Source organism: Phaethon aethereus (genome assembly GCF_964289735.1).
Source record: "Phaethon aethereus genome assembly, chromosome: 5".
NCBI lineage: Eukaryota > Metazoa > Chordata > Aves > Phaethontiformes > Phaethontidae > Phaethon > Phaethon aethereus.
This window is the reverse complement of record NC_138579.1, coordinates 68,097,808-68,169,896: the sequence shown is the minus strand read 5'-3', so window position 1 is coordinate 68,169,896 and position 72,089 is coordinate 68,097,808. Positions and strand designations below refer to the sequence as shown.

Genomic DNA, 72,089 nt, shown 5'->3' with positions numbered 1-72,089 from the left:
GACTTGGGGGTCCTGCTGGATGAAAAACTGGACATGAGCCAGCAGCACACGCTCGCAGCCCAGAAGGCCAACCGTATCCTGGGCTTCATCCAAAGCAGCGTGGCCAGCAGGTCGAGGGAGGGGATTCTGCCCCTCTACTCCGGTCTGGTGAGACCCCACCTGGAGTCCTGCATCCAGCTCTGGAGCCCTCGGCACAGGAAAGACATGGACCTGTTGGAGGAGCTCCAGAGGAAGGCCACAAAAACAATCAGAGAGATGGAACACCTCTCCTGTGAGGACAGGCTCAGAGTGTTGGGGTTGTTCAGCCTAGAGAAGAGAAGGCTCCGGGGAGACCTTGTTGCAGCCTGACAGTACTTAAAGGGGGCCTATAGGTAAGATGGAGACAGAGTTTTTAGCAGGGCCTCCTGCGATAGGACAAGGGGTAACGGTTTTAAACTAAAAGAGGGGGGATTTCGACTAGATAGAAGGAAGAAATTTTTCACAATGAGGGTGGGGGACTTCAATCTGTTGGAAGTATAACACGGCAGAGAAGAAACAATCTGGGAGGTTTCTGGAGTGTGTGGAGGATAACTTCCTGACACAGCTGGTGAGTGAGCCCACCAGGGGAGGTGCCTTGCTGGACCTGCTGTTTACAAACAGAGAAGGACTGGTGAGAGATGTAGTGGTCGGAGGGCCTTAGTGATTCTGTGGTGAAACACTGGCACAGGTTGCCCAGAGAGGTGGTAGACACCCTGTCCCTGGAGACATTCCAGGTCAGGCTGCATGGGGCTCTGAGCAGCCTGATCTGGTTGAAGATGTCCCTGTTCATTGCAGGGCGGTTGGACTAGATGACCTTTAAGGGTCCCTTCCAACCCAAACTATTCTATGATTCTAAAGCGCATGCGGACAGATGTCTGCTATCGAGCACATGTGTGCATACATACGCATAAATAGATATGTATAAATACCCTATGCTTCCCAACAAAAAGTGGTCCCCAGTCAGAGATCATTCAGAGGCTCTGACTCAGCACTGTCTATCCAGCCTACAGCCACCTTTCTCCCCTCTTTCTCAGTTTTTTCACCACAGCTTTATTCACCGCATCCTTTACCTCCTGCGCAGGTTCAGCAGGTTCACCAATCCACTTAGCTTCCCCCAGAAGATACCTTATCTCAGAAAGCAAAAATACACTGAAAGGAATGTTATTTTACTATATCAGTACTTCTCTGTATGTCCCTTTCCTCATGCTGCCTTTTTAGGTTACAGTTTCTTTAGAACAGGGATTATTTACTGCTCTGTGTACTAATACAACACAGACCCAATCTTAACCAACCTCTAGTCACTACCATAAGAACTTGAGAATAAAAATAAACTGCCTTTGCCCTCGGTAAATTCTCTCCAGAGCGAGATCTATCATATTTACCCGTCTTTGCAAAAGGAACCCCAGAAAGCACATAAAGAAACATGCCAAATATTATAGAACCTACGTAGCTAATTCTTTTGAAAAACATTTATCTCAAACAAATTTTATGCCATGAAATGTAATCACGCTTTTATTCTAGGCATCTTTGAAGTATTAAATCATGGTGGCAAATTTGTTTTTATTCAACTCTTGCTCATTTATCCTTACAGGGTACTTAGGAGTAATTCATATCTGTTCACAATCACTCCTCTCTCTTCATGAACTGCCAGATACAACTAGGAAAACATTAAATTTGTAAAACTTGTCCTGTGAGAGACCATATTCAGATATAGAAGAATTCCAGAAGACTCAAGAGGACACCCTGAAAACCATCTAAAAAACTGTTTCCAAACACGTTCAGCATCCAAATATTTTTACTGATAATTTTATGGCAATTATTTACTTCATTTTCTTAGTAGCAAAACACATGGAAAATATGAAAAGCTAGGATATAGGTATCTTGCCAATCTGCATTTAGGGTCAAAAAACCCCACAGTGACATTCTCTGCTATTTTCAAAATACATCACATGTCTGACCAAAGGCCCCTGAAACCAGTGGATATCTTTCAGACTCTTCAGTGGACTTAAAATCAAGAAATAATTCCCTCTTCTGCAGGAGAGCTCAAAAGCAACTTAATCAGAAATTCTGCAGAGTAGTAGATAAATTTCTACCACTCTTAAAGCAGGAACTCAGAACCCTAACCTTTTATTTGGGAAAAACGTATTGGGTTATTGCAAAGACCAACCCATTCTGAGATGCCAAAAGGATCCGTTTTCTTTCCCATGAAGCCCAAGTTTCCATCTTTGGCTATGTTCTCAGAAAACAAAGTCCTGTTTTTAGCCCAACTCAGTAGGGCATGGAATAAGGAGAGGGGAAGAACTTCCCTGAGCGTGCACTGAGCAGTCAGCAGAGGCTGCTGTAGAAAGAGACATCACAGTTTCAGATCAAGACGGGCCATTACAGCCACCCAATCTAATCATCTCCCTCACGCAGACCAGAAACTATTCAGGCAGATGTAAAAAGCTTAAAACTGCATATTCCAGCAAGGCATCCACTTGGCAGCTCTGAACTAAAACAATAATGCTTCAAAATGCTATACTGCTTGAAAAGGGACATCTGACGTTTTTGCTGTGAACATTACGCAGATATGGAGAGGATGCACCTCCTAGCTTAGTATAGTATAGTACGCGGCATACATCAGGCATTCAGAAAGCATGGACTGTTTTAGATCCATGGTCAAAACTTGGCAGGAACAGTTCTTTCAGGAGGGGAGTTTGAATACTTTATCCATGAATTTAAGCTAAATTAAGTAGGTGATAAATTCTTCAGCCCTCTGCTGGTGAATTGAGGGAGAGCAAACAGACAAAATGATGGAAACATTACTTTATGAATAATAAATAATGATTAAATTCCTTTTATATGAGACCACATGAAATTCCAAAGGTCTGTGGTACACGGGAAAAGAGGCATAAAACCTTCATTTGTAATTGGGCAACCAGTTTACCATTGGATGAGGGTAATGAGTCAGGACTTAAACAAGAACACTCAAAATGCTGGAGAAAAAGCAGCACGGATGCTTCTTTGGACATCCATGATCAGAATTTATCAGTCATGCCCTAGATCATATTACAGAAGACTTCATGCTATTAACGCAGCCACATCGATTATTGACAGCTATTTACCACATGCAGAGATAACTGCACCACTACCAGCCAACATTATAGCTCATACTCAGTGTAGATTCAAGCGAGTTAATCTACAATTTTTACATTTCTGTCTTCCTGGGAAATCACTTCCACCATGAGAACAGTACACATACTAGGCCACCAAGGCACCTCAGACTGCCAGATGCCACTACTGCTCATATGGTCATACGTACATTACTTCCCTGTCTACAGAGTTGTCACTTCATAGTAACTGCGTTTCTGCTCAATGCCCCAAAAATACATGAATGCTTTGATGACCTAGGTTGCCCTTTTTAAAAATGACAGTACCTTCTTTTTTCTGCATTTGCTCAAGAACATGTGTACACTCTTTTCTAATTATAGAGTCTGAAGCTTTCTAGCTAAAATGAACTTTCATTAAATAGGCAAGTCCCTGAGCCTAAACATCACCCTTTTAAACATGTGAGGTTTGGATGCACTTTTGCTGAATCCAAGGCAGATCCAAGGGAACCTTCAGGAATTCCTGCGAGCGTTACTAGCAGATCTGACCTTTGCTTGCAGCCATTGAGGCTGTAGAGACTCTACACACCATTCAGTGCTTACCTTACAGATCCTCATGCTATTTCGTTAACATGATGTTTTTATGTCTCCTAGAGATTTGCCCTACGATAGCACCCTTTGCAACAGCCTGCAGAGGTACACTGAAATTATCAGCCTGCAAACTGCCCTTTTCTATCCACTGGATAGATCAAGTATCTTTGACACAGGGAAGTTTAACTGGGAGGAAGTGGTGGTTATCCTCGTGAAGTAACCCCTAGAGAAGACGAGAATGTCATTGCAAACTTGTGGGAAAAAGAAAGTTTTTCCATTGTCAGCACGTAAAATAGGCAACAGGACAATAGGCACTGTGTTTCTTCCGCAATCAGGTTGACAAATCCCTGAATGGGAAGAAAATGAAAGCCAGAGGCAATTTGTTCCAAAAAAACTATTTATTAACTAAGGGTTACAAAGTTGAGATTTAGAGAGCTGACTCCTCAAAGAGACAGAAGAAGCACACATAGTCTTGAAAGGGACATAAAACATCAGTTCTAGAACAGTTATAATGGATATCTAACAAATAGCCTTAAAAGTTTTTCCAGTATTAGCCTCTTTCCTCAACCAGTGTCTTAGTCCAAAAGGAAATAAGAAAATTCTGCTACATGTACTACAAACAAAAAAATGACAGCACTCCCATTAGTCACCTTCATTTTCTACCACCAATTCTCTTAATCACCACAGGCTGACATAATCCCAAAGTGGCTTCAAATAAACTCTCTACAGATAAAAAGCTCAGTGCTGTTTCTGCCACCACATTCTCACTGATGACTGCATTCCTAGTATGCACGTTAGTGCCAAAGAGAGGTATCGTAAGAGTTTGTACACTTGACCTTCAGTACCATAATTCCTGTCATTTCCACTCTATACCTTAAAGTTCTGCAAAAGTTAATGCAAGGCACAGAAGCAAATAATGAAACACTGCAAGAGAGGACATTTTCCCCCTGTATAGGCAAATACAAATAAGCACAGAGCTGTGTGGATGCAACAGTTAAAAAGGGAATTACTTAAGATAGTAAGAGAAAATGTCAGGGATGAACTGAACGCACTACAGTTAAATTACTCCAGATACAACGAACAAGATCGTCTAATGTAATAACCTCATGACATCTGGTCCAAATACAAGGAACAAAATCTCACTTCCATCATACCACCATTCCCATCTTTCCCCATATTCTGTTTTGTACCTTCCAGTAGGCAGCCTCCCTTAACAGCTACCTCCTAATTGCTCCCTAAGTGATGTACATTTCTCACAGAAAGCACATCACATCATTACCGAGAAACATGTGCTCATTTTGACCTACCAAAGCAGTGCTGATGCCTCCAAGACCGCCCGACAGTTAAGATCACCTGAAACATTCGCGCTTTCTCCGATGCCCTGCCTTCTCAGCTTCCCAAATGCAGAGGTACAAACACACAGAGGTAGAGTTTCATCACAAAGGATCAAGTCCGGGTGCACTTGGTGTAGACTGAAATCGTGGAATATGTTTCCTGCCTTGGGCTTTCCAGAGTTCACCGCCATGTCTTCTGGCTTGGAATGGGCATCTAAAACTAAAGAAAACAATAACCAGGCTTCATATAACCGAACAGATTTCTTTTCACACATTGCTTCTTGCCTAATTTTGCAAGCTTTGCAGGGCAGGGGACATCTGATGCCTTTGTCAACTGATGCATTAACTTCTAACAACTACCTCCAGCATTAATACGTACAACTAAAATAGTAATATAGTTTTATAAACATCTTTCTTCAAAGAGTTCGCAACCTTACTCAAAACAGGTTGTAAAAATAGGCTTTATTAAGCTCTGCGGGAGCCAAAAGCCCTTATTCCTTGAAGGGGCCATATGCCACCAGTGAACAAGTGTTTAAGGCTCCTAGGGAGCTGGGATCCACAAAACGCTGCCTCTTACTGGTAAAAAGATAATAACTTTTGGAGATGAAGGAGCAGGCATTGAATTCTAAGCTCAGTGACCGCTTGGAAACAGGGCAGCTCTTCTTCAGAGACAATACCTTCTTTCTATGGGCTGTGGGCCTTGGCTTCAGCAGGGACTCCCAAATCCAGCTGTGCCCTGAACCAAACAGATATCAGTGTAGTTCAGAAAAACTCAGCATTACCAAGACAAGATCTTGAGTCCAGACCGTAAGGATTTGATAGCTCATATTCAGCTCAGTGCTCGGTAGGCACTGTGAACTGTAAGTCCCTCCCTGTTGCAGGGGCATGCAATTCTCAAGCCAGCCTGCCTGTGGTGCCTATAGGAACTCCATGGGGACAGCCTCCCACACTCCCTTCAAGTGCCCCAATTGTGAGTATCTGGCCCCAAACTGCTTATAAGCTTATCTTCAAAATAAAATATGGCTCTGTAGTATAGCATCACACACATTGTAGTTGTACCTATACTTCTTGGAGGGATTGCTTCCAGCATGAATTGTTAGTGGGTCCTTCCAAACACAGCAGAAATTAAAACCTGATGGCGGAATACTTCTTTACAGTTGCCTCTTCTTTAACTTTCCTATTCCCAGGCAAAGTAGCAAAAGAAAGACAGAATCACAGAAACTTTGTGTTGGAAGGGACGTTTAAAGGTCATCTCGTCCAACTGCCCTGCAACGAGCAGGGACATCTTCAACTAGACCAAGGTGCTCAGAGCGCCGTCCAACCTCACCTGGAATGTCTCCAGGGACAGGGCATCTACCACCTCTCTGGGCAACCTGTGCCAGTGTTTCACCACCCTCACTGTGAAAAATTTTTTCCTTCTATCTAGTCTAAATCTGCCCTTTTAGTTTAAAACCATTACCCCTTGTCCTACTGCAACAAGCTCTGCTAAAAAGCCTATCCCCATATTTCCTTTAAGCCCCCTTTAAGGCCTGGCAGGCTGCAATAAGGTCTCCCTGGAGCCTTCTCTTCTCCAGGCTAAACAACCCCAACTCTCTCAGCCTGTCTTCACAGCAGAGGTGTTCTACTCCTGTGATCATTTTTGTTAAACATGTTAAATTCCTTTCAATCACTGTGTTTCCACATTTGCAACAATACTGCCCATAAATTGTTAGATTGATAGCATTTCCACAGTGGTTGGTGATAGCAGAATGGGCAGTTAGGAGGTAAGATATTTACTTACAATAGCTGCAACTCACAAACAACTCAGCAAAAGCTAGAAAAGCCCTAACTTCATAATGTGTGTGATGAAAAGGAAACACGCCTGTTTGTATGTTCTCATGCTACAGTTTGTGTCCTCCTTAAGGCTGTAAGGCATTCCTTTGTATGAACTACATAATGAGGTGTACAGCATCAGCCCTCTCCATGGCTGATGTTAAAGGAAAACACAAAACAAACAAAAACAAGTTTTCTAGCCCTTCACTGAAATTAACATACCCGAAATACACTTAGCTTCTATCTCCAAAAAAGGACCCTATTTTCAAAGTCCGTCAAGAACCATCCACGTTATCCAAAAAGATTCAATATTTACATTGTAGAATAAATATGGAAAGGTTAATTCCATCCTAAAAGGATAATACATACTAACTGTCCTGATTCTCATACACTAATAAAAATTATCAATTTTGGTGAAAGTGGATATTGCTGCCCACCTGATTCCTTCCAGCAGAAAAGTAATTTAGAACTATTACGTGGCTTTATTCACACCAGCACCAAGCTATATATTTTAGGAACAAGCTTGAACTGTCAGGGATATGGGATCCAATTTGGGAGCTGGTAGTTACAGTAATCACATTGAAGCACCTCACTACTCTATCACAGAGCTAAAACCTGCAGACATCACACAGAGACATAGTTTTTACGCGTACATGTACATATATGTTTATACACAAATATATATTTTTTTTTAATATACAGACACACAGAGATACATACACACAGACAAACACACTTTTGGAGACAAATCTCTTGTCTCAAACACAGAGTGCTCTCTCACCATAGGTAGCATTCTGAGATCTCATTTTCAGTTACCCATATCAAAATTATGCGGAACAACAGTTCTTTCTGCCTTTATTTTGTTGGGAATGCCATGATAAGTGGTAAATGCTCTGCTGCCACCCAATGACTTTTCCTGGTATTGTCCATTTCCCAAGACCATTTCCTCCTACTCTGTAACTAACCAGGTAAAAAAAAAAAAAATCAAGTTAAATTAAAGGCAGCACTTAGAGGTGAAGTACTTTGCATACCTGTGGTGCCTTGGACTCTGTGGAACATGGGACATCGCTGCCTCTCTTCACCTGTATGCAAATGGCTCCGGTTCTTTTTATCATTCTGCCAACAGAAGCAAAACGTTATCTGCATTGCCAGTCACAAAAACATCATTGTGCTCTGGCAGTTAATTTTTACTGGTTTACAATGTACTTTCCTTTACACAAGAGATAATGCCAGCTAACCACAGCAAACCTTTCACACAGCTGTTATGCTCTATAGTTGATCAAAGCATTGATTTCGCAGTATTATGTCAATGCCAGACACGCCGATTCCCCTCACTGTTTTCACTCAGGGACTGTTCAGTTCCTTTCTTTGGTCTCTTCACAAAGCACAACTTGTTTTAGTCCTTACTACTACATCTAAATTAAGTTTGCAATGGTATATAAACACAATGGTAGCCCATCAGGTTTAAGTGAAAAGGGGAAATGCTCTTACTTGTATCTGGAAATTCACTCCACCTATAATTAAGTCTTCAAACATGTCAACATTTGAGCTTTCCTTGCAGTAAAAATACACATTTGTAGAATACCTACTCAAAGAAATTCAAGAAACTAGCAAAGAAATTTTTGTCAGTATGTATTTACACACAAGAACAAGCTGCTCAGTTCTGAAGGATTTGTCCAGATTGCTAGGGCAGCAACATGTGCATCTGCTCAAATTAGTGAAATTTCACATTTGCAAGACCCATTTACACAACAAATTACTTCAAAATGTCGTTTACATTTTCCGTTATCAGCTTGAGATGGTGTAAAAGACCCTGACTGCTCGACATACAAATGCTCAGTTGAGAGCTTATTGTCAAAGAGAAACCACAATTATAGGTTTAAAGGAAGCCCAGCAGTGCATGATTTATTTTTGCATATTTCATTATTATTCTTGTTTTGGCACATAAGATATAGCAGGATGTCCCTGCCGCCACAACATATGGGTCCTAGAATATACGCTAAAAATGCAAAAGAAAGGAAGAGTTAACTTCTTTCCCCAAGAACTGCCTACAAGAAAATTTGATCATTGTGTTAAAATTTAGAGATTATTTTCAAAACCTTCTGTCCACTGCTGCTCTCTGGGGCTCTCAAAGATCAGAGATTGTTTTCAAACTCATTAGCAGTTAATGGTATTTAACTGTATTTCATTCAGATGGGACAATGAAACAGGATTTGCCAGTTTGTAAGAAGTTTCACTTTCTTACTCTTATATTTTCATAATGCAAGCACAATGCCGAAGTGTTCTAGATACAAGCATCAGCTGCGTATCAGTGATAATTCACTGCCTCAAAACATACTTTCTTACGTTTTGCCATTAAAAAAAAAAACAAACAAAAAACAACCCGATTGTATTGCAACCTCTTTATTCCAGCCCCAGCACTTAACTATGCTGAGAATGTTCCATTAAGTGCATCCAGAAGTGCTTATCATACAGCCCAACCTGCGTGGTCAGTGTAAAATGGGGTCTTGAACTCCCTCTGCTGGCTAAAATCACAACTAGAGAATTAAGTATCCTCTCATAACCAAAAGGAAAGAAGTATGTAAACAACTTCAAGAAAAAACAAAAAAATAAAAACAATCTTTCTATCTTCTGTCAGGATTTGAATTTTTTTTTAAGAATTTTTTTTTTTTTTTAACATCCTCTTTCTCCCTCCTTCCCCATTTTCTGTAATAGTTAGAGTTGCAATTCTGCTTACAAATACACACCAAGAACAAACTCACAAAGGTAGGCCTCAGGTCCTCTACACCTGTGCTCTCCAACTTCTATCGCCTCACACCTCCTTTCACACCCTCCCAAAAAGCACTCTCCCACATCCATGTTGTCCTGCCCACAGCTGGCCTCTCCTCTCCACCTCACTGGAGGTGCTGGACACCTTCCAGTGTCCAGGGGAAAGCCTGTCCTGGGCTCCTGCCTCTCCCCTGAGGAGGGGAAAGAGGCAAGGCTGTCCCTCCACATGGACGCACTTGCTCCCAGGCTTTCCAGCATTCAGATACATCCACAGCAATGTCCTGCTACCCAAAGCCTACCAACCTCTGCAAGTTGGTGTCTCAAAGTGAGGTCAAAGCACCTGAAAGGAAAAGTCTTGATCTTCCTGTTTACTGCTCCCATGAAGAACCACTGGTCTGTGACTGGGAAGCTCTGGAGATGAGTCCTGCACAAATTATTTCCTTCTTAAACAGTGTCGACAGATCACAAAGAGCATAGTATCTGTGATGAGACACCCAACCAACATGAGAGGACTTTTACAGGAAAAGATGGGAAAACTGCCGGAAAGAAATACACTGTCATAGCAGCAAATTAAGACATGTTTGCCAAGGACCGAAATTACAACTTTAGGTCAAACTTACTGGGGAGAACAGTCTACTAGAGATAATGAAGTGGCAAACGTAGGATTTGGTTTCAGTTCCCATTCCTGAGAGAAATTCTTGTGCCCGAAGTCATTTTGTCTCAATTCCTTCTTTGGAAAGTGTTCTTTCCTTGTCTTCTTCCCTTCACCTGTTTTGACTGCAAGAGATAAGATTTCTGCTCCAAGAAGCTTACAGAGCAGACCCGGTGTCCCCCCCAGTGACTTCTGTGATAGGTCACATAATTCAGCTTCTTAAAGCTTATTCCAAAAGTATTTTTAGAGCACTGTGTCTGACCCACCATGATCTTCCACAGGAGTATTCATTTCTAAGTCACAATTAACCACCTAAGATGATACAGTACAGTTAGAGAGATTGTGCAGTGCTGTGACCGTAACATTGTAAAATTACTTGAAGTGTATACAGCAGACTGTGTTAGTCAGAGGGTTCCAGTCCCATTAACCCCACTGGTAAGCCTGTCAAGGTAAGGTACTTCCAGGTTCAAATGGCAACACTTTACACATATCTTACTTGAGCCTGAACAACCGCCACAAGGTACAAGACAGACAATCAGATCTAATAATACAAGTCATCAAAGCATGGGAAGGTATTTACCTCAATCATACAGTGTAACAGTGGAGACATCATCAAAGGCCATGGAAAAGCAGTGTCAAGGAAGGTCATGGGGCACCACAACACCCTTTGATAGTCTCACATAAAGGCACAAGCCAGTGTAAATTTGCTGGGGGAGAAAGCAGCTTTAGCAATGAAACCGCAGAGCCAGATCCTCGCAAATATTCCATCAAGAGTTTGTTCTATAAAACGAAATGGTACAATGTTCTGTAAAACATTAGTTCTCTTTTCTGGTGAGTGTTAGCACACTAACACACTGGTGGCCATAGAAAATGCAGCTGTAACATAACAGTTACAAATCTTGCGAAATGCCTTCTTACACCATGAAATTGCCTCCTCTCCGTGGGATTCTTACATACACTGATGAGTCACAACCCCTTTTATCTGAGCCACCATCTTACCAATATGGATTTAATTCAACCCTTCCTTGTTTAGTAAACTATATGTGGTCCTCCCCAAACACCTGTTCATAAGCATGTGGTGAAGTGAAAGGCCAGGTAACAGCTCGCTCTGTGCACATGAGAAACCACATGCATGAAACTTTGTGGCAGAACTGAATATAAGGTGCTCCAGGTCTAAAATTCCCAGTGGCCACCTATACAACGTAGGTGAGTTATAGAAAATCTAAGTCAGAACCCAAACCTTCAGCCCACACTTCACTTTCCGCTATCTGCACAATTAGTAAGTACGGGAGCCTGCTTTACAAACCTCCAGAGGACTACATCAGGGTCACTCGGGAGATGAGAACCAAGGGCTTTGGAAAATGTCAGAGGCAAAAGCTTAATAGTCATTGTGGAGAGTCTCAATCAAGCAGATGTTTCAAACATGAGCCTAATTTTTAAGTGCCAAGTTTGATGGCAGTAGATATTACAATGGGCACCAACCCAAGACAGAGTTAAGGAGGAAAGGCTGGTGCACAAAAACGGAGTAAAAGCACAGCATGAAAAACATATTTTCATGTGCTCTATTAGCCTATGTAATCTACCCTAGAGAGGCCCCAACAAGCAAGTTAACTTCAGACCTCAAGTACAACATGTGGGCAACTTTATTGCCCAACAAAAAGTACATTAGACATTTATGATCTCATTTTATTAAATTCTCCTACTTAAGACAATCACTATGGGGTGTGTATGTGTGCAAGGTTAATACAAAAATCTAGACTATATTTGTATATTAACAAGACTAAAAGCTCACCTGCACAGCAGGTGTTGCTGTGGCAGTTGTTGCTGTCATGGGTTAAACAACTCCTATCAAAAACTGGGGTCTATCAACCAAATCTAACGCAAGATAGGCAGGTGCTTTTCCTGCTGATCTAGCTGAGGGCTCTGATTGAATTTCGTCAGGAAAGAAGAGCTTTGCTTTCTTCATTAAACCTGATTTAAGAAAGAGTGAGGTAACACCTTACACAACATGGTGAAGCTTAAAGGACAATCTGCTTCTCTTATGGCCCCTTCTGCTGGCTACTTTGATCTAAGTTTTATTGTCTGGGTTTAACACCTTCACCTTTGATTTTACAGAGAACTTTAGAGCTGTTTTCTATACCAAGTAATTGTTCAAGGCTTTTCAGAGAAACCACCAATTAGCCAGGATGCTGGAAACTACACACTTGTAGTTTTGGTGAAATACAAGATTATTCTCATTGGTATTAAACAGGTAAGGGAAGACACATTAAAGACTTAAGTATACTTTCAAAGATCATTACTTAATAAAAAAGCACTAGCAGCAGCTCAGCACATTATGTGTGGAACCAATTCATTCCTAAACACAAGGAGACCTAACATAGTAAAATAATACAGGCTAGACTAGCTTTCCAGCTCACCTCGGTAGGATGCTCATTGTACAAGGTCACTGTTATACTACCACTACCTAGTTCAATGCTATAGTGTTACAGTTTCGCATCACACATTACACATTAGCCCTAACTTTAAGACCAGAAGGATTTTGATTTTTATGCTTACCTGACATGACAGGCTGTGTAACACAATCCTTACAATTTCACTCAGTAATTTCTGCATCCAGCCTGGCAACCTGTAGTCATAGAGATTGTATTTCACATTACACAGACACACACCTGCTAGACAATAAAACCTGGTCTTAAAAATGCACTTCATTTTCTATTTTGACATGAATTTCCATTCGTTCAAATTCTGATGATCCTTTGTCAGCGAGATCATGCAGAGCAACTGGCCTCCTCGACAGTTTTCCAAGTTTAATATGCTGTTGCAAGCACTCACCAGCTCTGAAAAAAGTCACATTGTCCACTCACCTCAAAGAACAAAATACAAGCAGTACAAAGGAAGATGAGGCTAAAGAAAAACTCAAGCATTCTTGAAGTGAGTTTCAGGTCTGACAAATTAAAACTGGAGCTGTCAAATAACAGGTGGTCACACTGTATCTTTTCCTGTATTTTTGTACAGCTACAGTAGTACCTTAATTACTGGAATCTAGCTTTTTACTTACATTTACTAAACTTCCAGCACATGTGCCAGCCTCAGATCACCCCTCATAAATATTTATAAATAAGATAGCAAATCAGTAATGACCCTCCCTCTTTTTTAGATAAGGTGGGAAATAAGTAGAGTTAGAAGTTTAGAGGTTCCAGGATTTTTTTCTGCAATTCTAAACCAAAATAAACAAAGAAGTTACATACAAGAACAGGCAGTAGCAAAATTATAAACCAACTGATGTGGAAATGTCAACATCATCTTATGAACAGACAACCGAAGTTCACAGCTGTTGCAAAAAAAGAAGGCAGTATTGTCTGTTAGCAAAGGCAGTGAGCAGGGACTGCAGGTTTTATTCTTAACTCTCCCACGGATTTCAAGCTCAGCTGTGGGCAGATGACCAAATATCTCAGCTGATCATCTACAAAATAAGGATAGTAATATTTTCCTATCCCAGCAGGATGTTTTCAGGAAAGTACTTTGGAGGCACTCAAATAATGCGATGATGGGGGCCATGAAAGTATCTCTACAGAACAAAGACAACACCTGCTCAACTAGCTTAATGGAAAAAAGATGACTGAGACTGTTACAAGAAATTTCTAACATTAAAGAAAAGGACAAGCTGCAATTCTCTTCAACTTCCAGTTTGAAGTTAAAAAAAAAATCAGCATCAGTACACCATTTTTTATAAAATTGCTGTGGAAAAACTCTAAGTATAGAACTACATCTGAAAATCAATGCAAATAAACTACATAAACGGCCAGAATTCTAAGTCAGAGAAGACATATACGTTTTCCCTTATAGTAGGTAAGATTCAGGACAAAACATCATTTTGCTACCTTTGGCAAACAAGTGCATATATGATGGAGATAACTGTATACCACGGTTTTTCCTCCAGATTGCAACAACTTTAGTTAACTAAGACACTTTTTAAAAAAATACACATACTGATTATGCCTTGTGACTCCATTTCATACATGGTTTTGAGGTTCTTCTCATGTTCTTTACGGGAGACGATAGGTGGCTCCTCAAGTAGTGTGCTGTACGCATCACTAGATACTTAGTATTTGAAGAATGCCATCTCAGTCTTGAGGACTTTTCTGAACAGTTTCCCTCACCTTATGCTGGGAAAATAGTAAATCTTCTTCTATATTTGTAGAGCTATGAACAGAATGAAATATGGAGTTTATGATTAAAAAAGTCTGAAGATCTGGTATTTATTCCTGAATTAGCAACAGATTTCCCATGACCTTAAATTCTTTGTTTAGATCCTCTGTGATATATTTTATCTTTTTAAAAAAATGATGGTATCTCTGGAGGATGCAGAAAAGCCCAGTTCACAGTTCTGAAACACATGCAGTCCACATTTTTACAAACTGACTAATGATGCTGAGCATGCTGAAATCTCTAGACCATCTCCTTTTCTCCCCATCGGAATCTAAATGCTCAGTTCTCATAGAAAGGCTTCAGATCCTAAGCAGCCTTGGATCCAGGGAAACATCAGACCAATTTCAATAAACACAATTCCCAACAATACAGCATTACCTTTTGTAATATTTTCTAGCTGCTTCTAGGAATTATATAGCATTGGTCCCCAGGTAATAGCTTTTAAATTCATTCACCAAATCAAGTTTGACAGAAAAACTAAAGTGTCAAGGGTATAAGTGTCATGCATTTTGTGACAACTGGTAGCAAGTAGAGCAGAGTGCCCAAAATGAGTGTTCTCACCAAGGGAACAATCAAGTTAACTGATCTGCTTGGCTTGCCAGTGAGGAAACACAAACTGGGAGAAGGGTAGCACATTCTTCCTCTTGCCCAAAAAGGTAAGGGATGTAGAGATTAGATTAAAGGGAACCCAGCAGAGAGAACTATGGGGAGACAGTGCAGGGACCAAGGGATGCTGGAAAAGTATTAGCAACAGAGCACATACAACTAAACCTCATCTTCCTATTTATAACGGGAAGCTGAAAGAGCATATTTTTTTGCTATTCCTACTTGTAAAATATTTGCATGCTGTAAACATTTGTAAGCCATTAGCTATAACGAACAGCACATGCTGTAACAACAAAAGCTAGGTTTGTTACAGCCATGAGAATACTTTCCAGTGAAACCACAGAGAAGTAGGCGGGACAGGATCTCAGGGACCAGTTGAGGCATTGCCAAGCAGGGGCAGGTTCACAAACATCCAGACAAAGATGCAGCAGGTGACTGTCAAACCCTTCCTAAAAGGACACTCAAGTGAAGGGGAGTCTGTGACCTCCTCAGAGTTAGGAAGCATCCTAACTCATTCTGCCAAAATCCAAACAACAACTTTTCCTACAATCAGCACACAGAGATTACACATCAACAGTTTGCTCCTCTCAACCATTTAAAAAAAAAAAAAAACAATATTCAAGTATGTAAAAAAAACAACCAACCCAAACAGCTACTTGCCTGCCTCTTGTTTGTCTAAACAAATTATTTCCTTCAAGGTTCTTCCCAACTCACACCTTCCAAATGTCTTAAGACCTCTGTTACTGTCCTATAACAGATGCCTCCCCTGACCTGTTTTTTTTATAATGGGAAGTGTGGGGCCTAAAGGGAAGTGCTATTACAAATTACAGCAGTTTTCTTTTGATCTTTTTCAGATGCTGTCAGCTCATTCAATTTGTAGTACACTGTAAGCCCTAAAACTATGTCTTCTAATACAACTTACTCCCTATTATGTACTTGCACATTTTATGCTTCTAAATTGCAACAGTCATCTCTTAAATTTTACTTTGATAATTTTGGCAATTTCCTCTAGTTTATCAAGGTCATTTTGAAATAGTGTCATATATAGTGAAGTGCTTAGAGTTGGTTCAGAAAACAAGTCTTATTCCTCCCCTCCCAAGAATTATTTTCACTCTGAGTTCACATAACAAATGGCTCCGAATGTTTATAAAGACATCAGATTAAATAAAAACTATTTGATTTGTGGAAAATTCCCATCAGCTGAATGGGCTTTTAATTAGACAAAAATCTAGTGAAAGAAAAATCAACACCTACATTAAAAAAAGCAGACAGACACCTATTTTTATTTTGTTTTCAACAAAAGGCCAAGACAGATGGAGTACTAAAATGACTTCATCTGACTAAAGCAATGTTAAACAATAGCAGAAGCCATGGTAACACTATGTACTTCTCATGATGTACTGGCAGGTGAAAAGATAAACCATCTAACAAGATAAGAAATACCTTTACCTCACATTTCAGAGGTAACTGATCTATAGTCTGCACCAGTTTCCTATAGGGCCCATTTTCTCTTATAGCTTTGTACATCCCTGTATTTTTTGTGCACATGAAAAAGTGTTGGAGGGATGAAAAAGCAGTGTTCCCTAAAATGTGTCAAGAGATGTACAATATCACCACAAAGACATGCACTTTATTCACATAAACCCTTGACACCCAAGACTGTATTTCTTCCTTTGTTTGGAATTGCTACACAGTTACTAGGTTATTCTAGCTGCCCTATTTGCAGCTCTGACCAATATAAGCTTTTTAAGTTTCTTCATAGTTAAGTGTGCTTGTGAGGTTTATCACTGTATTTCTGTACTTCTACTGAAAGAATCAAGAACACTTCAATTGCCTCCATCCTCTCCCTGCACTCCTAGATCTTTAAGTAGTACAAATTCATAGCAAATCAGGAAAGGAAAAAAAAAAAAATATTGGAGGAATCTCAAATTCGCCAGTCTGGTGATTAAGGTCCTCCTTCAGGAGGCTAGAAAAATCTGGTCCTGATTTTATAATACAAGATGACCTTCTATTTGCTTTGGTTTTCACATGCTTCACCTAAGTATCTGCAACAGCCACTGTCAGACACATCAGCAAACCTAAGCCTTTAGCTTGACCCAGAATTGATTTTGTTCTGTTCTTAAAAAAAATAATATTTAAAAAAAAAATCTTCAAACCAGAACCTGTTTCAGAAGAACGTCATGGACTCTGCTACATTATGTGCAAAATCTGTCCCAGTTGAAATGCTATGAGAATGCTTATTACACTGATTTTTTCAGGAAAAAGATATGAAGGAATAGCTAGTTTGCAGACGCAAAGACTGAAACACGAATGGAAGTCAAGCTGCTCAACACCCTTAATGTTCAGTTCCAATGAAGCATACTTTATGTCCTGCATTTTGAAACCAGGCAGTTATGTCCCACCTGCTTGTGACCTCTTCCATGGGCCCAGCCTTCACCTAGTAAAGATAATGGGAGCAAAGATGCTGAGCACAACAGAAATCAGTAGCAGGGGGAAGGGCAAAAACAACACACAGGAATCTTTTCAACACCCCAATTATTTTCATATTTTAAAAGGAGAACGGATGTTTTTTAATAATGTAAACCTCAAATTTGACCCAGTTACATACATTCATTTTCATGATTTATACAATTATTGCATAAGACCTGCGGTCGTTTACATCTTCCAGTACAAGTGACATTAGGTACCACAATTTTGTATTAAATTCTAGTTACACTTTCAGTCAGTTACACAAATGTGAAACAACAAGCCTAAGACTATTCCCCTCAGAAAACCTTCTTCACATTCGTCCAAATACAAAGATTGCATAACGGAGACAATTATGATGTTTATGATAATTCCACACCAATTCGTGTTGCTTTGGTAGATTATAGGGGAATGAATGGCAAAAAACCCAACCAACCCTAAAAACCCAACGGAAAAAAATCTCACACAAAAAACCTTAAGAGACAAAAAAAATTTAATTTTCAGGCTGATAACAACTGGCCACTTCCTTTTTGGCAAGGCAAATCTACTTCTCTAAGTATTCAGAAAAGTGGAAAACAATAACAAAAAAATTTTCAGCAGAAAGGTAAAATAGGGTATTTAACCTCTGGTAATAAGCGCCAATAAATTGGTGGCATCATGCTAGAAGGAACAGAAACCATCCTGACATAAAACCATACTGAAAAAAACAAACCCAAATCTAGAAAAACTGTGTGCTGGTACCTTTATCTACTTGCCACAATGTGTGTTCTAAGTGCATGACTGAAAATAAGCATGGTAACGCCACTGAAACCAGTGCAAGTGGGTGGATTATTCTGGAACAGAGACAAGAGTCTGAACACAGACAAGAGCATGGCTTAAGAGGCAAGATTACAAAAGTAAAGAGAGATTGTCGGAGTGGCTCAGAGCTCAGTTCAGATCTGTTCCACACATATGCAAGCTACAATGCTTTTTTCCACAGCACAAGGAAAATATAAGCAAAGACTAAGAAACAGAAAAGAATCACTACGCAACTTCTAAACAGAGACACAACAGTGCAGAAATATGCTTTTGAGCTCAAATGCACCATCACCCGAGCTATTTTCCTCTCCCTAACGCAGGAAATAACGAAAACACAGAGTCCCAAAAAAGAGGAGGAAAAGTATGCAGGATGACTGCTTGGCACTTTTCAAAAATGTTTTGTTATCTAAAAAGGATCAAATAACTTATAAATAGTAGCAGTGATTTATGGGCAATTACCTTGCCCAAGCCTTGGTCAATCCAGAGGTGATCACAACAACATCTGTTTTGGTGACAAGTGTCTCAATAACAAGTCAGCATCCCAAACCCTAGTTTCATTTTTACACATAAAAATAGTAGTTGGGATTGATTCTATTCTTCATAGTGATTGACTAAACAAACCCACTTTTTTTAGAGGAATACTATGGGATAATGAAAAGCACAAGGACACGGTTTACTGTTAATTCTCCACTTCACATTTTTTGACAAAGATGTTTACAGAAAAAGTTATTAACTCAGGTGAAAGCTAGTGGTATACAGTATGTGGTCATTAAGCCATAAAAGAATGTCATCTTGCAGTACTGGTTGAACGCTTTCAATTCCCACAGATGAAAATTTCAACTGCTAAGCACTTTGATTATCCCATTCAACCTTTTTTTCTCTCCTCCCTGCCCTTTAAGTGGGAGACTTGCAGTGATCATGGTGCTACATTCCGGCCAAAGTTCATACTCCTCAGCTTTTTCACGGAATATGATACAGTGTAGAACAGGACTTGGAAGAAAGTAAAAGGAAGAGGTTTACTGAAAAATAACATGAGAATATTTACTCTAATATTTACCACATCGAAAACCACAAGTGCAATTGCTCCAAAGTTATAACTGCTCTCAAAGTTACCAGCATGATGCAACTAGCACGAACCCTAGATCAAAAACAAAGAAAAAGAGAGGATCTGCAAAGTAGGCACTCCCTGTTACTAAGTTGAAATTGATTGTGTTCTGACATGATCAACTCCAGAAAACTGGTAAAGTATGCTGGTGTCACTTTTCAACAACAGTTATGTTTCTACTCTCACTACAGAAAGATTAAGGATTTTGTTTTGGTCCTGCCTAATCCACTCATGAATTGCAGGGCACAGCCCTTGCCACGCACACCTACCAGAAAAGGCAGTTTCATTTTCTTGTGCTGAAAAAAAGTAGCAGGCTTAGTGGTTACAAAATTCATGTTTTAAAGTGCACTGTCATTTTAAATACACTTTCCCTTCTTAAAAAAAGAAAATAAAACATTCTGATACCAAGTTTATAAAAATAACAGCTGCAATATTCTTCTAAAATTGCAACTTAAAATCAAGTCAAATTAGCAAGATCCAAACCTTTTTCAAAAAAAGATATGAACCAAAAATAAAAAACCCTTTCTGCAGAGAATTGCCAAGCAAAACCTCACATACAAGCCTCTCTCCTAACAGCACCTCACAGAAAATCCATTCAGTTTCTTCCAGCTGACAACCTCAAGAAAACAGAGGTCTAAATAAATCAGTCCTTCCCACCAGTCACCTACATAACTGCAGGTGTGGATGCTGGTGCAGTTTTTCCATCAACTCTTCCTCTGTAGGTTCTTCCAAAACATCTCTACAAAGAAAAAGCATGAGTTGTTAGAGGCAGCAAAGGGAACTTCTCAGCATTTGTTTTTGCAATGCACATACTGAGATGTGATATGTGCTGTGTGCTTGTTTCAAGAATGAAACAAGGAATTAAAGTTACAATAAGTTGATGCTCCCTAAAGATGCATCTACTTGCAAGTGATCCATCCTTTACAGATGTGTCATGGAAACCAGCAGCTGTTTTCCCATAAGAAGCAGGGAAGCAATTTCCTGCACACAGTACAATACCACTGAAGGTCAGTGGATTTGTTTTCCTCAAAAAACTCCCCAGTGAGAACATGTTCCCAATGCTACTATTGAATATCCAGCGTGCACCAGAAGTTCCACTTGCACATGATCATCAAGTATCAACTCACCACCCGCAATTTCATAATAAGCCAAGAACGTGCATCACTTTCCTCATTTTCCCATTTCTTCCCCCTCTCAGCAGAGAGATCCCCCCTCAGCCCCAACACCTCTTCTTCACCCCAACACATACATACTACTAGAAAGCACATAAAGCTTAGGCTACCACGTCAGCTTAAAACAGAGGCCTAAGTGAAGCACTTTCTGAATTTCTCCAAACTAAAAAATGAAACAGTTTGCTTCAGAAGGAGGAAAAAAAAAGACAAATCTTTTACTCTCTTGCAGCCAGCACACTTTCTTTAAAACAGACGAACATAAAAAACTAGATCAATTATCAAGCCTAGTTCAACTCACCTGAACATTAGTTCAACTGTCCTCTGGTATTCAATATCTGAAAGAGGCTCTCGATGACAGCGACGGTCCCACTTGTGAATAAAGTTCTGAAACGTAAAAGGAACGGGAAAAAAAAATTAAAAGCCTCTTCTAGTGACACCAGAAAAGAGGTTATATCAGGTCAACTTGTTTGTGAGTAAAGTTTGGGAGGGGGGTAAGGTTTGTTTTTAACACAGATTGGCAGAGCAGTGATTTATTTAGGCATCAGCATATTTATTGGCTGCAGGTCACTACTTTATTCAAGACTTTTCAGGAATGACATAACTTGCTCATCACACACTGAGAGAACAGTAGAGCAGAAGACAGCCCTGCTGCCTTCTACTCCTAGCAAGGACTGCCTCCCTGAGATAACTGTGTGAACTACCCGCAAGAGTTCACCTGCTTTGAATTTTTTTCCTCTTTAAAAACCCAACAAATATATAAACATACTCCTAGTCCAGGCACCACAGTTTAAGCTTAGCTCCTGGTTTTTGTCATGTTACCTTATCCATTTTGAGTTACTATGACAAATCAATAACTAGTGAGCAGACAGCTCAGGCAAAAAAAAAAAAAGGGAGGAGAAAAATAGTGACATCCTGCTCTCCTGCTACAGAACACTACATCTTGGCTCTCACACCAAACTTTGGCCACAGCCCTGTGGAAATAATCATAGGATTATCCTCCAGCTAGAACAGAAAGTCGTTTCTAAAACGCTCATGGGCAAGACTGAGGCTCAGCATGACACTCATACCTAAGTTTCTGTCTACAAGTCCACCATTCTGCCTACAGTAGTAAATTTTAGCTCTCAGCGCAGTCAACGACAAGAAGAGCATCTCCAAAAGAAATTTCACAGGTTTTAAGATGGGGTGAAGTACCCTATACAGGTACTCAATTTCTTCCATTACTTATAAGAGAAGTCTATAATGATTAACCTGGAGTACATGGCTATGATTAACGTTCCCTTCACCATCAAAAATTCAAAAAGGTATTTGGATTTGCAGAGGAGTACACATACACGAGAAACCAGTGGAACTGCATGGCCTTCATGGCATTGCTTAGATGCCTACATTTCCACAGCTTCTTTAAAAACCTCTAGAGGATGATCTCTTCAAAATAAGTAATCAGTTCCACTCTTCTAGCGTGGTACTGAATAAGGGTAATAATTCAAATTGGGGAGGGAAGAAACACAGAGCCACCAAATAAAAATGTAAACTTTAAAGCACTAATTCATTTGCTTACAAATCAAAATGCAAAACGCCTGCAGCTTGAACAACTAATGCCAAAGTTAAATGCTAATTTACAAGAGACAAGCAGTTTTATAACACAACATATTTTCCATCTTTATAGAGAGGAACTGTAATGACAAACGTACACATTCAATGAAATGCAACCAAATTTGTGACAAAGTTGCAAGCAAAATATACAGTTTTCTAGGAAAAAGAAAATGCTTCCTCAACATCTCAGGGGAAAGAGACAAGTAGAAAGATTAAGGAAGCATACACATACAAAACCAAGATACTTTTCCCAAGAAGTTGTCTGGGTTCTTTTCATTTCCCACACAAGTCAGACAACCTGTCTTCAGAATCTAACAGCAAATAAACGCACTTCCTTACCTCTAGAAGTAAAGCTACAAAGAGATTAACCCAGATGACAGAGGAGATCAACCACCAGGCTACAAAATAGACCTTTGCCCACCTGCAGATCAGATTAACAGACAATAAGTAAAGTAGGCAGTCAATAACCACAGCCTCAAAGTGACCAAAGAGAGCCATGAAATCACTTTTCTTCTTGTAAGATAATACTACATTTTTCTTTATGTAAAAGGAGGTCTGGAACAACAACAAGAAAAAAATCTTAGTCTTTCGTTAAGTTAGCCAGACTCAGTCCCCTCGTTTCACATACTGTGAAGGGACAGAAAAGCAGCTTAGTAGAAGCTGTACTGTACTGGATCACAGCAAAAGATCCATCTAGGCTAGTATCCTCTGAGAGTGCTCAAAAGTAGAAGCACAAGAGAGAGTGCAAAAACATGGCAAAATACCTATGATGCTACCCCCTAAGTGCTCTCCCAAACTCCAACCATTTGCAGTTCAGAGATTTCTTGAGCCACAGACAGCCTCCATTCATTGCAGATCCCAGTGGATTTCTCTTTCATGACTTGTCCAGTCTTCACCAGACCATGTTAAATATTTATCACACACAACAGCCTGCAGAAAAGCATTCCACAGCTTAACTACATGCTGGTTTAACCAGCCAAGGCTCAGTGGAACAGCTCAGCCCAGAGGCTCTCCAGTTCATTCACACATTCCCATAAAGTCAATACAAATGAAAGATATGTCCAGGGCTTTAAGTCTACAAAAAAATTGTTCACCCACAGGGAAAACACAGAAGCAGCCCCAAATGATTTACAGCAATTCATTAATATCTCAATTCTGTGAGATTGGCTCTGCAGTGAGTGCCACCTACCCAACCCATGCTGCAAGCCTGTTTATAATCCACTTAAGTCATTCTCTCTTTTTTGGAACACGATGACTACTAAGCCAGTTTCCAATCCCTTCTAAATGTGACCACAGATTTCAAGGCATCCACCAAGCACTAGACCAATCATCAAGTTAAGCAAGTTAAACTTAATACTTCTTGGCTGTTCTTTATTTCCTATATACCCAAATTGACCCAAAGGAAAGGTAAGCGGCACCCCTCCTAGCAAATAATAGAAACTATGCTGTGTGTATAGTTCTTGCTCAGTTAGCTTGTAAGCTAGATTGATATGGGACTTCTTCAGTATTATTACTGCTACTTACGGACTCGAATATCTTGAAAACGCTTCCAAAAAGACTTGCCAGTTGTTTACCACCATCACATCCCAGAGGGTCACCACTGCTGCCTAAATAACATGAGTAAAACAGAAACTGAGTAGCTATATCACACACTTAAGCCTCAGAAAATGAGGGGAAGAGACAAGCAGAGAAGGAAAGAGGGGCGGATTCCATCAGTGATCAGACTCACGGCAAAGTCGTCAAAATTGTTCGGCCAATATTCCAGCTGTTCGTAGGTGCCACACGGCAGAGTGCCATTATCATATGTTGTATTGACAGCACTATAAGAGAATTATAGGCTGATGTGAGCATAGCTTTTTACGTACTATACCTTAAAAATGCAATTCTTCCAAGTGCCTTAAAGGAAGTTAAGTCTCATATGGGCAGAAAACAAGGGAAGTAGTTAAAAAAAATATTTAAGCTACAGCAGGGTAAAATTTCAAGCTACAGATAGCATTCCTGCAATTTCAATACAGCAAGATGCAGCAGCAGGAGTAACAAATGAAAACAATCTGTGTGATTTAACATTAAAAGAAGGGTGGCTCCAAGAGGGGGAAAAAACCCCAAGCCAACCACAAACAACTCAGAGGTACTGAGTGGCAGATGCTTTTCAAAAACAGGTTCTTTCTGAGTAGTGATGTTTGAAATGTTACCTGATATTTCCCATGGGAACAATAGCACCTTTAAATAGCATTATGCCAGTTATAGCAAATGCATAAAAAACCACCTGGAAGAAATATAAACGTGTATTAGTTTTGAATATTTCTGTCACTCAATAAGAAAACAATGCAATTAACATGAAATTCATATTAGTAGTTCAAGGAATTTAGTCAGGAACAAAGCCTGAAGTTATTAAAGTGAAAATACTTCTCAGTGTCTGTATTTACTTAACCGTTTGCTCTTACTTTTTAATATTCTATTTAATTTTTGTTTGTTAAAACACATTAAATCATTTTACTTTATGATCTGTTTTACTTTTCTGTGTCTCAGAATGCTGATATTTAACTATTAACACTGCAGAATAGTGACTTAAAAAACGAACAAAACAAAAAACCAATACATGTATTTACAAGGAATAACCTAAATATCTGGGGAGCTTTCAGCTAGATTCAGCAAAAATAGGCTTTTACCGAACCTAACTGAAGGGCAAAAACAAGTCACTATTTTACATTACATCAGCAACTTCTTGGAAAATGTTATGTTGGTCTGAAAATAAAGCTTTCAATAACATGAAGGCTCTCAAAACTCCTTTTACTTGTTAGAAATGCAAACCTCTTTTTAAAGAGATATCTTTCACAGTCTTCAGCCGTTGCCTAGGTGATTTTACAATTTTTATCCTAAAAAGATTGTTCTAGAAATAACCTGCAACTTCACTCCTCTGCGTAGAGCCATTTGTCCTAGGATGTCTTGAAACAAGGTAAGTCTTCAAATGAAAATGTCATTAGCCATATTTCTGTATTTTGCTACAAAACAGACCCAAGAAGGAAGTCTGGGAGGAGTAGAAGAGAATGCTCTGACCTATGAACCACAGCACTTGGAACACCACTGGAATAAGCTGAAGCTGACATTCCACAGCCGGCCAGAAGATGGGGCATCTGCCTTGGCAATAATAATGGTATCCTTTGAAAGAGAAATGCCCAAAACATGCACTGCCTAAGAAATTAGCTCATCAGTGTTATTACTTTATCAGCATGTGTTCCAGGCTAATATTAGGGAAGATGTTTTGTATCAGCTGATAATGGAGTCAGACTTCACTACAGTAGAAGCTCAGTGTGAGCTTCTACGTAGCCTCAAGTAAAAGCAAATTAAATTAACAGCAGTAGCAAACACCATGGCAGACTTGCCTCACAACTGGTGCAAAACCACAATTCACACTCCTGGCACTAAGGACACTGAAGTCACTTCAAGATCATTATGTCTTACATATATGGGTAGGAACACCACATTGAAACGCTAAAGCACAATTCCTAAAAATAAAATCAAGCATATTACTACAGGATCCTGCCATCTTAGCTATGGCTTTCAGGAATGAAAAGCTTCCAGCAGAATCCCACAGCTCAGGTACAGTCATGCCAGTGGCAACACAGCTTTGGGGTCCTAGTGTAAAGCAAACGTGTGCTCCTTTAGCAGGGTGTACGTACTTAACCATGAACTGGCAAAATTAGCAAAGCTGCAGTCAACCTTAAGACAGTTTATTACATTAAGTCAGTTTTTCATTATACTAAAGCTGTTCCTATCATATGCAAGATTGGCATTTAGGCTCCTAAGATGTACTTTCACCTGCAAAGGCTAACTTCCCAGTCCATGCACTCCCAAGGTATTTCTCAGTTTCTAGAGTAGCTCCCAGTGGCAAGCGTGACTTGCACAGCACAACAAAGTTCTTACCAACTCAGCTTTGCCCAAACCAGTATCTTTATTTCAAATTGCAACATAAACCTTTCCAGACTGTAACTTAAGGCCGCTCCCCTACAGATAAAAGCGGTGATTAGTAATGACAAAAAGAGATATTCTGGGTAAATTGCATGATAAGTATATCGACTAGAACAACTGTTTAAACAATACTTAATGCACAGCAAATGCTTGGTCTAACCATTACCTCAAATTAAGGTATCCTAAAAAAAACTAAACCACAAACAACAACAAAAAAAGCCACCCAGGCACTCATTTGCAGTACCAAGACGACATCGTTGCAAAGCCAGAAACTTGAGAGTTGGGAAATGGAGGATTTATGTAATGGACATCACACATTGTGATCCATCCTTTAATCACATGTTTACAGGCTGTATGCTCTACACTGACACACCTAAAACAGGATGGCAGAGGCTTTTAAAAATCATGTCCAAACATGCCATCTCAACACCTTCTCAACTGAAAACAATTTTGAAGTTGTTTTGCTATTTAACATAATAAGCCAGGGAAAGGAAAACTAGGCTACTTTTACTATCAGATGAATTTTTATTTGAAACTAGAGTATCCAGCCTGAGACAAGCAGTCTGTGAAAGTTTTAAGTAATCTTTTAAAGGCACTCCTAAAGGAAATCAATAAATGAGGCACTGTCACTGTGTGCAGCCCATAACAAAACAGCAGTTTGCTGCAGATTTGCAAGACATGCCCTGGAGAAAAACTGGCTGATTAAGGTGAAGTATTACTGTTCACAGTGATTGTCCTTCAAAGAACCTGATTTACTTTGTTGAAGACATACTCTTATACTGCGAACTACAAGAAATGAAATAACAATCTTGCATCATGACTTACCACAAGGATTCCTGCAAAGGCTCTCAAGTTTTTTACGAGATCCAGCAATGTAGTAACAACCAAAGCCATGAACTAAAACAAAGTAGAATTTTATATGCATGACATTCATCACACTTCCAATCCATAGCAAAATATTTCTACTAAAAGGACAAGGAAATATCAACCAGGAAAGCAAGCTATACCTAAATGCAAGTCATCTTTTATGCAGTGGTATTTCCATGAGGTACTTAAGATGAATGAACAATGCTGTAGTCCTTTTCATACACAGACATTATGTTAAGTTTTAAATATACACAGGCACTGTGACTTAAAGGGCTATATGCCTAATAAGACCAGAACAGAGAGGAGGAGAGGAGGAAAAAAAAAACCAACTAGTAGCACCCCACAGCTCCAGGCTGACTGGTTCATATTTGATGTACATCATTTCTAGTTTACAATTTCCACTGACATTATGACCTCTGATTGGTTTACTGAACTGAGATACAGGTCCTGCACCTGACATTGATTTGGGCTTAGCTTTCAAGCAAATCTAAATGCAGGATTATAACAAACGATCAAATAACTCCAAGTGATTTCAGATTCAAGTATAGGTATTCTGGTGGAAATACCCGTACTTGGAAAGTGGAAAGAGGAATTCATTCCAAATAATCCTTTGTACGACCAAAAGGTCTGGCAGTATCCAGTGAATGCAAGTCTATCACCTCCCAGGTGCCAAGTTCTTCAAGGGTATCATACCCACTCATCTGAGACTGAAGCACTACGCAAGTTACACAAGTGTTTCTGGATGTGTTTGCCCGCTTTAGAATACCAGCATCAATTGCAGTGAGATCAACAGAACTTTCCTGCCACCTCAACCAGTTAAAAAGAGAGTGAGTTTGTGAGGTACTGTGCAATAGTCTGGACAGCTAGAGCTGAGTTATAATCCCACTTAGGTGCAAGAGAATTGCAATCTATGTGTTATTCTGAAAGGCTTTAATAAAATTAATAATTTGGCCAACAAAGAAATCAGAAGTGTGGAGGGATAAACAAACACCTTCATATTAGGAATAATGCGCAGGAACCTGAACACAATTAACATGTTCACCAGTCGCACCATATCCCAGAGGGATAACAAGCCCATGAACTCAGGTCTCCTAGGAAAGATGGAAGAAAATAACAAATCAGAGAAACAGTCCATGACAGAAAGACATAGTTAAATCTACTGGGCTGCAGGTGACTGTAAAATCCTCACAATTTTTGGTTAACATCCATGGCATATTAAAAAATCTGGGGAGATAATAAAAAATAATAATAAAAAAAGAGTTTTCTTTCCTCATGTAATCACTCTTTACAAGCTATGACCGAGTAGAACACTGCATCCAGTTTTGGAATCCCCAATAAAAGAAAAGAACAAACTGCAGCAAAATCATCAGAGCGCCAACATGATGGCCAGGGACTGATGAACCTGCCCTACAAATAGAAGCTACAGGACCTCGGCTTGTTCAGCCTGAAGAACCCTGCTTCAGGAGGATCTAGCAACAGCCTGCTAATACTTATGAAGTAGTCCTCAAGAAAAAAAGAAGCAAGACTGTGTGGTGGTGCACAGTAGGAGGGCAAGAGACAGTAGGTCTAAGCTGAAACAGTGGAGGCTCACACTAGATATATGGAAGAGCTGAAGAACTTGTCAACCATGAGGAGCGTAAGACAGAGGCACAAGTTTCCAAATGAGGTTGTGCAAGTCTCCATCGTTGAAGGTTTTCAAGTCCCAGCTAGATAAAGCTTTGAGTAACTTGGTCCAGCCTTACTTTGAGCAGGTGACTGGACTAGAGACCTCCTGAGGTTTCTTCTAGCCTGAATTACCCTTTATAAGACATCTATAAACTGTAAAAGTACATTAATTTACTCAGCAGGAATCTCAGCTACAGTAAACTAATAACTCATTGAGGAAGTGATCCATTTAGCCTGGGCTCTTAAATAAGCACATAGTGCTCTTTAAACGCATGTTTGTACTGAAATACCCAAGTAAGTGGCCTTCCTTCTGCTGGGGGGGAGGCACCAAAAAGGGTCTTTTCAGAAAAAAAAGCAAGCCAAAAATACTACTATAGCAAGATACTTCAGGAACTTGCACAAAGATGTGCATTAATCCTTCAGGGTGTGCTTGGCTGAAGTTAGACTTCTAAGAGAGCCCTAAGCTAACAGACTGTCTTGCCAATCTTCTTCCTTATATGCATATTCCACAGGCGATATACACACACTTCCAATCTGAGCCTGAGTTTTAGTTGACTTTTACATTGGTATGTTGGATGCTTCTTTCTTGGAAAGGTGGGCAGGTGGTGGGGGGCAAAAGATGTTAATGAAAAAACTCCTTGGTAACACAGATGCTAAATCATAACTTATCAATACATTCAACTCTAATAATAAACCATTTAAGACAACACTGCATAGGATGCATATTCTAGAATAATAGTTACATCTTAGTCTTGTCCTGAAGATGTTAACATCTACAGATGAAGCAATTGCCAACAGCAAACACCACAAGCAACATCAGGACTCAGAATGACTCATTGGGGTTATAATCTGTTTGCAGTGGCTGACAAAGATCTAACAAGTACTACTGGTGCTTCAAGATACTACTGTAGTGCAAACAATTGTCTAAGTTGAAGAATCAAAGGGCAAAAATCAAACCCAAATATAATCAATTATAGTTTGGAGCAATAGTTAATGTCATTAGTTTCTAGCAATTAATATCCTTATGGCAACCATCGCTTTTGAGTGACAGGAAGTGCAAGATGCAAGAAGTGTTCAAAAATAAACCCATTTCAAGCTCTAACATCTTCCAGGTCTCTTTACAGCTACTAGTGTAACTTAAGATAACTTCATGGTTGTAATATAACAAATACCCTGAAAAATTAGGGAGAGTCAATGTCTTAAGAGTGAGCTTGTATAAGGAAACAAAGTATCAGAATGTGTTATAAATCACCCCTGGAAGTAAGATCCAGGAAACCTTCCAGAAGTCCTTTGCTTTCCTCTTTTGTTGTGGTGGCAGTTTTCAATTTTTAACAGATGTAACAATGATTTTTATGCTTTTGATAATGAAAAAAGATCAATAGTTATTGAAGAACTGCTTAAACTTAAGAAAATCAAAATGCAACTGCTTGCTACTCCAGTATAGATAAATAACTTAAGTCCATGGGAATTTTTCTACTGAATTTTACAGCACAAAACAAAACTCAGACTTCAGTCTACATACAAAGTTGAAGGGGCTTTGCCAGCTGTTTAGAAATTCCTATCATTGGACTTACGGATAATTCAATACCAAAACCTATTAGGTTAGTAGCTGGTTGTGTATGTTGCACCAAATCCCCTCCTGCACCTGTAGTAAGCGTAGGTCTGCTAAGATATTATTTTACATCAGATTACAAGTAACAAAAATGCATCCTTCTCAGAATAGCTAAATAGAAGTCTGAATTTTATGAAAAAAATTCTAATTTTCTTTCACTTGCAAGGCCTCTAGTGACTACAAAGGGTGAGAAATTCTACTGGGTTTGGTAAATTATGGACTGGGCTGACAATCATAGTGTAATGACATCAGCATGCATGAATGTGTGTGTATATTCCTCTGACCCAACCCGGACATTGAGCAAAGTGCAACCGCTCACAGAGATTACATACCAACCAGGATGAGGAAATCCATACACAGCAAAAGTTGCAATCTCCAAAACCTTTAGTTAGAGAAGAAAAAAAAAAAAGTCAAAACCTTACTTTGTAATTCCGAGTTTCAAAAATTATGTAAATTTCTTGACAGGAAGCATTTTCAAGAGCTTTAAGCCACTAATTTGACTCATTTTGAAGCTCTGAAATTGTCATATTTGACTAGGTATTCTCCAAATTAATCCCATGTACACACACAACCCAGTGGTGACACATATAAGGACATACAATGAATCACATTAACCATGAATTTGGCCTCATCTGCCATATGGGTTTCAGGCTTTTAGCAAATAATGATAATAACTTTCTGCCACTTGTTTCTGTATTCCATAAGCAAAGTGATCTTTAGCTATATAACAGACTTCCTTATGTAATTGACTCCAAGAGCTGAATGTTTCCAAATAACATTAAAAAGGCTGCCTATAAGAAATCTCACCTTTTCCATGAATTTAAAAAAGCCTGCCTCCAGAAAGCAGACCCTAAGAGTACCATGCACCACCAAAACAGTCAAGCCACTGAAAACCACATCACTGGCTCATGCTGTTTAACTTGGCATATTAGTGTTGAATAAAAAGCAATTCCAACTAGCTCTTGCAGTTCCTAATCATCCTAGTCAACAAATCTAGGAATACAGAAATTAACAAAAAGCTTACCAATAAAATTACAGTCAGAAGTCCATCAAATCTATTGCTTGGGTATGACAAGTATCTTCTCAAGCCCATTGCTAAGATTTTCAGCAACATTTCCAGCAGATAGTATAGGATGAAGAAGCAGTTGATAGCCTTCACACCCAAAAATTAGTATTAATTAGAATTAATAGTAATAATAATTAGAATTATTAACATCTCAGGGAACAGCAATCACTGTAGGAATACTGTTGCATCTTACCCCCAGGAAGAAGTCATCTCTTTCAGAAGGCTGCTTATCTGCATCCATCACCAAAACCACCTTAAACAACAAGAAACTTTTTATGAATGCACTGTTTTACTGCTGAATAAAACAGATTTTTAAGCATGAGAACAAAACAGTCTTTTATGCTTTGCACAGATGTTTTCAAGCATACTCAGAATACAATTTTTTAACTTCAGGTATTCTCTAAGACTTTCTATGACTAAAGCATGCCAAACATGAACATCTGCTTCAAAAAGTGATTATCAGAACACAGACCAAAGAACAGAAAGAGAACGGGGGGGGGGAGGGGGGGGCGGGCACAGAGAAGGCAAACAAACAAAAAAAACCCAGAACACCAAAACTTTTACTTACACAGATAGAAACAATGTTTGCAAGGGCTACAACATTCCCCAAGTAACCAAAGTAGGCATGGCCAAAGGCAAACTGCATTTTCCGCATAAAATGGGATTGGTACTCTGGACTGGGAGGATGCTGAAAAGAACACAAAGGATTTGCTGAGACACAAAGTATAAGCATTTTAATAATGATGCAGGAAAAAACAGCCAGACCCAGATTTAAGAGAGGGACCTTTTCAAAGCAAAACTTTTCCAGGACGCAGGCTGATTTTGACATTTCAGCAGGAAGGTGCTTTCAAGCTCTGGCTATTAGCAGCAAGAGATCACTTCTGATTAGCAAATGGGTGGGCAATTATAGCACAATACAAGATAATGGAAAAGAAAGGAGATAATCCAACCTTTCTCTAACTCCTAGTCCTCATTTCCTTGTAACGAGTCTTCTGTTAAACCAAAAACACACACAGAGCCCTCACCTATTTTGTCTGGCTAAGTCACTTAAGAATGCTGACAGAGCAAACCACCATGCGTTTCTTACATTTAACACTCCCATCAATCCCAAACTAATGCAATGCCACGTCTGACTATAAAAGCAACCCACAAACAACTTAAAAATCAGTGACACTTGATCACACACCACGTTTAACAAGTTGTGAAGTTTGTTTATACACTTTATAGTGGAATACTATCACATTTTTGCACAAGACCATGGTCAATTTATGACACTTTATAAATGACTGTCAGATACATACTTGTTTAATGGCATCTTTGTCTAGTTCTTCAAAGAGCTTCTGAAACTGGGCTGCTGACAGCTGGTCACAGGTGCACATTTTGAGTGACTTCACAGGAAAGAGAAACATTCAGATCAACACCTGCAATAGGTGTATCTTCAAAGATTGCCAACACCCTCAGAATGTCTTAGAAGTCTAGGAATAGAGATGTAATACAACCTACACCAAGGTATTAGAGTGAGCTTCAATATTGCTTTGCTTTAACTCAAAGCCGTGACATGACTGTGGGATTTGCCTCGCTCTATTTTCCCCCTCTGGGATCACGTTCTGCTTAAGAAGGAGCATGCTCTTTTGACACACTTGAATTTTTGGTCTCATATAGTATTGCCACTATTATTATGATCCAAGGAATGAAGTTACTATATCAGTTATCAATGTTCTGCAGAAATTACTACCTGAAAGGATGGAATTATTTCACAAATTGTAATGTGAACATGACAATTACATAGCATGCTAAACACTAACTGCAACAGTAGCACACACAGCAACAAAAGAAATGGAAAAAACCCACCAGCAACAAGGAGGAAAACGACTTGGATTTGTGTACCTAATTAACAGTGCAATGGACAGCTCAGCATAGTTACAGAGCAGGGTGTTTATTTTCAGGCAACTCTGTTTATACATCACCTAGCCCAGACAACAACTGGAAGCAATACACATATACCTCTTCATTTCATTTCCAACCTTGACACTGGAGCCAGGCAATTGCTGGTGCTATAGCCATCAGCTCTGAATTGTCACTTCCTTTTGGCAGATCTTACAACATGGACTTCCAAATCCTGCTGCAACGTTGTTCTCAAAAAGCAGCATTACTTTTAGATAACTTTTCTGAAACTACACCACTAATCTCCACATGTCCTGTTAGAGCTGAATAATTTCTCTAATTTCTGAAAACCATGGCATGAATGGCAACATTAATTAAGTCTTAGCTAAGCAAACCCACTCTCCATATAGCCTTAAACAAGTAGTAATACTTAGAGCTGCACAGCAAAATCCAATGGAAAAAAAGATATTTTCAAATGGGGGAGGAAAGCTGCTATAGACAGCAGTGAGAAATGCTTTACTTCCAGAGAGAAAGTAAAGCAAATGCAAAAATTAGCTCTGCAAAACATGAGTTTTCATTATTCTACACCTCTCTACAGGTGAATGCATTCCTCATCACACCAACCAAAAAAGCAGCAACCTTAAGGTGAAACCATTGCCTATGGACTGTTTTTGTTCCAAAGACCAAAACATAAACAGACACTGAGCTGGGCCTCTGTTCACACTCATAAAGAAAGCTGAGCTGAAAGCTACCTCTCCTAGATGAATGGTGTGATTAAGGAAATTTCAGTTTCCACCGCTGTCCTGGCAGAGGGTTTGATAGTCACCAACATAAAGACTAAGAAAATCCAGTTCTTACTCTCATGATGGCTTGCTTGCAGCGAGAATCCATTTCAACTTTCTGCAGCACTCGTAGTAGGGCCCCAATGCTGACAGACGACCTATTTAAAAGAAAATAGGATGGCCTGTGAAACAGGTAACTGTCTTGATGGAAAAAAATAGCTGTTCCAAATGCATTCCTGCCTCTTTCTTCTTTTGAAAAGCAGATAAAATTACAAGTAGAAATGAAAAGAAAACAGACCCCGTAAGAGTCCCAAACAGGGTGTTATAAACATGCAGTTAAAGAAAAAAATAAAATAAGAGAGATAAGCAACAAACTGCCAGTTTTCAAGAAGGGATCCTCAGTAAATATACTACACAAAACAAGATGACCAAAGACGTGCTCTTTTCTCCTAGATAATCTACTGTTTTAACATTCTTCACTTACTGTTGTGCATTAGTGGGAGTCTCTTTCAGGCAAGAAAGCACTTCAAAGGCAGCCCGGATTCCTAGTCGCCTCCTGAAGAGGGAGGACTGAACTGATTTCTGGACAGTAAAAACACCACAGAGGACACAATTTACTTACGCTTGTTTAACACAAATCCACCTAGATGATACAAATAATACCTGTAAATTATTTGCCCAGCCCTTAGACTGAACCTAGTGCAAGCCTCAGAAACGATCATATCTGTTCAACTAAAAATATTTTTTCAGCAAGGCAAGATACTGTTTTATTTCTCCCACTGCCGAAGTCCTCATCATTAGCCACTAGATCTAGCTATGCAGATACTGGGTCCAACCAGACACTCCACAGTTTAAAAGGAATACCATGGAGAGTCACGGGCTGAAATCAGTAAAGCCCATTCCTACCAGCAGGTCTTGGGGAAGATCAGGGTTACCCAGGTCCTCATGCAGTACTATGGTCAGATAATATACTGATCCTCTGGCACACATCCAGATTTGTGATTAGAGATCAGAATAGGAGACTTCCCTAGGTCTCGCTCCCTTCAGGAACTTCATGTACAAGAAGGAAGGAAACAAGCAAACAAGTCACTGGAGTTCAAGTAAACATCCAGGTCATGGTTTATTTTTAGTTCCAGATTCTGGCACATGCCTGCTCTCGAGACAATGGAAACAGTAAAGCTCGTGTTTTCACAGAAATTCATACTACTGTACAAAGAGAAAAGTTAGACAGGTTATGCAACTCCAGCCTCCTGCCAAAAAGAAAAAAGCCAGAGCCACAGTTTTTTGTGCTTCATTTTTTTTTTTCATAGTAATCACCTTCAAACTCAGCTACTTTACCGGGAGTCAGATTACGGCATGCTCTCACATGGGAAAGAGGAAAATGGAGAAAGCAGAGAAGAAACAGAGCAGGAGGAAAGGATTACAAAAATTCCTCTTTGCACATACTACATTCAAACACCCCTCTCCCACAAGCGGGTGGAGGCTGTTCCTTCTGTGTAATATTGCCTAAGGCTTACTATCCAACAAACTTAACCTTCTCTCTGGCGCTCTACTAGAGCAGCTATTATTTTGCTCTTTCCCCCAAGCCCTCAATTGCACCTCTCTGAAGGGCTCAATGAACTATAAGTCTATGTAAGTAAGGAGACGGACCTATAAGAGCATATGTAAGTAAAGTGGGGAAGTAAGTAATGAAGGAACTACAAGACTGTAGGTAAGGGGGAAATCACACCTAAAATCCAAGTCACAGAGTTTCCCCTGCCACCAAACCTGAAGGAAACTACAGGCATGAGAAAAGACCAGCTGGAATGTACAGAGTCAGGAACCGCTCTTCATTCCAAGCCACAGAGGCCATCACCATACTGGCACGAAGTTAAAAAAAAGCTTAACCTACAGCCCAGAGGTTTAGCTGTCAGACTCCAGTGTTTCTGCACAGCACTAACCTGACTCAGGTTTACGAAAAACATTGCTGTTGAGCAGTGAAGTTTTACAAAATATGCAAAAGGAAAGTAAAACACACAGGTGGAAGTGAAACTGTTGAAGAACTAACTCAAGACTCAAGAGAAAAATTTCACCATGAAAATTACAAAGCTCAAAGGAAAACCTCAAACAGTTTGAAGACAGGACCTCCGTGGGATCAAGACTCAGCCTGTTCGGAGAAACAAGAGACTGACAGTTCCCCGTTTGACCAACAACTGCCTGACCAAAGATTCAGTTGTGTGCCATCAGCGTGATAACCCTATTAATACTTAGCCTAGCACTGTGTTAATTCTACTAATCTACAATGTGTGTTAACTGCTCAGTAACTGTGTTTCACCTTGGATGTTCTGCGATCATCGCTGGAGATAAACCCAGTTCTGGAGATTTCCAGCTGGATCCATGCAGCTTCTTTCCTTCCACCACCTATGCAGTCAGTTACTTCTTTTTGGAACAGCAATAGGGAAGTCACAAATTTAACCTCTTGGTGAAGTACATCTTACTGGAAGCAACAGATGCTCTTTCGTTTGACTTATGTTGTCCCTGCTTTCTAAAATAGTTTTGCCTCAGCTCATTACAATGCCTCACAGATAGTGCCGTTGAACAATCTCACACAGAAAACAAAAGCAATTACACTCTATCCTGCCAAGGGAATCCAGACTACACTCCCAGCTGGAGACTAAACAACTGGTGTACATAATACAAAGCACATTGCACAGCTTGTTAATAAAGGAGAAAGAACTTCTAGTGATGAGTTTAATCACCACCACAGATTGCACACTCCTTGAACAACATGCAAAAGTACACTTACTTTGCCAGCTTTTACTTTTCTAATATAGACACCTGAATCAAAAGAAGTCATTACACCACACATCAGATTCACATTCCACAAAACAGAGTGGGAAGAATCACATATGATCAGGCATCTTCCAGAAGCACATTAAAGTACTAGACAGATGACTGGCATTGCATGGAGAGTAAGCACAGGTTCCTTTTATTTGAGATTGAAGACTGCCAAGAATAACTACTATACATACTGGCAACTGCTTCTGGTACAAGTCAATCACAAGGCTCAAGTTCATCTTTTAATAGACAGCAGTCTGTCCTAATCATTCTAAAAATCACACCCACCCACCATGGTAAGGATGAAGTAAAAAGTATCAAACGTGAAGATGATTTAGCCACTGATTCTTTTTTTTTTTCCCCCCAAGGCTTCTCATGCTGTACTAGTCAGAGAAATTAAGTGCTAGGATTTGCAACAATAGCTATTTAAAAAGTACAGCAAGTTTTCTTCACAGAGACCAAGTTTAAGTTACTTGTTCACTTGTCCTTGTTCAGTTCTAGCATAGTTTTGATTTTTTTTTTTTCCTGTAATAGTCAAAGTTGCAGATTCTCAGCATACATGGAAGTATACAAGCAGGTAATTTTGCCATGGAAGTGGATCAAGCTACAACAGCATATAAGGGGAAAACTATCTACATCAGAGAACCTTTAGCATCTTAAAATCGTATCTACAATTACAAAGGGGCATACTGCTTTAATACACAGTTGAAACTTTTAATGCTCAAGGCTTCACAGTTGTAAGGATAGAGTAGAACACAGAAACTGGAAATGTTTTACTCACCAAAAGGTATCCTCGAAACTGGTTGTATATTATTGCTGTAAGTAAGTTCATCAGAAACAAGTTGCCTATTGGAGAAAAAGGGGCAGTAAGAATTACTGAAATACATTTCTGTTTCCCAAAGAAGTTTCAACGTATATAGTAAATCAGATCTAAACTTCAAAAAGTATTAGTTTCCTTGTGTTTGATTTCCAAAATGTTTTTTAAATGTTTTAATATACTGTAATGTATCCATTCCCCTATGGTCTGTTACTGAAAAAAAACCAAACCATAAGTACCTTCCAGGAAAATTATCTTATAAGACACTACACAGTAATTGGAAGAAACACAAAAAAGGAGAAATCTATGATTAAACTTTCCTAGAAAAATAAAACACACTGTTAACTAGTATGCACTAGCAAAGTGAAAGTGCATTTAAATTACTGAAGACAAGAGGTAACTTACCTAATACAGTGAACAGTATAAAGAAGATGGAATATGCTCGATTCTTAGAATATGCAGGAATCATCACTGTATCAGATTTAACAAAAAAAGGAAATAAAAATTTAATGCTTAAGATGAAAACTGGAGATCTCTACCAATTTTTGGCAATTGGTAAAAGCTCTTATATAGCTCCACTTTAGAATTGCATATATAATTACACCAAAGGAAAAACAAGAATCAAGATACTAAAGGCATGAAAAATCTTTACATAACCTTCCTCCGGCTGTACTAAGAAATATTAGCTCAAAGAATGGTTATAGTAGTTTGAAGATAATCTTACTCTATTATTCTTTGAAAAGGGAGAGAAGAGTTGTTTCTGAAAGATTGCTCACCATCAGGATTATTTGCAGTAGTTAGCAAGACCAGCAGTGATGTCAGCGAATCGGGCAAATTCCGGAAATACCCCACCCACTCCTTATCCTGCTGGCCATCCTAGGCAGAGAGATGTTCATTGTTAGAGAAACACTGAAGAACCACTAAGACTGTCTTACCAAGGAAGGGTGGGGGAATTATAATAATTAAAAAAAAAAAAAAAAAAATCGGTCAATAATCAATTTCTTACACGATCAAATCTACGGCATGAAAAATGCACAAGACAAGCATAAAAATTAGGACAATGTGTAGGAATACAGTGCAATCACTTCACTTATTAACAGCCATTAAAAAACATAAGGAATAAGACAGGCACAGGAGGCTCAATACAGAAGTTATGTCTAGCTAACACCTCAGACCCAGGCAGAACAATAATGTCACAAACAGACAACATAGGAATCTGAAGCCACCCTTGATTGATATAAAAAGCATTACCTCTTAGCCTGTAAGAAATAAGTGTATTAGAGCTAAAAGGACTCCCTAAACATGATTAAAAAAAAAAATTAAAACCACAGACTAATACCATCTTCAGTCTCAACTTGCATTATAAAAATTAGTGTAGCATCGAAGCTGCTTTCTTTGTTATTCCAGCTACAGCATGCTGTACCTCAGCACAGATGGAAACATAATCACCCCAAATTGTATACTCTAGGACTACACTCCAAGACTTGTCCAAAAGTATAATGCAATTTGAGGACAATATTCAAATATATCTTGTCTATACTGAAGAACAGAAACAAAACAGCTTCCTTAGTAATGAAGAGCTGCCTCAATAACTACCGTGTTACAAAAGATCCTTGCCTATAGATTATGAGCGCCTCTCAAACACCTACAGCTCTACTAGTATACTGAGTGTGAAATGTGTCTCACTTCCCCTTTGACTTCCAAACAGAAAACTTAACATCCTCTGATTTAGTTATTTGCACACAATTTACTACCACTACTTGGAACACAGGTTTTCGCCTTTTTTCAGTTATCCCCTTACATACTCAGAGGGTTCTGTTTAATTAATTACAGTAAGATCTAAATAGAACATAGCCAGATAAGTTTTAGGTCTCTCTTCAGTAACGTACATGAAGATGTACTTAAAATACAAGTACAAGGATAGTCCTCATCTTATTTTAGAGGAAAGAAATATTTACACAAATAAGAGCACACGATATAAAGCAATATGCTATAACCAGCATTAGCGCACATTAGAGGAGTTGTTGGGCAGATGGAAAACATGCAACTGTTCTGTTTTGAAAAGAATGAAGATTCAAAATGCTATGTACAGTATCCACGAAAACATCACGTAGAGCTTAAAACATCGGGGGGGCGGGGGGGAGATCAGTGCTACTGAAAAATATGTGCAAATACCTTGGCGACTAAGGTCATGAAAATTATTTTGTGGCTCAGTGGAAACATCAAATGATATGCTAAAGCTCTGATGGTATCACAATTTTTATCAAAAACACACTGGGAGGCTGATCTTAGATCATTCATATATTTTTTTTTTCCCCCCCAGGTTGAAGTACAGACAGCTAAAAAAGATGCAGAGTGCAAGCAATTCAAACACGAATCATGCAGCACAGAACAAAAAGCTCTTGAATCCGCTGCAAAGACCAGAAAAATATACCTCTAGAGGACATACACAAGACAATGCAAAAATCTAGAGGCATGAATTTCATTACTACATGTATTTTTAAAACTTGCTTTCAGTATTTTGCCTTGCTAGATACAGTCACTTTGTATGGGTATTAGAGTAGCAAATCAAAAAATAAGGACTGCTCTCTAATTTGTTCTTTTTCACCTAAATGTATACAAATTTGACTGGTTCAGGTATACAAATTACATTCCCATCTGCTGGGAAAGCTCATAACTGAAGTTAGATGTGACATACAGAGATAATGCAAAGATCCAGCATGTAATTAAACAAAGAGGAAAAATAGTGCGCTGCTGCTGATTTCAGAAATTCTGTAACATGGGAATTCAAGGAATTTGCTGATCGTAAGGAAGACTAGAGGCAGGCTCAAGTGTAAATTGCAGCAGGAATGAAGGTGCAAAACTGAGCTTAAGGAGAAGACTAAAATTACTGGGAGAAGTACATAACAAATCTTTGTGCTTGTAAGACGGCATTTATGAAAGGCTTAAAAAGTAAGGACAAAAAAAAAATCTCAGTATAATACATTAGCAAACAAGAAGATTAAGAGAGAGGGAGCATACCAAGAGCACTGGAACACAAAAGTGATTTTAACCACAAAATTTCAAATTTGCTTTTTCAGAAGCAGGAAGAGAAAAAACAGAGGGATCAGAAACTAAATCATTGGAGTGATGCAGGCAAAAACAGGCAGAAACCTACCAAGGCGTGGTGAGGGATACCAATATTGGAAGATAAGAAAACACAGAAGAAACTAAACTTAGCAAAAAGCTATATAAGGAAAATAGAAAGAAATGAGTGATAATATAAACAAAAAAGTGACAGGATTAAGAGCTTTGGACACAGAACAGCAACAGAAGGTTTCAACAAAAACAGAGAGGTAATGCAAAGGATTAAATTGGAGAATTGTATAAGGAAGCCTCTCGTATAAACAGGCTTTCAGTTTCTCACCTGTGATAATGGCATCAATACCAGTAATGTGCAGGACCATAAATGAGGATGTCAATCACAATTTTAGTATGGAACCACCCAACTTCACTCTGAGCAGCTGAGCTAGACTAATAGAATGATATGCCACGGCTTACGGTAAGAGTGAAAGATTTCAGTTGTGGAGTAGGATGGAGCATTATCACTTAATAAGTAAAGCACAGTCTGGAAAAAATTATTCACTGTATGATGAAGAGATTCTAACACTATTCTGAGTGGCCTTCTAATGTACACTTACAGAAACAGCACTATACATGGATACAATGCACATGTTAAATCTCTCTAAATGGACTTTAAACTCATGCCAGTAAGTTTGACATGGTAACATAACCTTTTCAAGGCAAACAAGTTTCACTAGTTTGATTATAAAACTAGACATACAGTAGCTCTGCGAGTAAAGAAAAAAAAAAACCAACAACAAGATCTACCAAAGCATAAATACATTCGGTTACCTTTGTTCGAGCAAACAGCAGCATAGCAAACATGGTAAAGAGAGACAGATGAACAGCTAGTAGTAGAACGACACTGTTGGAAAGAAAGCATACCATATGCATGAATACCAACTTTATCTTACTCTAAATATCCTTTGCTAAAAATGCAAAAGGATGCCACATAAAGAAAACCAGGGGTATTTTTAAGAAGCTATATGGAAATAACAGAAGATGATCCAAGTTTGGATTCTAAATAAGAATCACACTTGTTCAGGTCTCCTCAGCATTAACTTAGACAACTGTCAAGTCAATGAGATGCTAACACTTGTTTTTCTGAAGTTCGGAACATATTTATACCCTCTGATCAAAATACATCTTGGCTTGCATACAGCTTTGATTCTCCTGGGACTTGTTAGTTAAGAAGTAATAGGCAAGGACAGTGAGTTCTGTAAGCTGTACGCATACACAACGCAAGTCACAGGAAGAGATCTCTTTCAAAAAGCATCATGCCGTCTAGTTAAGATTTCACTAGTGGGGTTTGCAGTTCAATTTTTCTAATGACAAATTTAACACATACATTGCCAAAACCATTTAGAAATTAAAAAGCTGAAGTAAAGCACTCTGAAGATATTAATAAGCAGCACTCTCTGTGCTAGTTTTGTGTGGCACTCATGACCAGAAGACAAGTACATTTGTGTCTACCCATACTTCTGAGAGGCCACCTTGGAGGAACACAGCATAGACCTTTGCCCAGATGATGCCTCAGTTCTTCCCTTACAAAATGGCTGTATGTCACATACAGGGTGACATCACATGCATTCTAGAGAAATTTTAGAGACTAAAGGAATCAAAAAGTTAACACAACCTCCATCTGTTGCTACCTGATCTCACCAACCACTTAGCTAGACTCAGATGTCACGTGCCAGAATGCTAAGGGTAACTACATGCTTGCTGTGAAAGGATGTTTTCTATGCTATTACCTACCTTGCCATTTCAGGCAAGGTGCTGTTGATACTTTTTAATGTTTTCTTCATCATAGAAGAATTCTGAAGGAGAAAGAACGGACGAAGAATTCTTCTTATTCTCACATCCTGCAAAAACCAATGGATCGGATACTGAGTTCCCATAAAACTAGCACCACAAGTATATTTAATGCAAGTTTGTCAAAAAACACTGATATACATATCGACATCATCAACAGTGTAACATAAAAACACTATTTCAAGCTTCAGCATCCTGCATTTTAGGATCAGTCTTCTCCAGGCCAATCAAAACAGCAAAAAAAAAAATCACTTCCTTCCTCGCTATTCCCTTGTTCATACATCCCCACTGTTAAACTGCTCTTTCCACCACTGCTCTGCATGGGAGGTTCCTGTTCAAACTGCTTGTCCACTATCACATCTAAAGATTTTACAATCGCTTCTTTCCAAGAAACACTCCCCATGTTTTAAGCATAATCTTTGTCATAGATAGTTAACTTCTTTCAGCCAGATTATATTTATTGGGCTTGAATACGAAAAGGACATTCGCATTTTTCCTATACTTAGATGCTTATAAGCTTAAGTGACAAGTTCTTTCAACATTTTAAGACCATCTTTTTAATACTACACCTCATCCTGGTCAACCGTGACCAGCGGTCAACTGACCACTGAAGCATGAGCAACTACGCAGTGGGCTACTAATAGTAGCAACTGCATCCAACCTAATTCTGACTAATACGATAATTTGAAATACATTTGAAAGTTACCTGAAGGCAACAGATAATGGCTTTGACACAAGAACTTACACAAGAAGCAAAATCCAAGGTTTCTGACTCATTCACTGCCCAGCATTTTTACCACATAAATATTTTCTTAGTAATGACTGTAAGTGAACAACTGATCTCATGCAGATTTATGTCACAGCAGAGAAAACCCATTGGGAGACTGCATTATCACATAAAGGAGAACACTTTTAGAACAGTTTCATAAAATTGACATTCCTCTCAGGACACAGCTGTTTTGAAAACAACACAGATTCATCTTAGAAAGCAGTTGTTAAACCATACAATTACCTTTTACTTATACATCACTACACAGGCTCTGCTGTTGAATCAAGTTAAGAGCATAATTCTCCAACTGTATGACAAAATTGGTGTTCTGTAACCAGAGTTTTCTCTATACTCTTCGACTGTTGACAGACTACAGCAACAAAGCTTTATTTAATTCTACCAATGAACTCCCATCCTGCATTAAGAATCAAACAGAATCCTTTGAGAAGCTACACTACACCAAACATTTTCTGTGTTTCAGGTATTATCCAGTATCAAAGACCAAAAATGAACCACCTCACCCTCCTCCCTTTATTCTCCAGTATACCACATGCACCCTGCTGACTACTCCTTTGCAGGTTCTTCTTCTCTGCCACTCCCCACAGCTACGTTGTTGACTGTTCTGTTGACTGTTTCTGCAAGAAAGCAGTTCTTACCTCTGTGCAGAAAAGACTCAGCGATACAATCCAATCAGTAAGGGAAACAATTAATGTCAGTATATAAGCTATTAGCCATTTATTTTTCCAGAATTCTTCCCATCCAATTAAGTAACTCTGGGGAAGGAAAAAAAAATCCACAACAAACAACATATTTTAATAAATTCCAATACCCTAACAAGTCAGCACCAATTGTTTTCCAAGTATTTGTAGTTTTACATCAGTGCTCATGGAGAGCTCCCCGAAATGCAAACAAAAATACACTGATCAGAGAATTCTTCTACAAGAACTAATTGAAGGTCAATAGAAGCGAGAGGTGCACATAGGCCATGTGAGAGGAGTTCTTTGAATGCAAGAAAAATGACCACTTAATAACCATAAAAAGATTTTTCCAGAAACAAATATCCAAAGAAAAGTTCAGTTTCTGATTATTTTTATTTTGCTTTGTTTAAATGAGCTGGCATATATTTGATTATTACGTACACCAATTTTTATAGCTTAATACAAGCAACTAAGCTAAAGTCATTGTATCCTTAGCAAAATTTATTTCACTTATTCTGCACAAACAGGAGTTACATTTCTTAGGTTAAAACAGAAGCAATATTTTTTCTGATTCAGAAAATAATGCACTTCCTAATTTCTCCTGAAAGTAAGGCTTTAATGTAGCAAAGCAATCTCATCATGCAAATCCAAGATTTGAATAACAGTTCTAAGACATTTCCCAAAAACTAAAATGCAGAAATGCCACACTTACTATACCTCCTGAGCTGCCCAAGGCATGTAATATTTCATGCAGTACCAGATGAATGTCATGCTCACCTTCACAGATACATCAACTATGAACACAAAAAAACAAAGCAGCTCAACGCTTTCTGTTAGGCCACATGGAGGATTCCACGCAGGAAGGCGGTATCGTATATCTGACGTGATAGTAAGTGAAGAAGGCTTTTCAATGAAAGCCAAAGCCAGGATAGTAGTAATGGTTAAACTCAAAATCCTGTTTGGATAGAGATTAAATGAAAAAAATAATTTTTAAAACAAACAAACAAAAACCCAAAACAAACACCAAACCCACAAAATGAGTCAAAAGAATAACAAAATACTGACAGTAAAGCAATTTTCTTAAAAGTAAATCAAGCTTTGTAATATCGTATTTAACACAAATGGCTTAGGATACAATGCAGCACTTGATTAGCATGCTGTTGCCTGTATTAGAATAATGTAACTGCTGACCACCAAATAACTTTAGGTGGGGTTCTTTCAAAACTAACAGCCACAAACAATCTTGCTACTATTTAACATGTTTAGAAATAGACACTTGAAAACTCCAACACAGTGCTGTAAATCACACCAACAGACCATCCATGCAACACTCCTATGGCTGTCCCAAAGAGCCATCTACATGATCACACTTCTTGCTTTGATATAACTTGTTGCTTTCCACTTCTATCATGTTTTCATGTAGTCAATCCACTTGCTTCATACAGTAAGTTCTTATAAGGACAAAAGCACAATTATCTAATATTTAACAAAAAAAGAAAGATTAAGAATATTTTTTGTAAAGACTTAGTCCCAAATTAAAAAGCAAAACGAATAGCAAGTTCTTACCACTGGCAAGTTCTTGAGTAGTACCATCGATAAAGCCACAGGGATTTGGAGTCTACGCGGTGATTTATAGATCGATACTGAAGGCAGAAAGCAAAAAGGATAATTCAAACGTTACAGTCAGTCTGTCGCAAAGAGAAAGACCAAGCTAGCAAAATAAACCACGTTCTAATCAACAAAGCTCAAGTCTTGAGACAATTCCAGTTTCACAATAAGATAAAGAAATTATTGTACAAGGTTTCAATTATTAAAGTGTCAGTTAGCAATGACCATAACTGCAGCCTACATGTGTGCAACGGGAAAGATTTTGACAAAGTTTCCCTAATCTAAAGGCCACACAGTCACTCAGATAATCAAACTGTGTGGCAGTCACCTGAAGCAAGCATTATCATCATTACAAATAACAGTATCTGTAATAATTCTATCCACTCGCCAAAACAGTCCACCCATTTAGGTTTTTAGACCATTTAGACCTTTCTAGCATTCATTCCATCCATGGATCTTCTTTTGTCTTTCAATTCCAAAAATCCATACAATGCAAATAAATTAATTCTGAATATAAGAGACCTCAACCTACATCTTTAAACAGAACATGCTTTAAGTTCAAGGAAGTACCGGTGGTTCTTCAGAAATCTGCTCAGCCCCTCCCTCTACAGCTGCTCCTAGGCTGCTGTTACTCTGCCTCTGCCGAGAAGTATCCGATTCTATAAAGATGGGCACAACGTAAATGTATCTGATCCCCAAAAATCTCCCAGCAAAAAGCTATATGAATGCAGCAAGAGAGCTCAAGAACTGCCCTTCAGCATTCGCACTGCCTGCAACTAACAACTGTGAGATAACAGGATCTAGGAATCTGCAGTGACAGCCACCAAAGGAGAGACAAAGAGAGAATGAATTCTTCCAAAGGCACTAAGTTCAACTGAAGCAAAAGGCTTCCAGCTTCTCGCTTGAAGCTAGCCTTAAACTTTACCAGCCCTTAAGTTATGCAAGTAGTCAGATTTAGAGGCAAATTACAGGGTTTGCTCAGATGGTTTCTATTAGCAGTAAGGCCAGCCACTCTCAAAAAAACCCCAACAAACCCCCCACAAAAAAACCCCAACATCAAAAACCCAAAAGCAAAAACCACCTCACACACCAGCGTCTCCTTTGACAACCTTGAAGAGAAGACACTATCTATTTCACTGTGTTTGAAAATGTGTTTCTCCTAGTCAGAAGTTCACTGAAACTTGTATACCACAGGAATTTAGAATTCTGATTTTGCTTTGTAAATCAAGATGATGTTCTACGGAGGTTGCCTGGACACGTAAAAACTTAAAAGCTAGCAGAATGCGTGACAAATATCCAGCATGGGAAGCATAATAGCTAACAAACAAATTATGTTTACCTGTATTGCATCTTCAATAAATACTATGGCCTGGTTTATATAAAGGTCATTATCAGCTCCAGTACCTATGAAGTTAGAAAGAAATAAGAATCACTTGCTGTATTTTGAATAAAGCCTACAGCTTGCTTATTAGTTAACAGAAGCTCCACAACTGTGCTTCTCATGACAAAGGGCACTGTACACACATCAAAAGTAAAGAGACAGCTCCTGCCACATTTGCTCTGTCAGCAGCACTGTGCATTAAATAAATAGTCATCTCAAACACATCATGCATCTTTATTTTGTGAAAAGATTCTCCCTTACATTTAGCTTAAGGAGCTAGATGACCCTAGCAGTCAAATAGCTGTCGCAAGACCAGAATATTTCTATACAGAAACAAGTCCTAAGTAACATGCATCGTAATGGAGTTTCAATTAAATTATTGTTTGACAAAGTGTACAGTCAGGTGAAGCTGGAAAAAAATGAAACACTACTATTCTAGGCATTTTTATTTGTGTTTAATAAAGTTACCGAGGTTTTGATTGATCTTGTTCTCTCCAAAACCAACAGAAATCTCTAGTCAGATAAGAACAAAATTAAGTCTTTTTTTTGTCCCAAGAGTTATTATTAGCCTATCAAGCAGATCAGAGTTGAAGACATAGAAACGGGTGAAAGTACACAAAGTGAAACAAAATATAACCAAATTAGTTACTATGCAACATTTCAAAACTCATTACTAGGAAGTCCATATAAAAATATATACCTAAAGAATAGAGGGCAAACTTACGCTCACTTGAATTAGGACCTTTGAGTAGCTAACGTGGCAATTAAGCCAAGAGAGACAGTTAAGGCCAAAATGAGGAAGAATTTAGAAAAAAAATGGGGAGGAAGGACACCCTCAAAAAGTGAGGTGTGAAAGGTGATGGGGGCTAGATATACAAAAATACATGCTGGTGTAACCTTCCCACAGAAGATAAGAGGCCTAAGGAGCACTTCATACCATCTCCTCCCAGGAGACAGCAATCCCAGCACGGGGTACGAGATGGAGTCAGTCCCAGTGCAAGTACAATGTTCTCCAGGCTCCAAGAAATGCCAGAAGCACCATTGATCCCAGCCCCGGCTGATTCTATGCTCCCCATGATTCAGCAGCATCAATTTTCTACAAAGACTGCCAGCAGTTTTTAAATGTCACCGTTTACCTGAGCATAAACAACAACACGGTTTTGTACCGATTCTGATATGAACCACGGTGCAAGAAAGACGAGCATAAACAGGACACAAGCTAGGCTCACGCAATAAAAATCACATCTTTCTCAAGAGGTGACACACCAGTGAGGTAAAAATAAAGTGGTTTAAAAGAACAGTATGAGTCAAAAGGATAACAAGGACAGCAAAACCTTTAGATTCTTGGAGAACACAGCACAAGCCTAACATTAATCCCAACTATTCTGAGAGGGCAGAATCCAAGCAACTGCTCTTAATATAAAACCAAAACAGGAAAATTACTAAGAAATGCTTACTTTCGCCAATTCAGGCTGGTTTTGTTTGCCTTCTTTAAAAAAAAAAAACCTCACAATATTTTTCCATGCGCTACCAAGGATACCCAATTTATCCCGCAACTCTTAGTCACAGCAAGTGACACTTAGTCACAAGCGATGATTGAAGCACTGTTCGCTTTGGGCGTGCAGGATTTAAGACTCCATTGCGCTTTTGACACTGCACAAATAGGCAACAAAAAGAGACGGTTCACTGAAGCGATGCCCTGAAAATGGAGAACCTCAGGTCCCCGCAGGGCTCCTTCCCGGGGGAGCTGAGAAGTCGGACCTCCAACGCGTACCGAGCCCGCGCAAGGAGGGCAAGCTCTGAGGGGAAGGCGAGAGCGCCGCCTCAGGCAGCGGCTCCCTCAGCGCCGCCCGTCACGCCCGCGGCGCCGGGCCCGGGGCACGCCACAGCCCGCCCCACGGCACTCACCGTCCTCGGCGGCGGAGCGAGCACCGTCACCCGGCCGCCGGAGCCGCCGCCCCACTCTCCAGCTCCGTGGGGGCAACAACGGCTCCGCCTCAGCGCCGGCTCCCCCCTCCATCGACAACCAGCACCGCGCTCCCCCCGCGTCGCCGTCGGGACCGGACGGGACCGGGGAGGCGGGGCGGGAGGGCTGCGCCCGCCCTGGGCGGCCCCGCCCGCTGCACGTGACCGGCTGCCGGGGGAGGGCGGGAACGGGGCTCGTTCCGCCGCTGCTCCCCGTCCCGGTTTGCCGCCGGGAACCGGCATCGCTCACGGCCTTGCCCCCTGACAGACTTCGCCCTCCGGCAGCAAACAGGGCACCGTCTCCCGCCCCGGCAACGTCCGCCGTCTCAGGAACTGGTACCTGTAAGCAGTCGGGGGTTGGTGAAAGACGGAAAGTCTCTGGTAAAAAAAGTGTTTCTTCGCCTGAACCCGGAAAGCAGGCCGCAGACGTCGCTTACGCGTTTTAAGAAAACATCCTTCATGAGGAGTTGCAGTTTTTTTACCTCACGGAAGCTGTAAACTCGGTGTCCTCGGCTGAGCGTGCCTCGAAGCTAGTCCCTGCCTCGGGCAGCTGCGGAGCAACACTGCGGCCGTGCGGCGGTTGGGCTTAAGGTTTATTAAGAAAATAATAGCGAGGTTATAAATTATTGCTTCTTGCTTGTAGTCACATTCTTATATAATCTTTCCCAGCCCTAGCAGAAGGCATTTCATTTGCATTTAGTCACCTAGGCGTCCCTGAAGCAACTACGAACTTGGCTTATGCTAGTTTGTGTTATAAGATGCTTTACTTCAGCTACTCTCCCCCTTTCCTCGTGGTCCCTTTCATACTCACTTTCACTGTTTAATTTCATAAAGCCGCAATTTCTAAAGAGTAGATGTCGGGATAGTTTGACAACTATACGCTATTTTCTGCCACATAGTGGGGGCTATGCCAGCATAGCAATAAACAGCAAAATGCATCAATCCAGCTCTTCGGTATTCCAGCCCCAGTAGTAAAAGTAGGTCTATCCTATATTGTTCAATTAGCCATGGGGTAGTTTTTGCCTTCAGCTACATGACTGATGGGCAGAAACCCCCCACTGTTTCATACTGATGTCTGAATAAGGCAGGGTCAGATCCAGCCTTTCTGGTGAACTTGAGAAGGAAAACTCCATGACACTACCTGTATTGTAATAGTCACTGCTAGTAAAAAGTGAACTTCAGCAGCTACACATTACCATAATTTACCATTCTCAACAGACAGCAAAGCACTGGTAAAGTTGAAGTTAGTGTTGATAACAGTTGAACTACAGGCATCAAAACAAACAGGTGCAGTGAAAATTTCAGGATAGTAAGTACAATCTGCATTCAGCACTAGCAGGTAAAAAATAAAATGCAATTTATACATATGCAGTAAGTGCCATTGCTAAAAAACACGACTGTCCTTTCGCTAATTATCTGAAATATTCAGGGCAACCACAGTAACAGGGAATGCAAGTAAACATTGTACTATTTTTGCTATAATTTTTTATTTGAACAAAAGCAAATGTTTCCTTCTTGCCTCTTCTGTAGTTGTCAGGGAAGAGAATCAATAATTTCAGATAGAAAAAAAGAGGTAAGAAGCTTTAAAATATACAACTGAGTCCTGAACTTCTGTTCAAAATTCATCCACTCGTGCTGACTCGAACGGAAAGTGGAAGTGCCCAATGGACGGTGAAAGGAAGGCAAATCTCAGCTTCTCAGTGGTTTTCCATCAGACAAACATAAACGTTCTTAGTACCAGCAACCTCCACGAAGGAAAGTTAACTATTGTATTTAAATAAATAATATGAAACCAACCCACCAAGAACAATGCAGCATCTTTAACTCCAAGTGAATCAACTCTGTCTTTCTGCATTGTGGACATGCCCTTTAGCAGACATTTTCCATTAGCACAATGTACGACCATTTTAACAAGTCTCACTTGGTCTAAGCTCTCCTGCTGTCACAGCTGTAGCATTGTTTGCCCAGAGACTCAGAAATGCAGTTCTAGTTTCCTCTATTGAAAGCATACCTTTCAAATAAAATGGAAAAAAAAAAAACAACAGAAATGGCCAAATACTAAATAAACAAGCAGAAAAGGGCCTCGAAGGAACAAGCCTATCCTTGTACCTTTTTTATTGTTCTGCAGCACTGGACACATTTAAAAGATCAGTGAGGTTGTGAAGTTAAAACAACTTTTTGCAAAGAGCAGGTGGAAGGTGGGTAATGCACCAATGGAGCTCAAAGGAAGCTGACTTTATACTTCATTCTGCAATATTCACTACACTTACAGGTGTTTTACACCCAGCGAGCTTGATTACAACAGTAAAAGGGATTGTGTGAGCAAGTCCAACGTGCTCCCGGCAGCATGCTCCCATCAGCTCCTATTTTTTTGTCACTTTGGTGACTTAATTTGGCAAACCAAGGAGCGAGATGAGCACCAAGCCATCTCAAAAGCTAGGAGAGACAGGAAGGGAAACAACACTGCCCCTTTCAGTGACAGCTGTCAGATCAGATCAAGCCATAGCCTGGAACCCTGCCCCTAACAGAGAGCCTAGAATAATGCCACTGATGGCATGGTCCTGTATTACAGATCACACAGCTCCTGGACAGACAGCACCAGAGCATATAGGAGTAACACCAGTCGCATGGATACCAAACTTGTGCCCCTCTATTCAAGACATCATGCACCAGAAGACATTTCTTATTTCAGGTACATCAAGTCACCCTTACACATCAAAAATGGCAGGTGGGAAAATATACCATGCCGAGTTTATTCATAATCCTTAAAATACAGCTAAGGATCCTGGAAAGCAATAACCATTAAATAATCCCTGAATATCCTGATGAAGTAGGTATTGCTTGTCTCTGAGCAAATGAAGTCAGAGATTTTCAGGTTAATTGTGACAAGTTACACAGCAAGTAGATGCAGAACAAGAAGCTGAACTCCAGTTTGCATCCCGTTAACAAGGAGATTACCCATCTGCTTCAAGTTGGACATGCTTCCAATACCTTGATGAATTAGACCTTATGTGGCTATTCAAAACATTGGACCAGTCTACACAGCCAATGCTAGATAAATAAAAAAACATGTAAATTAAGAACTGAGTCAATTAGCATTATAAAATTACAAGTTTATTGCAAAGTAAAATGAGTTTTCCCTCCCAACAGCACATGCCAGAACTGCTAATATTTTGTACTTTCAGCTGAATGTTACTCAAAAATCATACCCAAATTATTAGAACCAAACTTAATATTTGTATGTGTATCCACTTTCACAAAAGACTACCCTCTGTTATTTATGATTTATGGGCTTATCCAAGTATTTTCAATTAAAGGCAATTAACTCAAGTAGTTGAAGAAAATCCTTAAGCTATTCCTTAGCCAGACTACAGTTTAAGTATATTGGGAACAAAACAGAGTCAATAAAAAAATTTAAAAAAAAAAAAAAAAAAAGACTTGATTACAAATACCATTTACAATGGTCATCTCAACAATTGTTTGGGTCATCTCTGCTCATCATCACCGTATACTCCAATTTTGAACATTCTGCTTAGCAAATTAGTTACCACAGTTAAACAAGACAGCGAATCAGTCCACATCTTCAACTAGAGAAATGCCTTCCTTGTCTTCTAGCTTGGATACCTGCAAGTTAAAAAGAAACTGCTTCAATAGTAAAAATAAGTTTGCATTTAACATCGCCTGTCTTTTCAGACTTCCATCACAAAATAGCGTAGAGCCCAGATTTACCAGGAACTGACAGCAGGATACGCTCCAGGGGACAACTCAGCTGAACAGAGTGTTAGTTGCAGTCAAAGGAGCAGGTCAAACTGTCTTCTCACCCATGCTCTTAACCTCCTCCCAGCAGCGTGCTTCCATCAGCTCCTATTTTTTTGTCACTTTGGTGACTTAATTTGGCAAACCAAAGAGTGAGACACCAAAGCCATCTCAGAAGCCAGGAGAGCCAGGAAGGGAAACAACACTGCCCTTTTCAGTGACAGCTGTCAGCTCAGATCAGGCCATAGCCTGGAAACCTTCCCCATAACAGAGAGCCAAGAATAATTAAAACAAATACAGGAAATGCTTTTCATGCATACACAACTTTATAAAACTGACCTTCACTGTTCTTAAAACAGTTCTTAATTTGTTCTTAGAAGAATTAAGCAATTACCTTATATTAAGCAAAGCTGTTGTTAAGACTAATGATATAAATAGTTTCAGAAAGGATTCTACCAACTCATGGAGAAAAAAATCAAGAGCACAAACTAAACATGGTGTTCTGCAGGTTATCTCTAACTCCGGAAAATTCAGTTTTACATTCCCCAAATATATGGGGATATATAGGAAGGGTCGTATCATAAATCCCCTGTTTCTATATTCTTCCTTCAACATCTGCTACTGGCCATGAAAGAGATGCACAAAGATACTCAGGTTGATAAATCTTTTGGTTTGACCAAAAACTTGCAGTATGACCAGTAAGCGCTGGAAAAAGCAGACGACAGACTGCAGATACCTAATCCTTGGTGGCAGGCATGCTAGCTTTCTTCTGAGCTCTGTCACAGTTCTTTCAAATTATGGCAGCTATTAAAATCCCAGTGAACATTTTGGCACCTAGAAATTGTTAAAAGTGCATGCTCTGACCACACTTTCTTGACCTCAGACATAACTCAAAGGCACAAGCTAAAGACAGTGCTACTGGAGTTCCTGGCGTTGCTCTAAACAACTAGAAATTTCATCACGCAGGTGGAACCTTCAGCTAGGTAGAACTGAATGACATTAAGACTCCAAGGGCAAATCTGGCAATTCCCAGCAAATGCTATGATCTCAACCTCCTCTTACCCCCGTTCCTTTTGCAGCAAATACAGAGGGAATTTTGCACTTAAAAGAGTGGATAAGTAAATTGGCTTGACTACACCACAAACATCTGAAGTAGAGAAATACTTTCCACAAATCCAACAGATTTCTCTATCATTAGCACTCCAAACCGTTTCCCTTCACAAATGAGCTTAATCTGTAACATGACTCTTCTACAGGAAAACCTGGCATTACCTAACTAAAGGTGTTTTTTATGTCATTCAGAGTTTATGCCTTATTTTCACAGTCTTGTTACTATGCCAGAAAAACCTTAAGTGCAGATTAAATCCCAGGAGCATAATTATCAGTAAGACATTGTCCTAGAAAGTGACTGTCTTCAGAATTACAATTGTGCTGAGTATGAACAGTAAGTGGAAACTCTTATAGTATTCCCTTTCTTGAACAGGGCAGATTTGACTCACATTATTGCAAGTCATTATTTTCCAGTCTTACAAAAAGCTATCTGTAATAATGAGTTATCAGTTCAGGTTACTATTGCCTACATTAACAGATTCTTCCCCAAACTCAATTCCCAGTTTTCAGGAGTAAGTTGCAATGGCTAGTACCCTTGCATAGCACAACTGCTATTACATACAATCTAGTTAAAGAGTGTAGTAATATCCTGAATCATTAAAAGATCTTCATCACATTTACTGTAAGCATAAAATAACTACATTTTGGTCCAGACCCTACAAAAATATTTTACCCAACTCCCACTGAGGCCAAAAGAACTTTTGTCCTGGACTTCAGTGGGAAAAAGTCCAAAAAGATGGAAAAAACCCACCATACAGACCTACAAAAGCACGCTGCACATGGTAGTTTTTATCCTAGGTTTTGAGGTAATAAAACAGTATTGCAGCATGTCTGGCATTTCACAGACTTATTACATATATAAACATATTCTTAAAAGCAACTGAGGTGTAAAACCTCTGGCAGAAAAAACTTCAAGGTGCTAAAATTTTTCAGCCCAGCACTTTTGCCATTAAAAAATGCATTAAAATAACATCGAAGGTGTGACTAAAAACTACAAAAAGCGAGGCACGGTTCCGGTGGTTGCTTGACCCTCACCATACTTCACAGCACTCAAACTAAATACTGTGCTATTACTATTGCTGTATTTGAGCACAGATGTATTTGTATGTCAACTGACTCGAAGGCTCAAAAAATGAATTGTTGTAGAAGCAGGTGGGAAAAGCATTCACAATGAATTGCTGCCTCTTACTGGCTTTTCTCACACAGATGTAGGTCAAGTCATAATTAAACAGATCCCTTCAGACAGGTCGTGAACTGAAACTGAAACACATAAGCTTGTTCTCTGCATTAGAGACTGCACAAGACTTCACGAATGTAGGTACACCTATTAGTTTCTCGTCTCAGTACATATATTCTCTTTTTTTTTTCTTCCCTTCTTCTTGCTTTCATAGCAACACAAGCTGCACTTAACAATGGAAAAAAAAACAGCCTAGACTGCAGCCAGAGAATTCTTAGCTTCACAATCACGTGAAAAGAACAATCACAGTTATTTCTGTAATAACTATTATCCTAAATGCTAGTCGTCTTTTGCTGGAGATTCACTGGAACTGGGTTTGTCCCATCGCAAGGGCTTTAAATATAAAGCTATGCAAGAAGTGGAGGGCATTTACCTGTTTATCTATACACCTAAATTGCCAGGACCATGTGGTGTTATAAAGGAAAGGCCTCAGGTCAAATCGGTTGTCATCTGGACTGTAGTTTTCAGCGTGGTAGGAAGGAGTGAGGGTGGTCATTTTATGTCTGTTAACTGAATATGTCCTGAAGAAATGCTTAACCTTTGATGCCACCTGGTGTACAAAGAATATAGCTTTTAATCAGATGAAGTTTCATAGTATTGAAAAAAAATTTAGAGGAGAACAGTATTTTGGAGACTGTGTTCTAGCTTTACACATCCATTTTCTTCCATTAACGTTTCCATAAATTATCTACCACTACTAGCATGAATCACTGTGGATGACCCTACGTATACGAGGCATTTAAGACCATTTTCAGACACTGCCTCGGTCTCTGCACCTATAATTTACCAATAAGGAAGTGCCTTGTTGGAAATCTAACAGTAAGCACTAGCCTTTGCAATTCAGGTGGCAATGTGAACTTTTTCCTTTATGCACAAGAAAGGAAGAACTGCGCAACAGCAAAGCAGACACCTCTTCAGTGCAGATATTCTTTCAAAGCAAGAGCCATTTTCTGTCTCAGAATACATAACCAAAGGCTTCAAGAGTAGTTAGCCATTAGTTAGCTTCAGAGAATATTTTTCCCTTGAAGGTATAGTTCTAAAGTAATTGTTTTCAAATTACCCAATTACTGTTTTAACAATTTGCAACACAGACAACAAGTTCCATTAATTAATGTATACCAGTTTTTCCAGCATATTCTGCTACAGCTGTAGAATAATCCCTAAACACAGAATAATTAAACTACCCCTTCAGTTAAAATGAACTCTACTCAACCTTGCTCCAAAGATACTCTATTTTGGTAAAGGTATTACATGATTTGATTTTATTTGGGGAGCGGGGGGTATATTACCTCTCTCGGAGTACAAATTTCCTTCCACATATTAATCAGCTTACAGAACATACTGTACGGTCCAGCCTTTGCTATTTTTCTTAATTTGCCATAGATTGAGAGCTCTGCATATGTCATCCCCATATCTGCCTGAAATCACACACACAGAAAGTCACTGAAAATCTTAACTATGCAAATTAAAATAATAGTTTTATGGAGCAATTATAATAATCCAGTTTAATCAAAGAAACACCAAAATGAAATTGCCAATGACCAAAAAGACAGAGAGATAGTAATATTATAAGCAGAAGAAAAAAAAGTGGAATCTCTCTGAAATGGGAGATTGGAAATTCTTCCATGAATGTATTTGATTTGGCCAGTGAAAACATTTCTTTCCTGGGGAAGATTTGTTCACTTTCCCTTCTAGGTAGCTTAAATGTAGTGTGTATCAGGAAGGTAAGGCCAAATGAAGAAAACCATTAATTTTAGTTCAGCAACCCTTTATCATAAACCCTTTATCAGCTTTATCACAGAGAGTTTTACAATACCCTACAGTTACATATCCAACAGCCCTCAGAGGTAGCTGTTAGGCTTACCAGTCCTCTCTTACCCAAGTGGATGGCAAATAGAAGGGCAGGGGAAGAAAGGGAAAGGCTTTGCCACCAGTCATTTTCATAGCAGTAAGGCCCTAACTGACTCTCTTTTGGTATTAAAAGAATTTAAAACAAACTGAATTTCAGAACACCCGTCCTTCTAAGTGCCCAAAATATAAAATTGTTCCAAAAAAAAAAGTTAATTTGCTGTTTTGGAAACTGCTGTCAACATAGATGAGCTGGTGTGGGATACTAGTGCCCTGTCAGCAGCTTTAAGACTGTTTACAACATGCTTCTCAATAAGCATGGATACATACAAGAGCAAACAATAGTTACTAAACAAAAAATAAATTTTGGGATAAGGCTTACCAGAGCATTTTAAAGTCACTGCCCATTACCTCATCAGTTTGAGCCACTTGTCCATCCACCAGGGGCTCTAACTCTGCAGTGGGTGGAGCTGACATGATACTGTAAAAAAAGGTAAGAAGAAAAACATTAATTCTGTCCACTCTCATGAGTACTAGTTAACAGACAGTATCGTTTGTTAAAAATCAAATGCTTTATTCCAAACTTTTTCAGGGCATAAGCTGCTAAAGGACTAAATGACTCTAAAGAAGTGGTACTTGCAAGCTGTTCCAGGTTTAAAAAGCAATGCTTTATACCAAAAACATAAAGCGTCTGGTTCAAACAATTCCTTCGGTGGAATTAACACCACAAATGCTTGCATACAGTAACTCTTAAGACTGGCGGCATTTTCAGCACCCGGCAATTTACATTGTGTAAGCGTACACAATCATTTAAAAACACAGGGATGTGCAGAATACTTTTCTTTATTAGCATTTGCAATATTACTGCAGCTTAGCTCTGCTAGTAGTGAAAACCAAACTGTGAAGTCCACAATATGTTTCATATAAATACAGTCACCAAATATCACCGCTTCACTACTCACTTTCTGAGGGCCGTGAGCTGAAAATTTTCAATGCAATATTGTATGAAGTTCTTCAAATCAGTCTTGCTGATTCCACCAATGGGATTGACATCAGCACTTGAGCAATCATACTTTGTCAAGTAACCTCGGAGACTGAGCAAGAGAGGAAATTTTACATAGCAATACTAAATAATAACATTAGTATAATATATAATAGTTTATACTATAGAGAATATATATATGTAGTATGAAGACAGACAGAAACAAACTGCATAATGTCTTTATATGTAAGGGGCAAATGCATTCAGCCGCAACAGGGCTATCCTAAAGCCATAAAATTGCCAGGAGGAGGAAGACGATATTTTAAACAATTATGAAGCACTGCAAAACTACCCATGCTAAGGTGATATAGTTGATGCGAAACAATTAAAATACTGTCCTGACAAATCAAAAAAAATAACCCCCAGAATACCGATAGAACCAGCACACGCTCCTCTCACAGCTTTAGAGGTTATGAATCCCACAATCTTATGGGGATTGCTTTAATCTTCAAATAGTCAGCTCTAGTAACAGTACTCCAGATTTTAAAATCTATTTTTCAACTCAAAGTTAACAACTTAATTCCTAATACAGTAACTGAAAATACAATGGATAACAGATTGGAAAGTTAACCTGGTAATTGCACAGGCAAGCTCTACAGAAAACAGCTAAGGGAGGAGCAGCATTTTACTGCAAAACTATGACAATACTTTGGCTAAAAATGCACAATTTTCCCTTCAGGATGATTCAACTATTTTCATTAAGTTCACTGCTGTCAGTGTATTCTTACTTTGTTACCTCTTCTGAGTAATAACCTACACTGGCATTTGGTAGATTTAGAAGGAAATGCAGTGATTTGTTCCCAATTCAGCTAGTTTTAGACTTCTACCTTTCACCAACCTTTCATCCACATTGGCTGATCCCAGCACCAGAAGTCCCCCTGGCATCCCCCGAGTCCAAAGTGTCAGCTGAGCAAACAGGTAAGCAAGGACCATTCTTATTCTAGCCTGCAAAGTGAAATGACAAATAAAGCAAGTTTACAAAGCAGAATAATTTCTCCCCAATCACTTTTATTAATCAATTCCCTAAGCAAACCCATACAGAACAAAATGCAAGAGAGGCAAGTGTTATTACAAGAAGGACAGTGTTGTGGAGAAGATGCCAAACACATGTAGGAAAGCCAGGCTCAGTATCCACTACTGCCACAGACTTACACGACTGAGCAAGTTTATTCTACTCTGAATGGCAGAATGCAGAGGAGTTGCCATTTTCTACCTCCTAGAAGCACTAATAAGGATCCATGAGGGATGAAGTATGAGGATAAACTATCTGTCTACCACACCCTTTTATACAGTATTAAAGGGATTTATTTACGTAAAATGTGTAAAAAGTTCTCTTGACTTTTGTTCCCATTCTGAAACTCAACTTTTTCTAAGGATGCTAATATTTCCAAACAGACCTGAGATTCAACCTCCAGCTCTAGCTACAATTGTGTGTGATGTGAAGCAAAGCACCACACTCCTCCATGACTAAAGCCTATCCCACCACCAAAAAGCTGATAAAGTATTCAGTGTTTGCTTCCAGGGGAGACAGATGGATTTCTCCAGTAATAGGGGGGAAAAAAGATCAAGTCCTCAGCTAACAAGAACTATCAAACGCGATAATCAACATTTAGCCAGAATTATAACAGTTGCTGGTTAGGCTGGAAGCTTTTAAGAACAGGCCAAAAAGAAAGCTATCAAGACAACAAAAGCTACAACTGGCGTCAGGGACTAGAATTCACTAGGCTGGTATGTCTCCTGTGATTCTATAGGATATGTATACCAGCACTACCCAGGCACAGCACCAATCTGTTCTAACACAATGAAAATGCATAACTGGAAATGTGTTTTTGAGCTGCATTTTATAAGCCTATTGAAGATTAAATATCTTCTGATGTAAAAAAGCCCAAACATTCTCTTCTACCTTCCACTGAGGGCATCTAGGAATTGGAATGGGTAAGCCTGATATCTCAGAGCCTCTTAAAGGCTACTAACATTCACCAGAGGAAAGTCTAGTATATATTGGCAGTACTTTTGAGTCTTGACATGCCACAATACTACTGGACTCAGACTTGCCTATCGGAAGACTTGGCTACTTATTTTCCTTGACCTGGCAACTTTCTGTTAGGATGCTTTTCTAAACACCATCTAGACCAATCCTATTGATGGGATACAGGCATGTACTGTTTCTTCCTGACCATCCTATAAAAGTGACCAACAATAATTATCTTGGTCTTCTCCTGAGTTATGTGGGTTGTAGATTCCTGCTGCAGACAAGCATTTACTGGAAGCCCAGGAATCTTCAGGGACACACCACAAAAACCTCAGGTTTTCATAGCAACGCAGACGAAGGGCCCTCTTGCTACTATACCATTTTGTACTCTTTCTGAAAAAAAAAAGAAGTTTAAAAAAAAAGGGGTCTGACCTGATTCAGCCTACATGAAACACACCTGCACATTCTGGAGTGCCAGGTTTTCTCTGCTGCTCCCTCCGTAGGCAGAAAAACGGGGAGTTTGACCTGTCACCATGCTGAAAACGCCCACAATAGCTTTCACAGCCGCATCGATGTTCAGATTGATGTGATAGCTGAGAAGAATTCAAGCAGAAGTGACTCAACTAGCACAATCTGACTATATAAAATAGCATCAAAAAACCCACAAAGAACCCACCCATCAAATGATGTTTTAAGGCTGTTACCACCTCTGGTATGATAAGACAGAATACCACTTTCCAGAGTCTTTTTCCAAATTTCCATGTCCTTCACCACATGGTTCTAAGTTTGCCTCACATTTACACACTTAAATAATAATGTCTGTAATACTCCTACTTAACACTCCTGCTATTTCTCTCCTATTTTTTCCCATTTTAGAGTTTGAAAGTTTCGTATGAAAGCCTTTGCCAGAACATGATTGTTTTTCCAGCACTTGTCAACTTGTACCTGCCTATTTGCTCAGCCAGAAGTTTAGCCCTGTTGCAAGTATCCTGGGAGGAGTTCTCACTAGCCATATAGCAAGTGGTAAAGATACGCCTGCAAAATTCTCGAGGATCCTCAGGGACATAGGCCTCATCATTCACAATCTTGCGGACATCAGCCAGCACATCTGCATCTGAGGACAAAGCAAAAGAAACAGAACAAAAGTGGAAATTGTTGCACTCCTGCTATCCAGGATATGTAAATATCTTGTATTTTTCTTGTATTCCAAGTAAGTTTTACACTGCCCCTCACAAATAAGATGACTCTGTTCATCTAACTCCCCAACATATTTTCATGTATCAAATAAAAGAATTACTAATTTTGCTCCTAATTTTGAACACGGAAATATAAAATCCTTTTGTTCTATGCCTTAAAGAAACTTCACAGAAAATATGATCCAATACTTACAAAAGGCTTAGCTAAGCGCATATAGTCTATTTAAAGCCAGTTTAAGAGCTTGAACCATGCCTAACCATGTTTTGTAGTGCTGAATTTAAGAGGAGAAAATTCTCATGATAAATTGACATCCCAAAACTACAGTAGACAACATTTTGAACAATACTCTAGTCAGAAACTAGTCTGAGTTCCACATCCAATTCTTCTTCATCCAAAATGAAAACTATTAAGCCAATTCAAAGAATGGCAAATTCAACCTGGATGCTCATTTTTGCCGGAATTTCTGAAGACATACGAAGGATTCCATTAGAACAACTGGGCAAGAGTCGACCATTAATGACCTCTTGCACCTATGGCACCCAGCTAATACTAACTTGTCCGTAACCATGAGTCAGCATGGCTAGTCAGACATGCATATCTACTTACTTCCATTCTTGACTGCCAGGCAAACCTGGTGACACATAGAGTATACTATGCAAGCTGTAGCAGAGCTGTCAATTCCGCCACTAAGAGGTAGAAGAAATCCTGCCTTGAAAATAGAGCAAGGAAGATGTTCCAAATGGCAAAATTAGAAAACCATGTATAACGTACCATTCAGAACACAGACAAAACAAACCTAGCAAACCTGCTTAGGCTCTCATCGATTGGATAATCAAACAACGAGCCAGCGTAAACCCTTTGGCTAGAAAAACTTCCAGTATGTCTTTACTCTCTAGTAAGACAGAAGACCTAACAAAAAGGATTAAATTTTTCACATATATTTCACTATTAAACTGAACTACTTGTTCATGTCACTCTGCTTAGTTTAAACATCTCCATTATGCCATTAAAATATTTTCCTTACAGAAAAAGCAGTGTTTCAAAGAAAAAGAAACCCCCTTTATTAAGTAAGCTTGACTGTTGCTGTCAAAGAAAGCATGATTCCTAAGGAAAAGGTCTGAAGAGCATACTGAAGTCACACTTTGCATATGGGTTTTAAGGCTGAATGAGCTACCAGTGAAAAACTCAAACCTTGCGCCTTGGACTAACATCACTTTGCGTTAACAGCAGCACAGGATAGCAATGTGTACTGTCCCTATGACACAGAAGAAGATGTGTATTCCAAGGCAAAGAACAAAAACGGTTGTTCTTACCTGTTTGCTGCGCCTTAGATAGTCCCAAAGCCAACATGCAGGACCAAGGCTGAAATTATAGAATAGGCTTATTCCAAGAAGGTTATGACGTAAGACCTAAGCAAGTCAACATATTTACTGTGGTCTTAGAATGAGACACTTTATTTACTTAAATGTAAGTAAGATCTTATGTTTATCTTTTTGTTTGTTTGACTTTTTGTTTGGGTGTTTTGTTTTTTTAAATCAAAATAATTTTCAAGCAACAGACTCAGTACGTGCTTACCTGATCTCCTCCTCAGGACTGTGATGTCTCCACTGGATTGGCATGCAAGTAGGTGCAGCTACATCATCAGAACATGACAGAGCAAAATTCACTTTTACCCTGGGATAAGGATTCACTTTACTTGCCTAAGCAATAGTACAGAAGAATTGAGAAGGCATCAATTTTCATGTAGCATGTACCTATTAAACATCATTTCACATACTGTGAAAATCAAGACATGCAAATACCTTTTAAATTCAATAACTATTCAAACTTGGCAGAGTTTACAAACATAACTTCCATAAAGAATGCTTACCGCTAAGTTACGAGATGAAATCTCTGCTCTGTAACTTCGAACATCCTCCAAGTCCAGAGTGGCAACCAGCACCTCCTATGGAAAGGCTTCCAACATTAGTTTGATTCTACACAAACAGATAAACAATGTTTGACAGACCTGGACTACAAAAAATGCATAACAAGAACACCTGCAAAAGCAGGAGAGCTACTGTAAATCAGGTCTGGGCAATCTGAGTAGGAAAAAGCCTTGGATCTAGTTGAATAGCATAGTAAAAACACATCTTTTTTAGTCTAGAGACATGGACCAGACCATGGAATGTCTGGAAAGTGTTGAGCATAAATGCAGCTGGACTAATTTCAGCTGTAACTAGCAGCTATAAGTTGAATATATTACCACATCATCAAGTGAAAACTGTGATCCTTGTGCAATCGTTTCTCCATTCATGGAAATCATGGCACAGCCATCATAGTACAGACGATCACCATCGCAGCCTTTCTGGTTAGCTAAAATATATATTCCACCATTCTGGAAGGAAAACAAACATGCAGACAAAAAAAAAATGCTTTTCAGAATAGAGGACCTGAAAAGACAAAAATGTTATTTCTCTGTTCCTGTCCTCCTCGTAATCTTCCTCTGTCTTTACACTGTGAATGATTTATGGCCGGGACTCTCTCCTGTCATTTGGAAAAGTACTTTGCACATGATATACATGACAGAAACACGTAATTACATAAACAAATGTAGTAAATTATCTCTATCCCTTTCACACTGTTGGAAGACAGGAGTCTTCTGTTACTAGCAAGAGTCATCCCCTCAGCCCAAATAGAGGGCTGCACTTCTAAATTGAAATTCTAAGTTCAAATTGAGATTGAGAAAAGCAGAAAGATGATGACAGAAGCTGTGTTTGGATATCTGAGGACAGAGCAGATACTGTTAAATATAACCAAAGCATGTTAAATTACAACGACAAAGCAGTTGTACAAATTAAACATTTTTCACAGTGTAATGTATATTCATTACTTGGGTTTTGTCCCCATCACTGTTAGACAGGATTACAGTCTAATAACTAAATGTCTTCTCTTTAAAATGAACAGAACTTTCAAAGTAGAAAAATGTAATATATTTTAAGTAAGAAGATGACAGGGGGAAAAAAAATGAAGTCCGAGTTTAAACACTGATTACTATTTCCCCTTCCTGATATAGTTACTGGTATTTCTCTAACACAATGTTGCTATGGGAACAAAAATCAAGAAAGAAACTGTTATTTTAAGGAAACAAAACAGACACTTGGGTGGTTTCATACATGTCAGGAAAACAACCCCCTCTTGACCAAATTACAAGCTGGCAACAAGCTGCCAATTCAGTACATAATGCATATGGAGGGAGACTGTTTAGGCACAGACAAATAGAGGGAGCAACCACAGTCACTGGTTGTTTGCCCTTTATGCAGAACGTGCATTCAACAACACCCTTTCAAGCTGGTTACTCTCTGTATGCGGCAGATTCAACAGACAGCTCTTCCCCTATAGCTGATTCAATCAGGGAAGGTAATCACAGGCAAGAAAATAAGAAGCTAACAACAAGGTCTGTCAAGGCCACAACACTCATATAGGAAGAAAATTCTCTGTCCTGTCACCAAAGAGGAGACTGTTCTAAAATAAAATGAGGTACATAACCAAAAAAAAAATTTTTTTTTTTAAGCATGTACCTTTGCTGTGGCAGAATTCACCAAATCCACACGGGTGTGAGCCTTCCGCAGCACATGGTGACTCCCTGAAGAGTTAGTGAAAATTTCCACACCATCAAGTCCCATTTCAATATGAGGGCTGTCAAAGCAAAAGGCAGAAAACGATTCAGCTGGCAATACTATGGCTGTGAATACTGCAGGTATCATTTAAAATCACTGACAAATAAACACATCTACGTCATTGCCAGTTTTGTGTGTGTCTTAGCTCAAACAAGGATAGGACTCTAAAAACATCTCTTTTCTTGCATTGCCTGACTCTTCTGTCAAAGACCAGTAGTGGTTGCAGAGGGCAGAAGGGCTTTTGCTCATTCTCTCCTAAATTAAATGCCTTCTACTTTATTCTACAGAAGCCTGGGTCTCCACAAAAGAGAGAGTAAGACAACTTGGTCTGAAAGGGCAACATTGAGATACTCTTGCAACGTCAGTCATTCCATTCTCCTTCGCTCTTAGTAAATACAAAAGCATAAGCGAACAGAACCATGAGAAGGCAAAGACTTTTACTGGCATTTTTTCCTTTTTCCAACATCAAAAGAAATAAATACTAAAAAAAAATAATAATCACATCTTTGCCTGTAACATACCACGCCTTCTGCAGGTACAAGGAAATGATTGTCTCTAACCGGGAAATTTGGAAAAACATTGGGAACATTTTGTTTATTTTGTGTTAACTGCAACAGCTTTCATGCAACCATATCTCCAACCCCCACCTCGCATCAGCCCTTTGTGAATGGGAAGAACTTCAAATTGTAATGGGAACTAAAATCTTAACAGGAAATACTACTTAAAGGCACTAGCCTTTGCTTTCCATTAGTGACCTTTTGTTGTTTCCTTAGGCATTGTCTGACGCAGGTTAAAAAATAAAGCTAACAGCTAAATAGAAAAAAAAAAAAGTGATACTTCTCAAAGTGATGTTGCCCAGAAGCCTGTGCTCTAGCTTGTGAAATATAAGAGCTCAATTTGTCTGTTAAGCGGAATGCTTTGGAGGACTAGGTCAAAGCCAAAGATAAAAAGAATAAAGTAAATAAAATAAATACTCCCAAATTTTTAAGACTCAGCGCAGTAAGTGGGAATAATACAGGATTATAACTGCTAGCCAAAACTGATACTACAAATTGATACAAAATAACTGTCTTTTGACCCTAAATCAAGTTACAGAGATGGATCCAGAGAGGATATTTCCACCTCAGATTGAACTAAAAGCTGAACAATATCTGGAATGGGAGCACTATAGTTATCTGTCATTTGTTTCCTCAGGTCATCTTCTTCATTTCGCGTCTTTTCTGTATTTCTCTCCTACCTTCTGTTTCAAATGCATTTAGTTTAAGTACCTAAAACTTCTCTTGCCACCCTGCATCTAGCCTCGTGAAGTCTTTCCCATGATGTACTTATTGTTCCTAATTATATTTTAGCTTACTGGGTCTTTCTGAAAGATATACTACCTGGAAGAATATAAGCAGATTTTTTCAAACATTTATTTCAGGCAGGTCGAGGGTATGTTTTAGTCTAGTTTTCACTTCTTCTTCTCCTTTACCTGTTTGGTGCCCAGAGTTCTTCGCATATTTCTGCCCCTAGGCAGGTATCTTCGGTTGCTAGCACTGCATCCCCAAAAGGAACAGTTTCCTGAGAAAAAATAAGAACAACCTCATACACATGTAATAGAAGAATCTATTCCATTCAAAAAGTTTAAATCTAAAAAAAAAAAAATAATATAATTGAACACACTTCTGTGAAATGAGTTGACACAGTATCAATCACGTTACACCTTCCTTCATTTTATACTACGTTTAAGTAGAAAAAACCACAAACAACTCTAAACTTCAAATCTCTGGATGGTACTGAAATTTTTTCTTGAAATTTCTGTGGTATTCAGATCCAGTGCTTTGCTTTAGGACAGAACAACTGCTTTGGAATTAAACAATCTACAAAACAGAAACTGTCTTTTGCTAGGAATCACGCTCATGCTTTAGCAGATAATAACCAAAGTTTTAGGCCCTTCGGAATCAGAAAGGGGTTTTTTTTAATTTATTTTTTTAGCTGAAAAGACATACTCATTTCTAATCGCAAGCATAGATTAACTCAGTACCAGAATTGTGCAGAATAAGACAACCAAGGTCTTGTATATATAAGTAACTGAGGCACATTTAAAATCTACTTGCTTTGCTGCCAAACACTAACATAAAGAAGGTTAAATTGTGCTCTCATTTAACGTAACTGAGACCTATCACTGAAACTTATGAATCTGCAACATGACTGACAGCAGAGCTGGGAATACTATGGTGTTTTATGCCACAGATTTTATTCATTTAAATTGCTGAATCTGGAAGATGCTAAAGTTAAAAAAAAAAGAAAAAAAGTCCTTCACAAACTTACCTGTCCAGTCACTTCCTGAATGATCCTGGGTAGATAATATTCCTCCACATGCCTAAGGAAGGTTTATAGGTTATGAATACATCATAATGTATATGAAAACAGCATAAAAACTGAGACTCATCTCCACATTCTGTCACCTTCTAACATTGATAAAAGAAATTGTACTTCAGTTGCACAGGGCTGTGTATGTTTAAAAATACTTCAAAAAAAAAAAGGACCTTCATACTTTCTGGGAAATTAATCGGAAATGTTAAGATCACAAGCTAGCAACATCTCACATTGCTTCAGAAATACATGGTAAACAATGCTCCATCCTAGCTATAAACTAGACCTAACAAAGGACACACCATGCAAGTGAAATGCCAAATAAAAGTTTCTCTTTTTGCAGTGTTACTACATGAGTAACTCAGAACTCAGCTGGAATCGACTGGGATTAAGAGGACCGATGCTCAGAGGCTCGCTCAGAAGTACTTTACTGAGACAATCAAGTTAGAACCATTCTCTGGCTACAGGATAAGTGCATGGCATGAGAGATGAGCATCAAGCGTATTTTGCAGCATCATAAGGTATGTAGCTTTCATCCACTGCGGTCGTTAACATTCTGACAAAGCTCATCCATTTCACCATGTTTTCCAGTTTAATATTGAGCAGGACGCAGCAATCGAGCAGATAAACACAGGCTCTTCCAATCCTGGACTGTATATAGTTGGAAAGTAGACACAAGGCACATGACTCTACTACACTGGTTGCAGGATCATTCAGCCACACTTTTCCTTCCAGCTCAGCAAATCCGAGTTTGATTGTACTTCAATAAGCTTTCTAACTGAGCTTCAATTACCTAGCTTAGCTGACTCTGCTTTGCTGCTCCCCCTGCAGCAGCACTGATGGATTGCTGTAGAGATTTAAATCCTTCTGTCGAGGTTGCAAACAGCAAGCTGTGTTTTTAAACACAATTTTAACGGTAGCCAGCCTACCTTGCTTTATTCCATGGGGTAAACCATCTAAGTTCCCTGTAGTTTCCTGCATTTGCCAATGATATTTTTGGTCTGATCAGAAGAATTTTTCTTAAAATATAAAACAAAACAGAAAGGGTGAGTTGAGATCTGATGTACAGCCAAACAGGACTAAATAAGAACACTGATTAATAACAACTCTTTTTTCTATTATGATGTACATTAAACAACTAATATATACAATAATTTTAGAAGTTTTTTTCTGCAGACTTAAGGGTTGTTTTTCTTCTGGAGTCTTTCAGAAAGCAGTGGAAATTTAGTTTCTACAAATTCAGAAAGCAAAAAGATAATGGAACACATTAGTTGTGTCTCTAAAATTTAGTAGATAGAAAGACAACTCCATCTCTCTACATAGCACTGAAGAATCTTCCTTGAAGGCCAAACAGGTCTCTGAAAGGATACACTAATGTATTGTCTCACAAAATGCATGAAGAAATACTTACTTATTTAAAAAGATCACTCGACAATTGTAGCGAACGTTCTTGTGCAGAACTGGCCTACAAAAATATGAAGCAGAGTTACCAGTTTCAATAAATGAAACTAAAAAATCCACTTCACTGCACAAAAACTATTTTTAATACAATCCTTCTACACTGTATCCCTAAAGGGAATTAAACAAAACAACATATCAAGTTCTAGCTTCTCTTTAATTCAAACAGTTGTTTGTGAAAATCAGTTACTGACCATACTGTCAGTCTCAGATATGGGAGAGATATCTCAGATATTTCTCAGAGTGACAATCACTGGCATGCCCGAGAAACACAAGCAGAGCAGAAGAATCCCCCTGGCTGGGCTAACTTATGTAATCAAACCTGACTCCCTATGATACTACCAGGCTAGTTCAAAACAAAGCTAGCTTTATGCATTTATATCAATACTAAACCAAGTAGGTGTACATACATTAACTTTACAGTTACAATTTGTCACTGTCAGCACATGACTTAAAATGGTTTCACTGGTTTTGACATACACATATATCGCTTATAAGCATGTTTACCAAAGCAAGTTGCATTATCCCTGACATTCCTGAAAGAGAGTCTATTTATAAAGCCCTTTGTGTTACATGTAATACAAAGTCTTACCCCAAAGCTTACCCATGGCATTAGGGCCCAGCATTAAGGGTCCCAATAAATAACTGTAATTATCCTACTTCTCTCTTGAAGGGCTCAGCCACCAGAAATCTTTGAAAGGATTATCTTTCAGAAAGTGTTTTGCATGTGTATTGGGTTTGCGTGGCAAGATTTTGGTAGCGGCGGGGGTTGCAGGGGTGGCTTCTGCGAGAAGTTGCTAGAAGCTTCCCATGTCCGATAGAGCCAGCAGCAGCCAGCTCCCAGACCCACCGCTGGCCAAGGCAGAGCCCATCAGCGAGGGTAGTAGCACCTCTGGGACAACAGGTACGAAAAGGGAAAAAAAAAAAAGGGCACACAGCATTCTGCAGCCACAGAGAGGAGAAAGAACATGCGAAAACAGCTCTGCAGACATCCAGCTCAGAGCAGGAGCTGCAGGAGACACTCCAGGCACTAGAGCAGAGGTTCCTCTGCAGCCCGGAGTGAAGCCCACGGTGAGACAGGTTATCTCCCTGCAGCCCATGAAGCTCCACGCTAGAGCAGATCTTCACCTGCACTTGGGGAGGGACCCACGCCGGAGCAGGGGGATGCCCAAAGGAGGCCGTGACCCCGTGGGCAGCCCATGCTGGAGCCGGCTCCTGGCAGGGCCCGTGGCCCCGTGGGGAAAGGAGCCCAGGCTGGAGCAGATTTGCTGGCAGGACCTGTGGCCCCGTGGGGGACCCACACCGGAGCAGTCTGTTCCTGGAGGACAGTAGCCCATGGAGGGACCCAGGCTGGAGCAGTTCATGAAGAACTGCAGCCTGTGGGAAGGACCCACATCGGAGAAGTTCATGGAGGACTGTCTCCCATGGGAGGGACTCCATGCTGGAGCAGAGGAAGAGTGTGAGTCCTTCCCTTGAGGAGGAAGAAGCATCAGAGACGTGTGATGAACTGACCGCAGCCCCCATTCCCCGTCCCCCTGCGCCGCTTGGCAGGAGGTGGTAGAGAAATCAGGAGCAAAGCTGAGCCTGGGACAAAGGGAGGGGTGAGGGGAAGGTATCTTAAGATGTGGTGTTAATTCTCATTCTCCTGTTCTGATTTTGACTGGCAATAAATTAAACTAACTTCCCCAAGTCGAGTCTGTTTTGCCCGTGATGGCAACTGCTGACTGATCTCTCCCTGCTGTATCTTGACATATGACCTTTTCGTTATATTTTCTGTCCCCAGTCCAGCTGCAGAGGGGAGTGACAAAGCAGGCACCGGGCGCCCAGCCAAGGTCAGCCCACCGCAGCATGCTGCAGTCCCAGCCATGATCATTAAAAGGGAAAGTGGTGCAGTTCCCAAGGTGTGTTTAAACGTTTGGTGCAGAGCCCTTGCTACCCAGAAACAGAGCAGAGGCAGCATTCCCTGAAGACCTACCGCTTTAGCGTATGTACACAAAAAACTTACATTCCCACATCACAGATAATATCGTGAGCAGCTGGAGACTCCAAAAGCTTTGCCAGAACTTGAAACGAATGCAAGAGCGTGTCAGACTCATAATAGTGATCCGAGCAGCCGTAACCACTGCACATAAAAACATAAAAAATAACAAATTCAGCCAAATCAGCACCAGAGCCAGAGGCCCAGAACTACTTCAGACAAGGAACACCTCACCCACACAGTAATTTATACAGAACATGCAGAAGCAGCGCTGACAGCATTCAGCACTCCGTGGCATTCCCCGGATATCCAAGAGCAGCAGCCAGGGCCCAGGTGGAATTCAAACCGTTACAGTTTCTGTGAAGGAAGACTCGCCGAAATGGGTGGAAAATTATCGGTACAAGTCACGTTTCCAAAACAAGAGAGCAAGGCCTGTGCTTGCACCTACAACGTTCTTCTCGGCACTGACAGCCGCGTGCCTTAAGCGACGCGCGGGGCATTAGAGTACTACGTGGCTGCTCTTCCGTCACTAATCGGGAAGGTATCGAACCCCGAGCCGGCAGCGCTCTTACCAGATCTCGAGCTCCGGCCCCAGCCGGTACCGGGCCCCTCGGCTCTTCGCGACGTCGATACCTGGAAAAGAGTTGGATTAAACACCAGCCGGACACTCAGGACCGGCGCGGCCCGGCCCGGCCCGCGGCTCCGGGCTGCATAAAACAGACACGGCCTCCGCCGCTGCCACGGCGAGAAACAGGCGGAGGAAGGGACGTTTCCCCACGGCCGGGGGCACCCGCGGAGCAGCCGGTACCACCGCTCCACTCACTTCTCACAATCCTCTCCAGGTTGCCCTCAAAATCCAGAGCCCACTGGTTGAGGGCGCAGGTGGCCACGGTCACCGCGCGGCCCATAGCTGCCCCACCGCCTCCCCCGCCGCTTCCGGGGCGGCGCCGGGGCCGGCAGGCCCTTCCGTTCCGTCCCTCCAGGCGGGCCGGGCCATTCCGTTCCCTCTCTCCCGGTGAGCCGCCGCCGTCGCGGGGCTGAAGGCCTCCCTCGGCTCGGTGGGGCTGCCGGCAGCTCCCGCCTCGTGAGCGTAGCAGATGTAGGCTGCGTTGCGAGCTGCTGCCGAGCCCCCGGTGTGGCTCCTCCGGCGGCGTCCCCTGCTGCACCCGCTTACCCGGTGTCCGCCGTTCTGTCACCCCTGACCCCCCAATAACGGGAATGCAATCTTAGCCCTTTTTTTTAATAACCCTGCAGCTTTTCAGAGACGTCTCTCAACAGACGCTCAGAACGCGAGCGCTGCGGGCGACGGGAGCCGCATCCGAAGCTTGGCGCGTTATTCACGTTTCGGCAAACCCCAAAGCAGCAGGGGCCTTCAGAGCCCGCTCTCCCGCCCCTCGCGTATTTGGCTGCCGTGCGCCTCCTCACTGCTGGGATCCTAAGTGTGATATGTCCTAA

At 39.9% G+C, this 72,089-nt stretch overlaps 2 protein-coding genes across 2 annotated transcripts; both read right to left on the bottom strand.

Annotated features, from left to right (window-relative positions):
- Positions 1-19,257: 19,257 nt before the first annotated feature.
- Positions 19,258-49,077, bottom strand: TPCN2 (two pore segment channel 2; the record flags this gene model as incomplete). The annotated part of the gene is made up of 26 exons (XM_082000791.1): positions 19,258-19,331; positions 20,115-20,185; positions 20,917-21,002; positions 22,548-22,629; positions 23,733-23,815; positions 23,938-24,028; positions 24,401-24,474; positions 27,003-27,074; positions 28,036-28,135; positions 30,654-30,703; positions 31,346-31,474; positions 31,581-31,640; positions 31,956-32,075; positions 32,689-32,775; positions 34,130-34,211; positions 34,538-34,635; positions 37,652-37,716; positions 38,093-38,158; positions 38,464-38,563; positions 41,582-41,654; positions 42,545-42,651; positions 44,027-44,143; positions 44,846-45,023; positions 45,635-45,711; positions 47,016-47,080; positions 48,966-49,077. 26 exons carry the CDS (start codon positions 49,075-49,077, stop codon positions 19,258-19,260), a joined length of 2,319 nt encoding a protein of 772 aa, XP_081856917.1.
- A 2,826-nt stretch (positions 49,078-51,903) lies between these two features.
- Positions 51,904-71,542, bottom strand: NADSYN1 (NAD synthetase 1; the record flags this gene model as incomplete). The annotated part of the gene is made up of 21 exons (XM_082001029.1): positions 51,904-52,646; positions 55,499-55,675; positions 56,415-56,543; positions 57,385-57,454; positions 57,936-58,067; positions 58,854-58,960; positions 60,445-60,580; positions 60,933-61,101; positions 61,791-61,893; positions 62,498-62,546; positions 62,760-62,884; positions 63,055-63,129; positions 63,430-63,561; positions 64,745-64,862; positions 66,315-66,403; positions 67,154-67,205; positions 68,128-68,217; positions 68,610-68,663; positions 70,662-70,778; positions 71,207-71,267; positions 71,458-71,542. 21 exons carry the CDS (start codon positions 71,540-71,542, stop codon positions 52,593-52,595), a joined length of 2,124 nt encoding a protein of 707 aa, XP_081857155.1. The 3' UTR covers positions 51,904-52,592.
- Between the last annotated feature and the right edge of the window lie 547 nt (positions 71,543-72,089).